The 72,089-nt window shown below is 36.2% G+C and overlaps 1 protein-coding gene and 1 pseudogene across 1 annotated transcript; one reads left to right on the forward strand and one right to left on the reverse strand.

The window, feature by feature from the left end:
- Window positions 1-25,757: 25,757 nt before the first annotated feature.
- Window positions 25,758-39,365, forward strand: LOC143604899 (transcription factor MYB12-like). Its single transcript, XM_077081234.1, has 3 exons — window positions 25,758-25,902; window positions 26,313-26,442; window positions 38,657-39,365. Exons 1-3 carry the CDS (start codon window positions 25,770-25,772, stop codon window positions 39,273-39,275), a joined length of 882 nt encoding a protein of 293 aa, XP_076937349.1. The 5' UTR covers window positions 25,758-25,769; the 3' UTR covers window positions 39,276-39,365.
- Window positions 39,366-57,303: 17,938 nt separating this feature from the next.
- Window positions 57,304-60,443, reverse strand: LOC143604898 (COBRA-like protein 7; annotated as a pseudogene).
- Window positions 60,444-72,089: the final 11,646 nt, after the last annotated feature.

A 72,089-nucleotide genomic window follows, 5' to 3' on the forward strand; every position in this document is an offset into this window, starting at 1 on the left:
ACAATCAACACATGATAACTTAGATTTAGAATTACTAACCTTGCTTTGTTTGGCCATGCAAGCAGATGTGGTAGAATCACTGATCTTCGCCATACAAGCAAAGTTAGTTGGAAGCTTTTCACTTGAATTATCAGATTCAGACTCAGTTTCAACATCAGAAGAAACTTCACTTCCCCTTATATCTTGAACGTATTCAGAAAACCCAAACATAGCTAGATTAGCTTGATTATCATTGCACAATAGTCGTTGTGACCAATCACTTCCATCAGCTAACACTGCATGTGACCCAGAAGTAGACGATTGTTGGTGCATGTTTTGTAAAAGATGATCTTTTGTGTTTGTTAGAGTTGAGAGCAACGGTCAAAGGGGAGTCTGCTGGTGCATTTTGTGACCGTCGCTATGCAATTCTGACCAGCCGAGACGAAGTGGCGAAGTTAGAACAACTTCACCATAGGCGAAGTTAGATCAACTTCGCCATAGGCGAAGTTAGATCAACTTCGCCTACAGGCCCAAGCCCAAGCCCACGAAGTTGGTTATCTATATATATGTGTGTCTTGTTTAGGGTTTTGTATCCAGAAAGTTAGAGTATTTTGTGTTCAGTTCAATTGTCTAGAGAGAAACAGAGAGGGAGATTCGTGTGGGACGGCCCGAGGTAGAGCTCACCTCGGGTCGGCCGTGGTTTTGTTTATGTTCGGTATGTAACGTGTTATGGTTATTATAGAAAGGATCTGCAGATTCGTTTATTCCATTCATGTGTTTGTTCGTGTGTTTGTTTATCTGTAATCGTGTTCTTCGTCTTCTACACCATTAAACGAGTCTAGGAGGATTCCGCACTCCTAGACCTCGTGCGGATCTCGTATCGATCAGCGACGCCCCGGAGGGACTTACAAGTGGTATCAGAGCCTTAGGCTCTTATGCTATGTTTCGAGATCTGCGTTTTGGTGTTTCTGGCTCGTTTCTGATGTGTTTTTGGCCTAACAGCCGCCGTCGGCGAAGTTATTGGGTTCATGCGAAGTTGTCGCTAAAATTTTAGGGTTTTGGTGAAGTTAGTAGGTGGCGAAGTTATAGCCAGGCGAAGTTAATGAGGGGCGAAGTTGACTTTTGGGCGAAGTTGACTTTTGGGCGAAGTTGACTTTTTGGCGAAGTTAAAAAAAATTAAAAAAATAAAAAAAAAATTGTTTGGAGTTTTCGTCCGAATGGCCAGGTGTACACGATTATTGTAAGACCGAAGACGTTTTTCCGGCAACGAGTGAAACTTGGTATCTCTTGGTCTTACGTGAGAACAAATACGGGTCAACTCTGGATATGGAGTTGAAGTTGTGAATGGGATATTGATTGAAACTGGATATTGACACATATTTGGGTGTTTTTGGGCAAAGAAATAGTTGTTGTTCGAGGTTGACCAACTGAAGAAAGTCAAATTTTGTTCGGGTTTTCGTCATTACTGGATTGCGGTCAGAGCATATTATTTATGTTATTTTCAAGGCGTTCGAGAATTGTATCCTGTAAACGTGGGATATGAGCATCCGGGATGCTTATTTATTAAGGTGAAAATTTTGGAACAAGTTGGATTTAATCGGGAATTAAATTGTTTAAGTTCTTGATCGTTATCCCTGGTGATTGAAGATGCTTCGGATTAATTAATGGTCATGTTTGTTAGATTCTGTCAAGGTGGTTCTGTGATGAAACTGATCACTTGATGTTGAGTAGTTGAAGATTGAACCTTATCTTACTATACAATTCCGACGTGTTGGTGAAGTTGTGGAGGGAGCACAACTTCACGTGTTGGTGAAGTTAGAAGAACTTCACGTGTTGGTTGAGATGATCGATTAGGCATGGGGATGAAGGTCAAAGATCTCGATCGATAAAGTTCGGAGGAGCTTACACTGAAGGGGAGATCTGATATGGAAGACGTCGGGTGATTGGTAGATTTGTGGAGCTACAAGACAGTTTCAGACACTGCTGGTTGAAGACAGGATGGATGTTGCATGTATATGTGTTGTTCAAGTTTGAAGATCACAGTTCAATTGAGTCCTACCAGAAGAAGAAAACAGAAGATCATCAGTTAAGGGGGTGTCTGTTGGTGCATGTTTTGTAACAGATGATCTTTTGTGTTTGTTAGAATTGAGAGCAACGGTCAAAGGGGAGTCTGTTGGTGCATTTTGTGACCGTCGCTATGCAATTCTGACCAGCCGAGACGAAGTGGCGAAGTTAGAACAACTTCACCATAGGCGAAGTTAAAACAACTTCGCCATAGGCGAAGTTAGATCAACTTCGCCTACAGGCGCAAGCCCAAGCCCACGAAGTTGGTTATCTATATATATGTGTGTCTTGTTTAGGGTTTTGTATCCAGAAAGTTAGAGTATTTTGTGTTCAGTTCAATTGTCTAGAGACAAACAGAGAGGGAGATTCGTGTGGGACGGCCCGAGGTAGAGCTCACCTCGGGTCGGCCGTGTGTTTGTTTATGTTTGGTATGTAACATGTTATGGTTATTATAGAAAGGATCTGCAGATTCGTTTATTCCATTCGTGTGTTTGTTTATGTGTAATCGTGTTCTTCGTCTTCTACACCATTAAACGAGTCTAGGAGGATTCCGCACTCCTAGACCTCGTGCGGATCTCGTATCGATCAGCGACGCCCCGGAGGGACTTACAACGATTTCTTTTCAGCATCATTGACCCGTGGTGTGGAGGAATTTTGATTTTGACCACGAGGACCAGTATACTCCTTCTTTGGCTTGTCACGTTCTTTCGCAAAGTGCCCGAATTCTTGACAGTTATAACATTTTGCCTTCAACTTGTCAAAACCCAACTTCTTATTCAGGGCAGGAAGATCTTTTCCGGTTCTTTGCATAATCTTTTTACCTTACGAACAATCATTGACATGTTCCACTTTAAATCCATGAGCTCGAGATCTTCGGGATCAATTTGATCATAATTTTCATCGGTACAAGTTGCAATCTTGCTACTCACCAAATTCTCGTATGATGACATAAAGGCAGACAAAAATGCAAAGTTTTGTTCAGCCTCCTTTATGTTTAAATTAGTTTGAGATGAGAATTGACTTATAGATGATGAAGTTCCCGATCCTCCAGATGAACCAGAGATACCTGAAAATCCAGTATTTCCAGCTGTGTAGAAACAGGCTCGTGGATCACTATACATTGTAGTAGCATTCTCACTTGCAGCTTGAGTAAGGAAAGTAGTCAGTGGAGAAATAGTTGAATTTAGAGGCATACTACCACCATAGAAAGAAGGATCTTGACTTTCCTTAGAAGATTTCTGGCACTTAAGATCATATTCCCTAGCTTCAATCTTTTGTAAGAATTCAATAGCAGTCAAATCTTCATTCAAGAAATAATTATTCTCCTTGAGAACCATTAAGAATGTGGAATAAGAACTTGGGAGTACACTCTTAATAGTGTCAATTTTATCCCTCTCAGAAACTTCTAACCTCATCTTGTCAATTTTAGCAATTAAGTGATTGAATCTCGTTGTCATTCCTTCAACTGTCTCGCCTTTGAGTAAATTAAAGTTTCTGAATTGAAACTTAAGCATCACCTTCTTTCTTTCAGCAGTGTTTCCCATACTCCTCATTCGGATATGTTGAAACAAAGAAGCACATATTTTTATGCTACCCACTTGATGAAAAATATTCTCAGGCAAAGCCATAGTTAGAGTAGAATAAGCTTTTGTCTCTATCTCTAATGCTTTCTTTTCTTCAACTGAGTATTGTGAGATAGCCTTTGGTGTATAACCAATAGTCTCATCTCCAATCATAGGAACGGTATAAACTTCATCTAAACAATATGAACAGTCAGGATGAACTGAACCTAGATGAGCACGAAACCTAGGTTCCCACTTGGCAAAATCATTAAACTTCATCAATCTTGGACATTTCGAATGTGAACCTATCTCGGTATCAAGTTGTATAATTTGTTGCATCAACATGTTTTGAGATGCTAATGCATACATACTGGCCATTTTTGACAAGTTACAAAAACTTCAAGAGTGTAACGAATGAGAATTGTAACGAACTGTAAACAGTTGTAGCGAACTGTGAACAGTAGATTAACGAATCAAATCTTAACGAAGCTAAGATTGATCAGACAAAGAATCACAGTTGATTTTAACGAATCAATCTAACGAATCAGAAAGTCAACGAATCAATTTTAACAATGAGTCAAATTAACGAATTGACTAACGAATTAGCAAGCAAATTAATAAGAGAAATCTTGACGAATTAAAAGGTTTTCAGTAACGAATCGCTAAGGAAAACTTAGCGAAATAGATAACGAATCAGCTACAGTTGATTAGCAAATCAACTATAACGAATCAGGTTGTTACAACCGTTTGTAACAAACTCTGACACCTTATGCCACATGGCAAAGGTTGTTATGACACAAATTCCTAAGTGGACGCGTGTCACACGAATCAGTTAACCCAACCAACGAATTAGATAGTAACGAATCAATTATTGGTGCAAACTAGCTAGCGAATAACTTGTAATTTCTAACGAATCAACCAACTTAGATAACGAATCAAAGATAACAGGATAGCGAATCAATATGAATATGATAACGAATCATGTTCATCTTCAAATATTCAAATCTTCAAAGAAGATTTCCAGAATTTCTTGAAATGAAGAACACTAAACCCAGAAACTCAGAATACTAAGATTCGTAATACTACCACAATTCTTAACCAAAACACACACATAATATACCAAACAATTCATAAACCAATCGCGAATCCAAAACACCTAAACTCGTAACCAAATAACCTCGATTACTCGTCCAATTATACCAAAACACACACTCCGTTTCGGCTTTAAACCAAAACCGGTAACAAATCCACTTAAAACCAATCCAAACCTCAATTCCAACTCACAAACCCTTACCAATACCTTTAAACACCTCAAATTCAATCCAAATCGTCCATAATTCAGTCAATTAATCTTAAATTGATCCAAATTTTAACCAAAACCGAAAACTAATAAAATTAAATACTAATAAACAATCGAATCAAGTGTAATCGAGCCCCAACAGCTCTGATACCACTTGTTGGAACCCAGATAGTATCAATCTAATAACAATAACAGATCTCAGATCTGTGAATAATCGATCAATACCTTAACTATAGATCTAGCTCATACTTACCTTAGATTCAGTGTTACATATGTTTATGTATTATCAGTATATTTGTATTGGTAATGTTATAATGTTAGGATGAAGAATTGAGAGAGAATCTGGGTAGGGGTTCTTTAATTAACTCAAAACGTTTTTTAATTATGTGAACAGTGTTCACCTTTAAATAGAAAACAGACCTAGTTCGTTAACATCGCCTAACGAACTAGAGTCCGCTTCGTTACATACATTACAAACGAATCACCCCCTGATTCGTTAAACATCCTTAACGAATCAGAGGAGACTTAACTTAGGATCTAGTTCTCTAAACATCCTTAGCGAACTAGATACATACATAGCGAACTAACTAAATACTTGTTTATTACAATAAACAAAAACGAAAAATACATTACTGATAATTACAAAGACTCAAGACGCAAAACCGTGCACTAAAAATACAAGACGATAAATATATATCAGGATGATCGAGCCTAATGATTACTTTATTGATAACGTTAAGGATTCGTACATTCATACATACATACGATTAAGATCTATTCTAGAGGGAATTCAGCAGCATAACTTTACTTGAGAAATAAATAAGCACAAATCTCTATGCACATTCTCTAACTTAGCCTATTTATAGGCCATCGTCATTCGCTAGGCCTCATTCATTAATAGGACTAACGAATGAGCATCTCCACTATCGAATGGCCTCTCATTCGCTGACACCCTTAGCTAATGAGCAGTACTTTAACGAATTAGCTTTCATTCGCTGGATCTAATAACGAATGAGCTCCGTAACTTAACGAATGAGCCATTTACGCTACATCCTTAGCGTATGTGCTCCTTGGCTAACGAATGAGCTTAGTCTATAATGAATGGACCCCATTCCCTATACAATTGTTGGAACTTATGTTTTAGACCGACGCGTCGAATTAATTTGTGGGTGAAAAATATATTGTTTGGTCTCAACCAGGGGTGGATGGCTTGAAGACCAAGTCATGCTTGACTAGTATAAATAAATGTTGTTATTCATTTGTCTAGTATGAGTGAGTGTATTGTATTGAGTGAGATCTAGGGTTTTATCCCTTTGAGAGAGTCTCCGCTTCCAGTATGAGCTCTCCTGGAAGTGGCTGATATTTCTTGTGTATGTATGTATGTAAGAATGTATGTATGAGTGGTTCTTCTTTATGAAATCATTCGACTAATTAAATCATGCTGCCAGTTCTATCTTTTGTGTTTTGATTAAAATTGTCCATCTTATTATTGATTGTTAATCAAATCAGGCTCTCTCCCAATACACGCCATTCGTCCAAACATCTTTCAAGATTGAATATGAGTGAGATTCGATCCTAACCCTAGATCTGAGCTCCACTGTTAATAATACGGATTATTTACGCTTTCTCACCAGGGCACGGTTCTTACAATTGGTATCAGAGCTGGGTTACCGAATCATTCAGACTAACCGCTGAACTGATTCATTTCGCTCTTGAATCCACCATGGACGTTAAACGATGAAGTTCGTTGAAATTATTTTTGGGGGTTTTGAAATTATTTGATGTTTTGGAGAAAATTTTATGGATTGATGTTTGGGTTGATGACTCGTTCGGAGATCCAACATCAATTTCATGTTTATTGGGCCAGAATGTTCCAGATCTGATGTAACAGTGTTATTTGGCTCGTTTTGGGGCAACTCTGTTCATTTGATGATTTCCAGATCTGAAAAGGTTGATTGATGATATGAAGATAGGTTTCTTTGATTTCGAGACGACGTGGATGTTGCTACAATAATTAATTTTCAAATACAAAACTAGTTTCCAGATCTGAAAAATTAGGGTTTATGTTTGCTCGTTGTTGTTTCTGATATGTGTGTTGCTCGAACTGTACATGATTAGGTGGACAAAACATTTCCGATGGTACAAACTGATAAGGAGAATGTACAAGTCATAAATGAACATGTACTACAGGCAATATCATTATAGTTTGTTGCAGCAAATGCAAAGTGAATATTCAAGCAGGTTCTGCAAGGGCAAATCAGTGACTGATGATGCAGAAATGAAGTGTTGACTTCTCGAACAGACCATGAACTTATAATATTGAACTCGAGCAAACATAATGATTGTTGCTTCGAACACATGATGTGTTTAGCCCAAGCACATTTTTGATTCAATTAGTTTATCTCGAGCACGTCTTATAACGAGCAAATCAAATTCGAGCACACTTTGAGAAACCCAGAGCATATTCATTGTCTTCTCAAGAAAACTATCTTTTTAAGTCTCGAGCACACTTTTTCATTTATTCGAGCAGACTCTTTTTCGAGCATACTTTGTTTTATCGTAACAATTATGCTTGTGAAGAGAAAACTCAAGTTTGTGTCGAGCACACCCTTGCTCCCGAGCACACTTTTGCTCCCGAGCATGCTTAGTGCTAGTGAAGAAAATGAAATATCACAAGTGCTCCCGGACACACTTTTGCTCCTGAGCATGCTTGGTGCTAGTGAAGAAAATGAAAAAAAAAATCTTTTTACTCTCAAGCACACTGTGTGCTCGGGAACAGAAAGTTTGTGTTCGTAAAACATTTCAAGGTTTTGAAGAAACTTTTGAGATTTTTGGTGTCGTTGACCGTTTGACCAAGTTGTTCTCTACGGAAGATATATAATCAGGGGTATTTTGGTAGTTTTTCTCCAATCATCAACAATCTTATGGAATTCAAACCTCATCCAATTTCCCGACTTCATCAAAAGCTTTACAAGAACAAGTGTTGACCAAGCTTAAGGATTTAATCACTTTTAGTGTCAGCCAACATATGAATATGTTTATTTTCATATTTTTACAATCTTGATAAGGATGGTCAAGATTGCTTCACCCACACTTGATTTTAAGACACATTTATTAAAGACAATTGCAACAAAATTGAGGGAGTAAAAATCTTTTAATTTCATTGCAAATGGTTAGCTTCAAAACAAGTAAAAGACTCAAGTTAAGAATTGAAGATTATTTGATGATTACATTGAGTTTATTTCTGTTTGTGGTAACCTTGTTACTTGAAGTTGATCTTTGAAGTTCAAAGCCTCGTTCATATGCCCATACAACTATATCCAAAAGTGGTATAAGAGTGATAATTCGAAATGAACAATGGGAGAAGCTTAACGTGAGGGGGAGAATTTCAACAAAAGACAACGAGTTATGAGGTGATCATGGAAGAAATTCGATGGCATCGGTCTTGGGGGAGATTGTTGGAACTTATGTTTTAGACCGACACGTCGAATTAATTTGTGGGTGAAAAATATATTGTTTGGTCTCAACCAGGGGTGGATGGCTTGAAGACCAAGTCATGCTAGACTAGTATAAATAGATGTTTTTATTCATTTGTCTAGTATGAGTGAGTGTATTGTGTATTGAGTGAGATCTAGAGTTTTATCCCTTTGAGAGAGTCTCCGCCTCTATGATGAGCTCTCCTAGAGGTGGCTGATATTTTGTAGGTCCCCCCGGGGCGTCGCTGATCGATACGAGATCCGCACGAGGTCTAGGAGTAAAAGACGAGGATCACGATTACACATAAACAAACACACGAACAAACACATGAATGGAATAAACGAATCTGCGGATCCTTTATATAATAACCATAACACGTTACATACCGAACATAAACAAAAACACGGCCGACCCGAGCCCGAGGTGAGCTCTACCTCGGGTCTACCCACACGACACTCTCTATCTGTTTCTCTCTAAACAATGACAGCTACACAAATACTCTCAGTTTTTCTGGATACAAAACCCTAAACAAGACACACACATATATATATAGATAACCAACTTCGCGAGCTTGGGCTTGGGCCTGTAGGCGAAGTTGTTCTAACTTCGCCTATGGTGAATTTGTTCTAACTTCGCCACATCATCCCCGCTAGTCAAAATTGCATAGCGACGGTCAAAAAATGCACCAACAGACTCCCCTTTGACCGTTGCTCTCAATTCTAACAAACACAAAAGATCATCTGTTACAAAACATGCACCAACAGACACCCCCTTAACTGATGATCTTCTGTTTTCTTCTTCTGGTAGGACTCGATTGCACTATGATCTTTAAACTTGAACTTCACATATACATGCAACATCCATCCTGTCTTCAACCAGCCGTGTCTGAAACTGTCTTGTAGCTCCACAAATCTACCAATCACCCGGCGTCTTCCATATCAGATCTCCCCTTCAGTGTAAGCTCCTCCGAACTATATCGATCGAGATCTTTGACCTGTATCCTCGTGCCTAATCGATCATCTCAACCAACACGTGAAGTTGTTCCTAACTTCACCAACACGTGAAGTTGTGCTCCCTCCACAACTTCACCCAACTAGTCGGAATTACATAGTAAGATAAGGTTCAACCTTCAACTACTCAACATCAAGTGATCAGTTTCATCACAAAACCACCTTGACAGAATCTAACACACATGACCATTAATAAATCCGAAGAATCTTCAATCACCAGGGATAAAGATCAGAACTAAAACAAATTAATTCCCGATTAAATCCAACTTGTTCCAAAATTTTCACCTTAATAAATAAGCATCCCGGATGCTCGTATCCCACATTTTCAGGATCCAATTCTCGAACGCCTTGAAAATAACATAAATAATAAGCTATGACCGCGATCCAATAATGACGAAACCCGAAAAATCTGACTTTCTTCAGTTGGTCAACCTCGAACAATAATCATATCTTGGACCAAAAACACCCAAATAACCAAACATGTGTCAATATCCAGTTTCAATCAATATCTCATTCGCAATTTCAACTCCATATCCAGAGTTGACCCGTATTTGTTCACACGTAAGACCAAGAGATACCAAGTTTCACTCGTTGTCGGAACAACAATTTCGGTCTCACAATAATCGTGTACACCTGGCCATACAGACGAAAACTCCAATCAAATATATTTTTTTTATATTTTTTTTTCGCCAAAAGTCAACTTCGCCAAAAAGTCAACTTCGCCAAATAACTTCACCTCTCTTTAACTTCACCAGCTGATAACTTCACCAGATGATAACTTCACCACCTGTTAAATTCACCAGCTGATAACTTCACCAGCTGATAAGTTCACCGGCCCATAACTTCACCACTGGATAACTTCGCCAGCCAATAACTTCGCCAAAACCTTAACTTCGCCAAAACCCTAAAAATCGATCGATAACTTCGCCAAAACGGCTGTTCATCCAAAAACATATCAGAAACGAGCCAGAAACACCAAAACGCAAATCTCGAACCATAGCATAAGAGCCTAAGGCTCTGATACCACTTGTAGGTTCCCAGCCGGATCTACACATGAGTATCTCGTAACACGAGGGTGCGGAATCCCCACGTAATACGATACGAGTGTAAGATAAGCAATACATTAAATAAGTTGGTAAACACACGAAATAATACTTGAGAACTTGATGTATTTCTATTGCTAACACGTGATCCACACTGTCACCAAGAATATCATGTATTTCTTTGTGATGATCATGACTGAAAATGAGTTTTCAAGAATATAACTCTCACATGTATGAATTCTATTGAGAAAATAGAAAAGAGAGAATATGAGCTAAAGTGTCAAAGTTCATCAAAGGCTAATCAAGATCCATCTTTGTATGGTGGGGAAAACCCAGTTAGCAAGAGTACATCTACACCAATCATTTCCTTCTACACTCAAGCCGGTCATGTGGTTCCTCCACCTGAAGCATTTAATGAGCCATAATTCCTTTCAAGCCCAAGTTCTACAAGCTCAAGCATAGTATCTCGTCCATCTCCACCAAATGTAAACATGAAAGAGGCTGAACAACATTTTGCTTTTATGGGAGCTTTCATGTGATCCTATGAACAACTGGTGGGTAGCAAGGTTGCCACTTGTGACATGACAAATGAAGATTATGACCAAATCAATCCTGATGATTTGGAATTAATGGATATAAAGTGGAACATGGAAATGATCGTGACGAAGATCAAGAATTATATGAAAAGGACTGGTAATGATCTTCTTACCATAAGAAAATGATTGGATTTGACAAATTCAAAGCCAAATGCTATAATTATGATGAATTTGGTTACTTTGCTAAAGAGTAAGACAAACCAAGGAGAGAGTATCCTTAAAACAACAAGACTCAATATAGAAACTCTTAGCTCTCAAAAGAAGTATAACAACAAAGAGTCAAAAGAGGTACCTCTGAAATCCTTGGAACAACCAAATAAGGATGACACTAAGGCAATGGTGATTCAAGAAGGACTAGATTGGTCAAGGAAACTGTTGGGTGAATCATCTTCTGATCAGCAGCAAGTCAACATGGCTATTGTTACTAAAGTTGATCAAGATGATGTTGGTGACTTGAAGAATAAGAATGTGATAACTGAGGAGTCTAATTCAGATTCAAATTATTCAAGTGATGATCAGAAGGATGTATTTTCTTGCATGGCCTAAATTGAAGAGAGAAGTTCTAAATATTCTATATCTTCTGATTCTTTTATCACTAGTTCATATGATTATGATGTTTTTTATGACTATCAAATAACTGTGTGTGTTCAATGTGATAAATCTTTGTTTAAGCTTGAGAAGATTCGTAATCACAATGTAACCTTAGTTGTTGATCTTTCTATGTTAAGGGACACATTATCTAAAACTGGTAACACATTATCTTCTGTTGCACCTAAGAAATTTGAGAAGAAGGTGGTCTTAGATGAAGTGTCAAGAGCGTTTGTGAATCCAGTTGATTGTGAGAAAACTGGAAGGTTTACAAACTAAAGGGATTTGATCAGCTTAGTGCTGAGGAATTATATCCTTTAGCTTTAATAAACCAAAATGTGTGGATAAGGTTTTTGATTATACGAAACCTTCGTATAAGGAAACTAGACATTTTATACTTTCTATTGGGGAAATCAAGAAAAATATGCCTAAACCCCAAAGAAATCTCAACCAACTTTGTTTCAACAAAATTATTTTGTTAAATCACCTGGGCCAGATATGCTTAAGAGCTTTTCTGAGTGTTCTAACCTAGATTTTTACAAACAAAAACAACAAGAAAGGTTGATTGAATCGTATATCTGGGTCAAATCTGAGTCTTCGTGGTAGATTTAATGGATTGGTTTGAATATTTGATGAAGATTTGAAGTTTCTAGTGATGACAACCCTTTTCCAGCCACCATAACTGCCTTTTTCAAGTGGAGGTTGTTACTTCTCAACCTAATGGTTCACATGAAAGACTTGTTTCACCACACACATTTGTAAAAAGGAGAATGTGTTTCTCATGTGGTGAAAGAGGTCATATTGCTATTCATTGTGAATCTAAGTCAATCAAGATTAAGAAACCTTTAATCAAGGATAAAGTTCATGTGATTAAAGGTATTTTAAAAAGTGTAGGTTCCCAGCCGGATCTACACGGAAATATCTCGTATTACGTAGGTGCGGAATCCCTACGTAAGACGATACGAGTGTTAGACGCGATATACGTTAAACCCAAGTACAAAGACATGTTACAGTACTCAATAGACACGTTGTATTGCAACTACTTTAACACGTGATTGCCAAATCACAATCACACGTACTGAACCCCCATTTTCAAAACAAGCCGTAGCCAAACATATATAGTTATCGACAACTTCGCCTAACAGACTAGGCGAAGTTGTTGATAACTTCGCTTGTCCACAAGTTAGCTTATATTAGGCGAACTTGTGAGACAAGTTAATTAAAACATCAAAACAAATCAACCTAACACGATTACAGACACTAGATACTGGACTACTGACATCATGCACCAACAGACTACTCATTGGCAGTAGCTTCATATCTCTAACTTCAATCACGTGTCTTGTAATCCCAAAACTCGAGTCACCCGTCTTCAAGCATGAACTCCTTCTCTGACACAAACGGAAACTACTCTCTGATATTTCTTGCCTTCTTCTTTCCATGCCGGAATATAGAATATCTTTTTCTCGTTCAGCACCTGCAAGTCAGCTTGAGACAAATTCACCAAGTGCATTGGATCATACACTCTCAGCAACTCTTGTTCATCTTCATCCTCCATCACCGCTTCAGCTGTTTCACTATCAACATACCACCATTTTAGATTCTTTAAGACATCCTTGGGCATTTGTTTCATAGGCACTTCTTTTAAACACCGGATCGGCTTATACTTCATTATCATCCAAGGTTTGCCATCAGCTCTCATACCCCTGTCTTTATCTTCAACGAGCTTTCCTTTCTGCGGCTTTAATAACTCGAACTTTTTCTCTTTTATACTTTCTTTCCAAATGATCTTCCCAGTAATCCTAGCCATATTATCATCACTCCTGTTTATCAACCCTAACTTGGCTAAGTCCTTCACCTCACACTCCGGCAAGGTATTAAACGATCTCAACAATCTCTTGAAATACTAAACTCCATCAAAACGTTTAATCACAAACAGCCTCAACTGCTCATCGTATAACCAGCATATAATCCCCTTCTTCGATTCAGCATACCCTTTGATGTTGTAACTCTTCTTAAACATAGTTGGGACCACTGGTTTCTTTGTCTTTACAAACCATTGAGCATAACCTTCTTTCCATCTTGTCTGCTCTTCCCATTCAGTCTCCTCGCTTCCCGTATCTTGACCCAAATTTGGCTTATCAGCTTCTGGAATTTCATGCTCAATGTTATCCTCCACAATCTCTCCCTCTTTAACCTCACTGTCAATCACAATCTCAGCCCCTATCTTCTCAATTTCTTCAATCGGTAACACATCGTCGTCACCTTCAATATCAACATCCACCATCTCCTCATCATCTACTACCATCACGTCATCACCACCCGATTCACCAGTTGCACCAGTAGACTCCCCCTGAGATGTGGAAGTCCCAAGAGCTTGTTCAGTTCTTGGCAACTCACCACCTGCACCTTTCGATGCATTGGGATCATCGTCTCGATCATTCCTCTTCTTCGTCCTCAACTCATCGCCTTTGCAGCTCGTCTCCCCCTGAGATGCCAAGAACTGTTTCAAGGCATCAAAAAGTTTACCGTGCTCAATCAGGAGGGATGACTGAATCTGATTCTCTGCAACAAGGCGCTGAATAGCGTGAGTCTGGATCAGATTTATTCTTGACTGTTCCGCCACGACCCTTTTAAGAGCTGCTATTCTGTCCGAGTCAGATAAGGTTGCATCAAAATCAAAACTCATGTGAGAGGTGTCTTGAGCATACGGTGAAGGGATTTCCAAAGTAGCCGGGACATCAGAAACAGGTTGAAACGTAACCGCAGGTGGTATTGTAACAGATAACCCTGCGGTGGCAACCAGCGTCGACTCAACGAATCTTGCAACAACCTCCGATGGAGTAAGTGTAGGAGGTGGCAAGGACACAATTTCTGGAGTCGAAAGCTAAAATGTGGTAGGTGGAATGCCAAAAGAATATGATGTTATCAAAACGGGGGCACCTGAGGTGATCGGTCCTGTCACAGGCAACGATGCAGGGACCATAGTCATACCAGATAGAGCAGGTGGAGAGAAACGAACCACCCTCGAGCTTTCACAAGCTCCCGATCCTTCACCCGTTCTTGCCCTTTTAGATCGACAAATCAACCAGCCCAACTCCTCCTCAAAATCAGATTCACTGTCATCAGTATCTTTCTTTCTTTTACCGTGAATCCTCTCTTGAGCGACCAGTATCTGTCTTGCTTCAGCAACCTCATCAGCTGAGGAGTCAGAATCGGTTCTTTCAGAATTAGCTACCGACGTAGCTACCAACTGCACATCCATACTAGAAACCAGTGCAACTGAAACCTGAACCTCTTCCTCAGGATCGACTCGTTCCATATCAAAAAATCCTTGGCCACCAAAAGCAGCTTCAAGGTCTACGTGTTCCTTCGGTGTCACAACAGGAGCAGCAGTTAGTGCTTGATGTACCACAGGTGGTGGTTGAGAAACAGCAGCCTGTTGCGGTGCCGGATCCCGAAACTCGCCTCCACTAGGAGCAATATACGCTGGGTTTATCAAATACCCAAATAGCGGAGTATGTCGAGGACGAAGCTCTGGTTTACTTCTATCACTCGACGCTCTGCATTGTGCAAAAATTCTCTTGCTGACACTCTCCACATAACGAATCGGACGGCGCTGAGGTAGCGTAGGAGCTACATAATTCAAGATCATTTGTAAAAACTAAGGATACATCAAAAATCTTTCACGAGCCACCACTCATCTCTGACGGTCTATTTCATAGAACACCATCTGACTGAAGCTGTAACGCTTGTTGTAAGTCAGGGCTGTCATTGCCGACTGCATCGTCGCACCCATCCCGTCCGTACCAGCCTTTCTACCCGACATGCACACGATCATCACGTGCATGAGAAAGCGCCATTGATCCAACAAAAATCCCTTGTGCCTCTGAGTGTCACCCAATGGACCAGAATAGCCCATTCTTAAAAATGCACCATCTCTGAATGGAGCAACAAAGTCCGTAGGGTCATCTCTCGTTTCGTTCCCAAACTGCAAAGCGACCCTTATCTGTTCCGATGAGAACTGCACCACCTGATTGTTAACGGTGGCGCGCATTACTGGGGGCTCGACTCTACAATCGTATTCAACCGTCTGCAAGAAGTCTTCTATGTTTGGCAGAGAAATGGGCAGAGTTGTAGTAATCGCATGGAAGATACGCGAGAGAATCAGAAAAGTGATGATCTCGCGATAATCATCAACACCGCTAGCATCCGGGTCCAGTGTTATGTACATATTGTGCCCCGGAAAGAATTGACGGTTATTATCACCACCTTCGTCACCACCGGCTCCTGCTACAGCTGCCATATCTGCACCACAAACGGTCTAAGTTAGAGAATCGTCAAGGCAGATCGTAACTTCGCTTATTACCATGAGCGAAGTTAAGATAAACATTAGTGTGCAAGCGAAGTTAGACATGGGGCGAAGTTGAGCACAACTTCGCCTATACAATAACTTCGCCTGACAACAGATTAACTTTTAAATAATATTTAAAGCATCAGGCGAAGTTAAGCCTAAGGCGAAGTTAAAGATAACTTCGCCTAATCATAACTTCGCCCCTTGAACAACTTCGCCCCTGTTTAATTAAAAATTAAAGGAGCAGGCGAAGTTAAGCCTAAGGCTAAGTTGTGAACAACTTCGCCTAAACTATAACTTCGCCTGAACTGAAACGGCAACAGTTCAGAAGGCCATACTGGTGTGAATTTTGTGAATTTGATTATTGTGGACTCAAAAAGACATGTTATTATGGAGTTCTAGACGATCAATTTGGTTACGACCACGTTAAAACGATTCGGAAAAGCGGGTTTATAAGGGTTAGCATGAGGGAGGTCACGTTTCGGACCAAAACGACATCTGATAAACATCATGGACATGAATTAAAAGACATACCGACCCTACACACCTTTAATGCGGATCGAAATTGAGATTAATAACAAGGTTTGATTCAAGGGACAACTTCGCCGAGGGTTATATATGATAAGTTCGCTTGAAGTGTGAGAAAATGAAAAGTTTGACTGTTTTGACCTTTATATATGCTTGAAGCAGCTCAGGCGAAGTTATGGTTAACTTCGCTTATCCATAACTTCGCTCTATAGCAACTTCGCCCTTCAACTTCGCTTAAAATTAAAATTTTCACTACAGACCCTTATGAATTTGAACATTATGCAATTGTCTTTTTAAAACTTCCTTTAAAGATTTAAATGTTAAAATCAAAGAACCAAGTAACCAAGCTTTGAATCGTAAAATGAGATACGTAGAGTAAATTTAGAAATAAAGTATATGGGATCAAATTTCAGTCTTGACAGGGGCCAGTATGTTTTAGAAAATATCCGAACAGGAATCATACTAATTAAATGACTGTCACATAGATCCATGTTCAGCTGTATTATGACATAAAGAAACAGGTTGTAAGCAGGTAAACAACTTAGTATGGTTTTCATCGCTTCTGTGATACAGAATAGGTTCAATTAAGCTCAAAATTTAGACGGACAACACATCAGAGAAGTGATGTCTCCTATCTATTCTCAAAGCATATTTAGCTTTCCCCAAGTCACCCCGAGTTGATCTCGACCCGTAGTGTCTGATTAAACTGTAAATACATCATGATCTTTTTGAGTCTTCATCCCGTTCTATTTCTTGCCTCTTGATTGATAAGTACAACATAATAGGCTTCAGAAGGCTTAACATCTTAATTTAATTTAATTTATTTTTTTTTTCTTAATAAAGATTTACAAAGCTTCAAACAGTAGACAACTGCAAGTCCCGAATCTGGATCACTGCAGTTACTTGACACACTATCTTCTCGGGAATCAGAACACTCACGGGCTCGTGTATGACTGGGTAATCGCTTTTCTGCCTATCATTCGGAAAGATGTAAATGGAGACATACACAACTCTTAATGAGTTTTCCCTTTAAATCGAGAAGATTTAGTTAGTATCACATAAACTTTTACGCACCATAAAAAGCTACCATAACATACAATGAGTGTTCTAGAGTCTTTAGGGCCTAATAACTTCACTAGGTAAGCACACAGAAATAGTTTGAGTATCACTTTCCAAGGTTGGATCAATTTTCTTAGAAACATTGTATAGAAACTTCTTACGAAGTTATAGACTTGAAAAATTATATCATCTCCCTAAAAAAATTTTAAATTCTATCGCCCCGATCAAGTCAAAGTCATCAGGTAAATGGCTATCCTGAAGATCCAGTGGATCAGCTGGACCGACCACATACGAATATGCGTCCTTTTAACTAAGTATGAACGACTATTTTTCAGCGACAGAATAAAAACACATCATAAACCGCCGCAGTCGCTTTTTGTCATCTGGTTAATGGCTATCCTCATAATCTACTGGTAGAAGTGAGGACGAAACACATCCGAAGATATGTCCTACAAATTGAGGCAACCGACATAATTCTAAGCGATAGTGACGTTTTTTTTTTTAAGTAAAAACGAAAAATACGGTTACTCGGGATTGATCATCCCATTAAGCTCAACAAGGTTTTGAAAGCGAGTTCTGTCAAACGCTTTAGTAAAAAGATCAGCGAAATTATCTAACGAATCAACCTTTTCGATCACTATTAATTTCTTCTCAGCACAATCCCGTATAAAATGATGACGAATGTCAATGTGTTTAGTTTTGCTATGTTTTACGGGATTGTTAGTTACTGAGATTGCAGCAGTGTTATCAATACAAATAGGAGTTTGAGTGAAATTCAGACCGTAATCGCACAATTGCTGTTGTATCCAAAGAACCTGGGAGCAGCAGTTTGATGCTGCCATGTATTCTGCTTCACAGGTAGAAATGGCTACAGAGGTCTGCTTCTTGCATTGCCACGAAACCAATCTTCCTCCCAGAAACTGACATCCACCGGTCGTCGACTTCCTGTTCTGATTGCAACCTACATAGTCAGAATCTGTATAAGCGACCAAATCCAAGTCTCCTCCTTTCGTGTACCACAATCCCAGCTTAGGCTTGCCTTTGAGATACCGCAGTATTCTCTTCACTCCCTTCATGTGAGATTCCTTTGGGCTTGCCTGAAATCGAGCACAGAGACAAACTGCAAACATAATGTCAGGTCTAGATGCAGTTAAATACATTAAAGAACCTATGATTGCTCGATATTGAGTGGGGTCCACATCTGCGTCACTGTCTGAGTCAGCGCCCAGCTTGTAGTTGACGCAGACCGGAGTATCAAATGGAGTGCTGTCCTCCATCTTGAAGCGTTTGAGAACGTCTTGGACATATTTAGTTTGATGGATGAACATCCCCTCCTTCTTCTGATCAACCTGCAATCCTAAAAGAAAGTTAATTCACCCATTGTACTCATTTCAAACCTCCTTTTCGTGACTTCCTCAAATTCCTGACACATGGCTACTTTTGAAGCAGCAAAGATGATGTCGTCCACGTAGACTTGAACTAGGAGAAAGTCTCCCCCCTTTTTCTTGACAAACAGCGTGCTGTCGATCTTTCCTCTTTCGAACCCATTCTCAAGTAAGTAATCAGACAAGGTTGCGTACCAGGCACGAGGGGCCTGATGTAGTCCATATAGCGCTTTACTTAACTTGTACACATGATCAGGAAAGTCTGGGTCAGGAAAACCTGGAGGCTGCTCAACGTACACAACCTCATCGACTTTACCGTTAAGAAACGCACTTTTCACATCTAACTGGCACACCTTCAACTCATTGTGTGCAGCACATGCCAAAAACAAACGAATCGCTTCCAATCTTGCCACAGGAGCAAACACTTCATTGTAGTCGATCCCTTCTTGCTGATTAAATCCTTTTACGACCAGCCTCGCCTTGTTCCTGATGATTATTCCTTTCTCATCTCTCTTACATTTGAAAACCCATTTGGTGCCAATCGCATGCACATTCTTCGGTTTTGCAACCAATTTCCATACCTCCATCTTCTCGAACTGGGCTAACTCTTCTTGCATGGCTTCGACCCACGAGCTGTCTTTTAGAGCCATTTGATAGTTCTTTGGTTCAATCTGGCTAATGAAGCAGGTGTACAAGCACTCGTTAATGATACCTGTTTCTTTAATGCTTGCGTAAACACAGGTGTGCTCATTCAAACTTCGTCTTGTTTGTACACCGTCAGATAGATCACCTATCACGTTCTCTAAAGGGTGATTTTTGTGAACTCCAGTAGTCAGAACCGAACTAACTTGCAAATTGTCTTCCAAGTTCGAAGAGAGTTCATCAATGGGCGATTGTTGTTGAGAGTGAAAAGGGTTGTAAAATTCTTCTTCAGTAGAGGCGGCAGGAGCATTAACGGCACTTGACGTGGAAGGTTAACTTTCATCGTGTCGTGGACGTTGCACAATGTTTTCCTCGTCGTCATACATGATCTGTGAAGCAATTTTCTCATCAACTTCTGCAAAATCCAAGTAAGGCGTATTAAAGGATTTGAACATTTTATCATAGTCAAAAACTTCAGCGGGTCCTGTGCTGGGCATTGGTGGTTTGTAACTCGTGATGTCGGTGTTACATACCACTTCAACCTTGTTGTTCGATAAATTAAAGACTCTTCTGTTGGGTGTCCCAACAACATATCCGACTAAAATACCTTCGTCGGCTTTCTCACCAAATTTAGAGTTTATCTTTAATATCGTACATGGGGACCCGAATGGTTCGAGACCATTCAAGTTTGGCTTTCGACCATGCATAAGTTCATAACAAGTTTTATTTAGCCTTTTAACAGTTAAAACACGATTAAGGATATAACAGGCTGTGGCAACTGCTTCAGCCCAGAACACCACGGGAAGTTTAGCATCAGCCAGCATGGTTCTGGCTCCTTCAATTAGCGTCGTGTTCTTCCTCTCAGCCACCCCATTTTGTTACGGAGTATACGGGGCGCTGTACTGGTGGTCTATCCCTTTCTGTAAGCAGAACATCTCCATCTGGTAGTTTTTGAACTCTGTCCCATTATCACTCCTGATGTACTTAACCTTTCTCCCCATAATATTCTCAACCTTGGTAATCAAGTTCATTACCAACTGTACCGTCTCATCTTTTGTCTTCGGAAAATATACCCAAGAATATCGAGAGTAATCATCAGTTATTACCAAGCAGTACGATGTTCCACCTAGACTTTTTCATTCACGGGACCGAAGAGATCCATGTGAAGCAGGTCTAGTGGTACCGACAATTGAATTAACCTTCTTGGTGTGATGAGGTTTCTTGTGTTGCTTTCCCTTCTTGCACGATAAGAATTGGTCTTCAAAGTTGAAATTCTTCAAGGGGACACCAAGCACCAGCCCATTCTTGACAATGTAGTTCATTTTTCGAAGATGTATATGCCCCATTCTTCGATGCCATAATTCGGACTCCGATTCAGTTGCCTTTGACAGAAGACATGATTCTTCTGTTGCCATCTCAGTTGACCTCATATCCATGACGTATGTGTTCTTTTCTCTTGGAGCTTTCATCACCACCCATGCCTCTGGTATCTTGAAACCAGGATACAGAACAATTGCTTCATCTTTAGTAAAGTGCATTGTGTACTCTTTGTCACAAATCTGAGATACGCTCAACAAATTATGCTTCAACTCTTCTACAAAATTCACCTTCTCCAATTTCATTTTTCCATTTGTTACGGTTCCAATACCAGTGATTCTACCTCCGCTCTCTCCAGCAAAACTAACTCTTCCTCCTTGAACAGGTTTCCATTCATGTAACAAATTCTTGTTACCAGTCATGTGCCGGGAACAGCCACTATCCACAACCCACAGATTGTTTACAGTCCTGTTCAACTGTTCCTGCACGATTAAAGCAAAGGATTAAAATCTGGGGACCCAAGACCTATTGGTCTTGGATCGATTAAATCTGTTAAACGGCATCCCGTACTTTGGCTGTTCAAAGTCAGTTTGAGAATAATTTCTGTAAGTTCTATAAGGATACCTTCTTGAGAATTGACTATGAGGCCATCCAAACCTTAGTGGATTAACTGAATTATAATTGTTGGTTCGGTTGTTACTGGGAAAAACTGAGATCGATTTCTTTGAAATCTTGGATTAGTCCAATGTCTGAATTTTGGAGAGTTAGCATTCTTACCATTATAGTAATTACTATTAGTTTTATTCTCAGTTTTCGGAGCCCTCATACCTCTGAATCTCTGATTAGAGGGCAATTAGCAATTAGGTGTCCGATTTTGATTGCATCTGAAACAACTCCTGTGTTCAACTTTCGTCTCAACAGTTGTTATCGACAAATCACAATCACACGTACTGAACCCCCATTTTCAAAACAAGCCGTAGCCAAACATATATAGTTATCGACAACTTCGGCCTAACAGACTAGGCGAAGTTGTTGATAACTTCGCTTGTCCACAAGTTAGCTTATATTAGGCGAACTTGTGAGACAAGTTAATTAAAGCATCAATACAAATCAACCTAACACGATTACAGACACTAGATACTGAACTACTGACATCATGCACCAACAAAAAAGACAACCAACACAAGAAAAATTTGATGAAAGACAAAAGGTTGTTGACGTTGTAACCCTACGAAGGTTGTTGGGGATAACAATGGGTTGAGGGAGATTGACAACAAACAGGTTGAGCTTGTCAAACATGTTTGTAAGAATGTTAAGATTGATGTAACTCCTATCGAGGCTAAATTGACTAAACGGTCGAAGGCAGCTTTGACATTTAGACAATTCAAGAAGTTACATCCACATGCTTTGAAAGAAGTATAAGGTTCCGGTTAGGGATTTACCAACATGGAAACCTAAAGTAATTGTGTGTCAAAAGGTAACTGAGGATGAACCCAAGACTGAGGTTTGGGTTACCTCTTTAAACTATTTCTTTACTTTTTTGTACATAGTTCATCCAAGGCTATTTCGAGTGATAAGTTGATTCAAGATAGTGGATGTTCTCACCATGTAACTGGTAATATTTATCTACTTACTCATGTTAAAGACATTCAAGGAGGTTATGTTGCCTTGGCGGGTAATAATGTGGGCATATACCCAAGGAGGGTCAGGTGTTCAATGGAAATATCACTTTTGAAAAAGTTAACCACTGTGATAAGGTTGTTCTTAATTTCTTGGGTGTTTCGAAATCTGTGGCAAAATGTTTACAACCTTATTCACAGATACTGGATGTGTGATCTTGATTCCTGAGGACATGGTTGTCGTGATATCACCTCAATTGAATGACATATGTGTTCTTGACATGGCTTCCACAACATCATCTTCTTCTTCAACAACTACTTGTTTTATTTCAATGAATAAAGAAAAAAAAAGACTATCCTATGGCACAAAAGGATATGTCACATTCACATAAGAAATATGAATTTTTTTAATGTCGAGTTATTTGGTGGATGGCGTGTCACTAAAGCAGTTTCATGACAGATCATTGTGTCTCATGCAAGAAGGGTACACAAAAGAAGAAATCTCATCCGTTGAATTATATCAACTCAATTAGTACTTCTCTGGAACGTCTTCACATGGATTTCTTTGGTCCAGTTAATCGTGCGTGTATTGGGGGATATTTGTATTGTTTTGTATTCATCGAACAATACAAATAGGTGTTATTCATGAACACGAAGGATTAGACAACTGTTCTTGTTCAACAACTGGTCACTAAGATTGTATCACTTTATAAATTGAAAGCGAGACGAATTTCAAATGATAATGGTACGGAATTCAAGAATAGTATCATGGAGTTTCTTTGTATTCAAAGAGGTATTTATCATGAAATAGTGCTCCGTACGTGCCACGGCAGACCGATGTAGCTAAAAGGAAGAATCGAGCCATCATTGAAGCGACCAGAACCATGCTTGCAGATTCCAAGTTATTTGTGAAATTCTATGTTAGTGCCTATTTATATTCTTAATTCTACATCTTCAAGTACTGCTCAGTGTTTCATGTCAAAGGCATCTGAAACGGAGTCTGTTTTACGGCATCGTTGAATGGGACATATTCATGTGAGGAAGATAAACGATTTAGTTTTTGAATGGATACACCATTCGAATCAACCTTCCATTCTAATAAACTTATATTCGAATCAACCTCTATTCGGATGGATACACCATTCAAATCATCCTTCCATTCGAATCAACTTTCTTGTTGGCTTCAAACATTATATTCGAATGCCCCCCCCCCCCCCCCCGCCGCCATTCGAATCAAAGGTTTCTGCCTCTATTCCTTCTTTCTTTCCTTTCTTTCCTTTCCTTCTTTCTTTTCCATTCGAATGTCATTCATTTGAACACTTGTATTCGAATACCAGTTTTTCATTCTAATACACCCACTGTTGGGTATTTCTACCTTTATTATCATTATCACTACATATTTTAACATCCATTTTCATATTTTAGTGTTCTTCTATCTTTTAAACATGCTCCTTTATGTTCTAGACCAAGATCTAGCTTACTTATCAATAAAGTTTACACATTTATTGATTTAAAACCCGTTTAAGCTAGATCTAGGTTTTCTACATGAACCGTTCTTACACACGAGTTCATTAAGTCCACTTTTAACATTAAGTTTATATTTTTATGGTATAAAAATACATGATTTGTCTTTGTACCAAGTCTTAGGGAAGACCGTTCTTAAAAGCAAAACCTTTATATGTAAAACGCACCTCTTTGACGTATGTTAAGCTACGGGTTATCTTTTCGTATAGCTTATGGACTCGTTCTCGCTTGCTAAGCTAGAGATCTATTAATATCTAAGTTTGGTTCCTGGATAATAGATCTCGGCCGTAAGGTTGAGAGTGTTTGTATGTGTTTTGAGTATGTAAGGAGGCTTATGGATAAAAATGAGAGATGTTAAGGTTTTAGGGAGATTTAAGGAGTATTTATACTCTCTTAAGCCCATGGACCTAAGCCTCATCTTTATCCCTTATTTCATCTTTCATTAATCAAGCTCACACTCTATTATATTATTTAACTTAATTAAATATTAACACATTTTTTAAACAAACACATTTCCTATTATTTATTATCAAAAGTAGGATGTTACTAAAGAGTTTATGTATTTTGAATCCTTTAAATTCTCTAAATGAATTCCTGTAATATAATAATGTAATGGCTACGGACGGGTGAATAGTTTGTTATTATGTAGCAATTTGTAAGGAATTAACGATCATTATTTTTTGTTTATGAAATTCATTTTCTACTTTGGGTGTTTGCTAAGAGAATGAGGTGATTATCCCTTTGTGGATCTTAGATGACTTAGTTTCATATCGATGCAAACATCATACATTTAATTGATAATTTTAACATTTGGTAAAATTTTAAAATCAAGAAAAGTGGCATCTAATGGAACAAAAATCAAGAAATCTATTTCTTTAGTCTAATGTTATTGAATATGCAAATTGACATAGCTTAAGATTCAACATTGATAAACATGGGCATCAAAGTTGAGATATGACACTAATAGTGCAATCTTAAATAAATATGATGGCTTAAATAATATAAATAGGTTACAAAACAAATTATTTTAGTTGTAAGAGAGCATTTTGGGTATTTAGATATTGATCTCTATAACTATTGTTTGCATCACTATAACTATTGTTGGCAATAAACCAGCAGAAATGCATTTATATTTCCTATAAAAAGTAGTATTTATATCGAAACAAAAGACAAACTAGCAAGGTACGTTGCTACCCTTTTTTGAATTGTATTCTTAAATTTTAATCTATTTTTTGCATTACACGATTCAAGAACTTATTTGCATTTAAAACTATTTTGGTATGCATAAACCAAATTTTAATATTTTGAAAGTGTTTTTTTTAAATATTTTAATATTTAAAATATTTTTTTCTACCGGTGTATCAATCACACTTTGGTATATGTTACCACTGTTTTATAGAAAAACTGAAGCCTATTTATTTTTATCATTCCATGACCAAATATCATCACAATCTTAATGCCATATAGGATAAATATGAGAGTTGTTGATCCATGACCTTTTTTGTTAGAAAAAGTTTTCTACTTTGGCGTCCTTAATTAAAGGCTAGTACTAGTGGACAGTAAAATCAAAGCACATGCCGAAGTTTATATTAAAATAACTCGACAATTACAGGCCAAATAAAAATATTTCGGCATTTAATGTAATAGCTTAAGAAGAATTGTATCAACACTATATGACGAAGTTTGGTGTGTGATCTCTTATGCCTAAAATTTGCTTTAATAATGGGAAGAGCACCTTGTTGTGACAAGGAAGGCTTAAGGAGAGGGAGATGGACTGCCGAAGAAGATGAGAGATTGATCAAATACATTCATGCAAATGGTGAAGGTTCTTGGAGGTCGTTACCAAAAAATGCAGGTACTTTAATGTTATGGCCATATGATCTAGGATCTATGAATATAACATGTAAACTACTTAGCTTTTCTATTCAAAAAGGGCTAGCACTTAGTGAAGCAACTTGTTTTCCGTTTGTCTTACATTTCGTTATAAGCACTACTTCTTCACGAATTAAAATTTAATGAAAAAAAAAAGTTTAACTCATAATATATTATCAAATAACAATGGAAAACGACATTAACGGTAGTCTCTTGGTGAAACCTATGGGAAAAAGCGGTGATGATAAAGAATTGACAAACGGATCACCGATTGTATCTAGTGTCCGATAGTCGTGACAATACATCTCTCTTACAAATTGGTATCATTATTACGTTAATATTTCTGTTTTTATAAAGTCTATTGCGGGTATATAATTACTTGACTTTTGGAAGGACTTTTAAGGTGCGGAAAGAGTTGCAGACTAAGATGGATTAATTACCTTAGAGGGGATTTGAAAAGAGGCAATATCACCAAAGAAGAAGAAGAAATCATTGTCAAGTTACACGAATGCTTGGGCAACAGGTTTGTGTTTGTTCACCCTCTTTCCTTGGTTAAAGATAATCAAAAATTTGAGGGACATGATGTGCATAGAGCATCTAAGGTTCTGCACACTTGGATAAAATATAACAATTCACATAAGACAATCTACGACGCTCACAAACAAACTGTCGAGACGTATGTGCGGCCATCCTGCACACGTTGGAGATTTGTCTATTACAGCCTACAACAATGCTTCGCTCGAAGATGTTGATGAGCAAAATCTATTAAACACTGGCTGAGTCAAAATTTTGTAAACATGTTAATAGTTTATATATATATATATATATATATATATATATATATATATATATATATATATACTAGTTTGATCCTCCCGTGTTACGGAAGTTTATTTAAAGTTTTGTTTTTAATTGTTTTGCTATTTTATGATAATTATTTTATTTTTTAACGTAGTTTTGTTTTAATTTAATAATACATATAAACGAACAAACATAAACGAACACGAGCATGTTGATTTTTTTAAATGTACAAGCATGAATACAAATATTTGTCTAATGAAAAAAGAAGCGTTGATGTAGTTGACGATGGTGGGTAGTATTGGAAGTTAACTGACGACGGAGATGATAGACCAGCAACGAAGAACATGTAAAGTAGATAAATTAAATTAGGGTTTGATAATGAAAGTGTTTATCAATAAAGGAGATTTTATAACTCATTTGAGGACTATTAGAGCTTGGTAAGACACATAATCCGTGAAAATTATTCTTTGATAATTAAAGGGTTATTTCACAAATAAATGAGATGTTATAACCCGTTTAAGGGTTATCCGGGTATGGTGAGACCCATGACCCGTGAAAATTATTGTTTGTTTATGAAATAGTGTTACAAATAAATAAGATGTTATAACTCATTTAAAGACTATCCGGGTTTGGTGAGACCCATACCAGCGAATTCGGGTCAAATGAATAAGAAGCCTCCATTTATAAATCAAGCAATCTGGTGACTCTAGAGAATGGGGGGGACGACACTTAGGATTTTATGGTAGGCAATTATATAGATAGTTAGATATATACGTATGCATATATATACATAAAATTTAAATTATGATAAAATATATTATAAAATATACGTATGTGTATATATATAGTTGCTAATCATGTGAATATCTAGTGATGTTTGTGGAGAAAATGGAAGAGCAAAGTAATCTTTTCGAAAGATAAAATTTTGTTATTTGAAGAGGCACGTGAGTTTACTTTTATACTTTTATGTAAATTATAATTTACAATAAAAAGGAATAGTGTATATGTTTATTTGAGAAATTTAGGGAGATAAATGGAGTGAGAATGATGTGTTATTTTTATAAAATGGAGTTGTTATTTATAGCGTAAGTGGTAAGGTTTGTAATTAAAAAAAATCCATTTTTTTGGGCGGCCGTTCGCGCCCCCATCCACGGCAAGGGGGTAGTGGTGTGCCCGGCGGCAACATCGTCCACGCCCAGCCTGCCGCGCCCCACTACCCTTAGTCTTAGGTGACGGTCTTCTGGGTGTTTAACCTCGGGATGGTCATGGTCTAATCTAATGTGGTTATCACTTTCCTGGTGAGTTAAATAAATGAAAATTATTTTCTAATATTTGAGAAGCATGAAATATCTTATTTTCATTCTGCAGTAAATAATACGTTACTTTTTTGTCCACCTAAACATAATATATTAACCTTAAGTTTTAAGGGAGACTAGAACCCACTTTCATATAATTGTATATGTTATTTGTGAATCACTTAAACAAGAAGACCACAAGAACCATAAAGCTATATATACATTACTTTATACGTCTAAATTATGCGTATACTGTTACACGATTGAATAAAAACTTTCATCCATTCAGATTTAATGATCTAGAAGCATGTGAGGATAAACCACCCTAAGCATATATGAATTTAATGTAAATTTGACTATTCCGGACTTAAGTGGGTAACTTCATGTTAACATTTCTCTCTAAGGATTAACTTTTTACTGTTTTCTGTTATCATTTCTATGTAACTGTAACTACAGCAATGCAAAATTAAACTTTTATAATAATTTAAGTTAGCCAGAGGCCCAGAAACCACTATTTATTTATTTATTCTTTTTTTTAATCAATAAATCTTGACCAGGTTTCATGGTGATAATATAAAATCAGCTGTGGTAATTTTATAATTGTATAATGAAGGGTCCCAATAACTACTGTACATTATTTTCTGGCTTTAAATTCGGTGGCTTAAAGCCCACATGTATGGTCCTCAGACGTAGGCATGTACTGTGTACTAGATGATCTTGTTATAGAGTTGAAAATCAAGGATCAAGTAGATGGACCATAAGTTTAGATACGCTTCATGGTATACGAAAGTAACTGCACCTGTTCAACATGAATGTGTGTCACTTATACTAGTGGCGGACTAAGAAATTTGTTTTACAGTGGTCGAAGTACAGGCAGTCAAGTTTCATATATACATCTAGCTGTGGACCCAAAAACATGTTATATATATATATATATATATATATATATATATATATATATATATATATATATATTTACATGTGTATAAACTTTTTTGCTCTGTTCGGGTCGAGGGGGGGTTCAGATAGGGCCACATATAACCAAATTTCAATATAAATACATACCTAGATTACATCCAGTTTGAAGAACCAAAGGCAGCATGACCCCAATCTGTAGCGCAAAAGCGTACCGATTTACGCATATGATTAAATATAAAGAAGTATAAAAAAACATAATCTAGACGTCTCTAACAATCACGTTTCGTGTGTGTTTTCAGCTAAATGTATTTTAAAACTCTACGTGTGTGTATGATAAAAATGTTTATATTTATAAAAGCACCCCTTTATTTATAATAAAATATATATTTTGCATATATAACAATATTTAAAATGAAACAGGAAAATATATATATATATATATATATATATATATATATATATATATATATATATATAGTCAATAAATAAGGATACTTCATACTTAAAGTATAGTAACACAATAACAAATATAAAATGTTATAATATTAGCCTTAATTACAACAATATTATTGAAGTAATATTTGAACAAAGAAACAAGAGGATAAAAGGAAAAGATGAGAATGTGTACTGGGGATGATATTTCATTTACATTGTAGTATTATTTATACTACGTAAATGTGAAATTGCCGACAAACTCAAATTATTATATCTTTACTTGGAGTGTTCATGTGACCATAATTTAGACAATTGTGAAAAAGGTGTCATACAACTTGCACAATTCGTCGGTGGATTCATAACACTCCCCCTTGGATGACACATTTTCAAAACTTCGGGGTCTTAAAGTACTGCCTCATTAAAAACCTTGCTAAAGGAAAACCCAATGGGAAAAAACTTTAGCTAAGGGAAAAAGAGTGCAGTATATAGCTCCCCCTCAAATTGCAGGTCGTTACATTGTTCGTACATGGCGCATGCCAATATCATGAACATGTTTCCTGAATGTTGCTGTGGGAAGTGCTTTTGTGAAAAGATCAGCTGAGTTGTTGCTGGACTGGACATATCTCATTTCAACCTGATTGTCTTTAATATGGTCTCGAGTATACTCAAAGTATCTTGGTGGTATATGCTTTGTTCTGTCACTTTTGATATATCCTTCCTTCATTTGCGAGACACAAGCTGCATTATCTTCATAGATAGGAGTTGGAATTCGATCTTTCTCTAGTCCACAAGAAATCAATATGTGTCGTGACATAGATCTTAACCATACACATTCTCTTGAAGTTTCATGCAATGCAATGACTTCAGCATGATTTGAAGATGTTGCAATGAGTGTTTGTTTCTGAGAACGCCATGAAATCGCAGTTCCTCCATTCTTAAATACGTATCCAGTTTGAGATTTTGCTTTATGGGGATCAGATAAATAACCTGCATCTGCATAACCAACTAACCCTTCTTTTGAATCGTTAGGATAAAATAAACCTAAATCAACAGTTCCTTTTAAATACCGAAAAATATGTTTAATGCCATTCCAATGTCTTTTAGTAGGGGATGAACTGAATATGGCCAATAAATTAACTGCAAAAGAAATGTCAGGTCTTGTACAGTTAGTAAGATACATAAGTGCTCCAATTGCACTGAGGTATGGTACTTCGGGACCAAGAATCTCTTCATTATCTTCGCAATGACGAAATGGATCATTGTCAACATTGAGTGATCTAACAACCATCGGTGTGCTTAAAGGATTTGCTTTGTCCATATTGAAATGTTTTAAGAGTTTCTCAGTATAAGTTGACTGATGCACAAGTATCCCATTATGCATATGCTCAATTTGTAAACTAAGACAATATTTGGTTTTTCCAAGATCTTTCATTTCGAATTCTTTCTTTAAAAGAGCAATTGCGTCATTAATTTCTTTTTGTGTCCCAATTAAATTTAGATCGTCAACATACACAGCTATGATCACATATCCTGATGTTGTCTTCTTGATGAAGACACATGGACAAATAAGATTATTTGTGTATCCTTTGCTTATCAAATAATCACTCAAACGATTGTACCACATCCTTCCAGATTGTTTCAGTCCATACAAGGATCTTTGTAATTTGATGGAATACATTTCCTTAGGCTTTGAGCTTATTGCATCGGGGAGTTTAAATCCTTCGGGAATTTTCATATAGATGTCACTATCTAGTGATCCATACAAGTAAGCTGTGACAACATCAATAAGGCGCATCTCTAAATTTTTAGAGACTGCTAAGCTGATTAAATATCTAAACGTAATAGCATCCATGACAGGAGAATACGTTTCTTCATAGTCAATTCCTGGCCTCTGGGAAAAACCATGAGCTACAAGTCTTGCTTTATATCTTGTAACTTCATTTTTCTCATTTCGTTTTCTCACAAAAACCCATTTATATCCTACAGGTTTCATTGAATTTGGTGTAATGACAATAGGTCCAAAAACCTTTCGATTGTTTAGTGAGTTTAATTCAGCTTGCATAACATCTTTCCATTTGTTCCAATCTTGTAGATTTTTACAATCATCTACAGATTTTGGTTCAGGGTCATCATTTTCTTCCATGATATCGCTTGCCACAGAATAAGAAAATATATCATCAATATTTTCCATTTCATCTCGATCCCACATTATATGTGATTTACCATAGTTTATTGACAATTCTTTATTGGAATCATTTATTTCTTCCTGAGGAAATTTTATATCATTTATTCTTTCCTGAGGGAAGGTTTTGTCAATCATTCCTTCCTTAGGGTCAGTATCTCTCTCAGAACCCTTTCTTTTTCGAGGATTTTTATCCTTTGAACCGATTGGCCTTCCACGTTTTAAACGTTTTTGAGATTCATGAGGTGCATTATTATGGTTTTGCTTGCTTGGAATCTCAACTCGAGCTGGAGCATTAGCTGCTGGTATATGAGATTTAGTAACCCTGTTTATATCAGTAAATGCATCAGGTAACTGATTTGCAATTTCTTGTAGATGTATTATTTTTTGAACCTCTGTCTCACTTTGTTTTGATCTTGGGTCTAGGTGTAACAATGATGGCACACACCATGATATATCTCTTTCTTGCTTTTTCATTTCTCCCCCTAATGTCGGGAACATTGTCTCGTTAAAATGACAATCAGCAAAACGTGTTGTAAATACATCACCTGTTAAAGGTTCAAGGTATCTTATGATGGAAGATGTTTCATATCCAACATATATTCTCAACCTTCTTTGGGGACCCATTTTTGTGCGTTGTGGTGGTGCAATAGGAACATACACAGCACAACCAAAAATTCTAAGATGAGAGATATTTGGCTCATTTCCAGAAACAAGTTGTGTGGGAGAGTATTTATGATTTGCACTTGGTCTCACGCGGATTAATGATCCAGCATGCATGATTGCATGACCCCAAATAGAAACAGGGAGTTTTGTCCTCATTATTAATGGTCTAGCTATTAGCTGTAGACGTTTGATCAACGACTCGGCTAAGCCATTTTGTGTGTGTACATGAGCAACAGGGTGTTCTACAACAATCCCCACAGACATGCAATAATCATCAAAAGCATGTGATGTAAATTCTCCCGAATTATCAAGCCTTACTCTTTTAATGGTATAATCCGGAAAATGTGCACGTAATTTGATAATTTGAGCAAGAAATTTTGCAAAAGCATCATTACGAGTCGATAATAAAGAGATATTAGACCATCTGCTGGATGCGTCTATTAAGACCATGAAGTATCTAAATGGTCCACATGGTGGATGAATTGGTCCACATATGTCACCTTGAATTCTTTCAAGAAACATTGGTGTTTCTTTATCGACTTTTAATGGCGAAGGCCTTGTAATTAATTTTCCAAGAGAACAAGATGTACATTGAGGCATTTTATCTATTTTGTGGATCTTTTGACCTTTCAGTGGATGCCCATGTGTATTTTCAATGATCCTTTTCATCATTGTGGATCCTGGATGGCCTAATCTGTCATGCATAAGTTTATGATACCAGAATCGCAACAATTTTCTTTGACTGCCATATGTGCTTGAGGCACATTTATATATGTATAATGCAAACCAGAATGGAGCATTGGCAATTTTTCCAATATTTGATCTTTGCTTATGATATGCAAATATTTTTCATTACTAACAGTCCTTGACTGAGTATCATATCCATTATGATGTATGTTTCTGAAACTCAACAAATTTCTTGTTGATTTTGGGGAAAATAAAGCATTTTCTATTTTGAGCTTTGTACCATTTGGTAATGCTAAATTAGCTTTCCCCACTCCTTCTATCAAGTTTGTAGGACCTGATATTGTATTGATGATCTCTTTTGTTGGTTTCGGTTTATAAAAATATTTTTTAGATCTATGTATAGTATGCGTGGCTCCACTATCCGCTATACATATATCTTCTTCATTTGTTTGATCTTGTGCTCCGGTGATTTTCATTTTAAATCTTGAAAAATATTAAGAAAAAAAATAAGTGTATAACGAAGACATATGATATTTTAATAAGAACTTTATTTAATTGAAACACAAGTAGTACATGAAAGAGAAACTACATAATTAAAGATAATGAGAACACACTTAATAATTGCATCTAATTATAGCAGTCAAGCAACTTTGTTTCGAAGTTCCACCCCAAAGTCTTCAACGCTCAGCTCAGCATTGATATTATTAAAGTTATCAACATGGTTCACTTCTTTCTCTTTTCCTTTTAGAGAGGCTTGGTACAGTTCACACAGATGTGGAGCTGTGCGACAAGCCTTTGCCCAGTGGTTTGTACTTCCACATCTAAAACATAAAGTGCCATTGTTTTAGGACCTACCAGCTTCATTCCATTTATATTGGTGGTTGGAATTGGTATTGTGTGGAACATGATAATTATTGGCTCTCTGGTTACGACCACGACCACGGCCACGACCACGACCGTAAGAGTTATTGTTCCATTTGAATGGATGCGTACGATCATTAAAATGCCTTTTGTCAAAATGACCACGTCCACGTCCACGTCCACGGCCTCGTCCTCGACTTTGTTCCCATTTATGGTCAGAATTTTTATGAGAACTTTTGTGAGCAACATGTGCTTCTGGTATTGCTAATGAACCCGTGGGACGAGATTGATGATTTTCATCAATAATTCATTATTTTTCTCTGCTACAAGGAGTAATGCATTTAGATCAGAGTATCTCCTAAAATTCTGCAAACGATAATGTGTTTGCAAGTTTATATTTGATGCATGAAACGTGGAGAAAGTTTTCTCTAACTTTTCTTCCTCTGTTACGGGATACCCACAAAATTCTAGCTTTGAACAAATTCGGTATAAAGCAGAGGTGTAATCATTTACCCTCTTAAAATCTTGGAACCTAAGACTGTTCCATTCATCTCTAGAAGTAGGAAGTAAAACTTCCTTTAGATGACCGAATCTGCTTTTCAAATCTTCCCATATCATATATGGGTTATCATAATTAAAATACTCATGCTGTAGTAATTCATCAATATGTTTATGGATGAAAACATCAGCTCTTGCTTTATCCTGGTCAGAGCAATCATTGTGTTCTTGGATTGTGTCTAACACATCCATAGATTTTAAATGTCTTTTGACATTTGCTGTCCAAGACATATAATTTTCTCCAGAAATGTTGAGTGCAGGGAATTCGAGTTTTGCTATATTTGACATTTTGTTGCTAAACATAATAGAGCAAATAATAAGATAAATATTAGAATCCATATATATCAATCAACAATGAGATACAATACATTGGTAGAGCTATAAACATTTAAAAGAAAAAGAAAATGCCGAAATCTTCAGATGGGAGATTAAAAATTAGAATGAGAAGTAGTATAAGCATTATAGTGACCAACATTAAAACCGGGTGAATCATTTTGAGAATTTTATCTTGGATAAATTTAATAAGAAGAATGTTTGTTGTAAATGAAATGGGGTTAATGATTGGTTATTTATAGTGAAAATTTATAACCTTTTACAACGGTTATATTACCGTTTATAACGGTAACATTACCGTTTGTGTGTGTGTATATATATAATATATAATATTAATTATTTTAATGTAAGATAATAAATAAGATATTAAATACAGTTTATTTTATAAAATATATATAATTAGTATGCACAAAATAAGAATAGAATTGTTAGTGTAAATAAATCTAACTTCTAAAATAGTTATCAAATTTTAATAACAATGTTTATACACATTATTGCTATTACTCAGTATATTAGTTAGTATATGTATATGCATAGATATATATCTAATGTACATAATTAAAGAAGTGTTTATGATGCTTATGTAGATACCCTTGTGTCTATTACCTTTCTTGGTTAGAATATAAGCGGCTCGTGCTGATAACGTGTTATAATATTAGCCTTAATTACAACAATATAATTGAAGTAATATTTGAACAAAGAAACAAGAGGATAAAAGGAAAAGATGAGAATGTGTACTGGGGATGATATTTCATTTACATTGTAGTATTATTTATACTACGTAAATGTGAAATTGCCGACAAACTCAAATTATTATATCTTTACTTGGAGTGTTCATGTGACCATAATTTAGACAATTGTGAAAAAGGTGTCATACAACTTGCACAATTCGTCGGTGGATTCATAACAAAAAAAAATATATACAATAGTCAATAAATAAGGATACTTCATACGTAAAAGTTAACGTTAGCTACCATAATTAAATATACAAAGTTTATGTATTTATTTGAATATCCTCTAAGTTGAAGTGGTGAATGTGTAGTCGACTTATTTTCAATTCAATTGATATAAAATAAATAGTCAAGAGAGAGAAACTATAGGTCATCTTCTCCGTTTTTATTTCTGAGGATGCCGCCGTGATCATTAATTATTGCCGGATTTTTTTCTGTAGCTCGTTCTTTCTTCTTCTTTTTTAGTATTTTACAGGGGTCGGTGTTGAAATTTCACATGGGTCGGCCCAAACTTTACCGTGTATATAACACTAAAAATAAAAATTTCACATGGGTCGGCCAACCCCTGTGGCTAAGCCATAGGTCCGCCTCTGGCAGTGACTATAAATTTAGTGTGATTTTTGGCACGTGGTGCCACGTTTGTAAATGGGTAATTTTGATTTTATTGTTGTAATAGTTTTGTAGTATCATCACATCATACACACACAAACACACACACACAAATGAACCTAATTATTTAATTAACGTGCTAATTGTTAGATAAATAGAGTAATTATGTAATTACATCATAAAGTAATTACATAATTACTCTACTTGATTCTCACAATTAGCACGTTATTTTCATCTGTACGTCAACTTTCCCTACACACACACACACACACACACATATATACACTATATATAATACACCAAACAAGGGTAAATTAAGACACCCACATTTAAGTAATTTACAACACTTAAATCATGAGGTATATGTGTTGGGTAAACTTGTCTTTTAAACACAATTCATTTAAGTTACAAGTTTAGTTCCTCATCTTTAACCATATTATGTTTTTAATTTAACTTGTAAACTAACTTTCCACCCATGATTTTTAAACGACTATAGCCTTTTCATACGTTAATATATTTATAAACAAATTGCACCATAAAAACGAGCATTTTGTTCTCTTTAATTTGGATATGATATTGTTGTAAATTTTTTCATTTTAAATAAATTAATATGTTAGGTAGGGGTGTTTAGTGTCGGTTTTGATGGTTTTTAAGTTAAACTTGTGAGTCCAACCGTTAATACCGATTTTTTGTCGTCCAAAACCAAACTCAACCATTGAAAGTTGAAACCGAATCGTTACCAACGGCTTGGTTCCAGTTTGGTTTCACAGTTTAAACTTTAATAATAAATTTAGTTTAAAAATATAAATAATTTAAATGTACCATCAATTTTAACTAAAAACCAATATAATATGATACTTGAGATGATCATAATTAAAAAAATAATAATTTTAGCCACATAAATGGTAAATATTAATGGAAGATCTAGGACGTGAAATAATAATACCAAAGATTACAAAAGGAACCATATTGCAATTAGGTTAATTTGAAGTTGTGTAGTCAAGTTATTTTTAATAAAAAGATTATGTTCAATTAAATTTTAACTATATCTAATATATATTATAAAACATATCTAATAATTAGTAATAAAAAGGATTAAATTGCATTCAACATTTACAGTCTAGTCTGGTTTCATATGGTCGGTTGCCGATATAAACCGCAAACCAACTGTTTACTACGTTTTGAAAATTTTGAAACCGACCAACAAACCGAAAGTAAAAAAAGAAAAAGAAAAAATAAGTCAAACCAATAACCGATTTAAACGATTTCAAGGTTTTAACCGAACCATAAACACTTATATTTGTACGTGATTAACAGGTTCAAACACCCGCTGCATTGCGCGGGCACCTGTCTAGTATATATATAAAGCATGAGTGAGGGACCTCTTAATTTTTAAGAGATACAAAACTTGTTGCTTTTAGTACAAACTATAATGCATAATATTAAGACATTTTAGGAGCAATTTTGTATTTTAGCAAAATCATGTTACGGTTGATTTTTAATTTATTCAAAAATAATTACAAGTTTGGTCCTTTAATTTTAATCACATTTTGTTCATTTATATAATAGTTACATATATACCCCTTATTTTAAACCAACTACCCCGACGAAGTTTAAACGTTTATAACTTTTTCACACGCTAATATTTTTTTAAAACATTAAATCATAAAAACGAGTATTTTACTCTCTTTAATTTGAGTATGATATTTCTATACTTTTTTCATTTTAAAAACTTAACGTGTTACGTGATTATCATTAAAGACCGACAAATGAATCGGACGGGTTCGGCCGTTCGGGTCATGGGTCTAAAGGTTAAGGTTGGAATGGGTCGATACAAAAGTTAATTTGTTTGGGTCGGGATGGATTTGGGATAAAAAGGGTCAAGTTATAATGAATTTCGGGTTAGAACAATGTCAAGCGGAACAAGTTATGAGTCAAGACGAATTCAATGTAGTGTTACGTGTGCACCAACACCTGACTGTGCACGTACAGTCGTTGTGTGACGTGCTTACTAGCACTGGTTAAGATTCCAATGCCGAAATACGAGCATACTATCGCGTGGGTTATGCGCATACTATTGTGAAGTCATGCACATATATAAACGGTAACACCAGTTACGCATCTGATGTCATGTTTGCGTGCATAACCCGCCACATCACGCGGGCACGCAACTAGTGTATAACATAATAATATTAACCCAACACACCACGAAGACAAAGACATGTCGCCCCTACCCCTATCGCCCCTCTTATCGCCCGGGGAGGAGGGGGGTTCGTGTCCAATGTACCCTATTTGTTGCCAACTACACTTGGCCTTAGGTGAGTCTTGATGCCTTGTCATTGATTTTGTAATATAAGCACATTACGTCATAAAAATCTAATGGGGTTATCTTTCAAATATGGGATTATTGAAGGAAAATATATTAAAAGTTGAAATTAGTTGGGATTAATCTCGGCTAATACATATTAGAATTATCAAAAACCCTATTTTAAATTATCACAATGATAGATATATACCCATATATATATTTCTGTCTAAACTCATATATAATCTTATCTATTATAGACTGAATTAAGTATCTATAAAAGCATAAATTAGTATCAACAATCATATATGTTTGTCCCCTTAATTTGATGGATAAAATACTTATTTATTTCATAGATGGTCAGTGATCGCTAGCCATTTACCTGAACGAACAGATAACGAGATCAAGAATTACTGGAACTCTCATCTAAGCCGTAAAACATACATGTTTATGAGAGGTAAAAACAACTCAACACTAACCTCAGTGGACATAACAAATATGGTTCAAACATCCCGAAGAATTGGTCGAGTTAGCCGTTGCTTCGCTAAAAAGTATAACAAGAATAAGAGAACTGGAAGTAACTCTATTTCTGTGAAGGAAAATGACACTCTACCTAGGGGCCCTGAGTTGATTTTCGAAGAAGAGCGAGAAATTAGAAAATCTGGATCAGATGAAGTTGGGTACCAAGATGAAGACTCAATTAATATTAGCAAGTTTTTAGTAAGTGAGGCGATGGACTCAGACCCTTTGTCGAGCCTTAATGATGAGGAACAAACAGAAAATATTATAATAGATACAAGTGTCCAATGTGCTCAAAATAATTTGGCAGAAGACAGAAACTTTATCTTGAATTCACCAATATCATTAGGGTTTGGTTCTTATGGAGATGACATGGAGTTTGGGTTTGAGGAAGTTGGAGATGATTTAATGGTTTGGTTGTGGGGAGATAATGATCTAGCGCTTAATCACTATTAGGGTATTGTGGTTCACTTTAACTTTTCAGTATTGTTATATCGTTCTAAATTAAATCTATAGAAAGAAGTAGTTGTGAATCGATTTTCATAAATGATCGCCTATAGAATATAAATTCGATTATGTTTTGTTGTATATGAGAGTTGTACATCACATAACATCTTTTCATCTTTAGCTAACTTTGTTGATAGGTTTACCGGAAGACATTAACAATATTTTATATTGAATATGTACCAAAACATTGTCGTCTCATTAAGTGGATGCGCAGAAAACTGTTCCACCTACTTAATTTACTAACTTACCGATTCGTTTTAACAAGATAACATGGCATTGTTTGCACAACATGGCATGGACTTATTGCATGTTTTTTTCTAAATGAGAGACGTGCTAGCCAAAGATGGATTTTTTTTTTTCTAAATATGAAATTTGATATAATGGAAATGGTTTTTAGGAGAAAGAAAAAGTAATAATAGTTTATAGTTGATCCACCATTTGAAAAATGGGATCTCTATTTAGATATATGATTGTCAGTTTTTGTTTGGTGAGTTGGACAGGTAGCTGATGTTTCGCCATTTGAAATGACGGATGTGGTGCATTTTTTTGTGTGATCCACAATTTGAAATGGCGGATGTGACTTTTTCTGATCTGTCATTTTAACTGACGGTTCACGATACCCAAGGTAGTCTACCCCTATCAGTCAAAAATGCCTTTTTGAGAGACATATGCGATTTAAAATAGCAAGTGTCGTCTAAACATCTACCATTTCAAATAGAAAGTGTGAACATGTCAGATTTGATCATTGAATTAACAACTCATAATGTTTTATTTTTCTTTTTGTATTTATTGTATTAATATGTTTTTACTTTTATTTTATTTTTTAAAAAGACTAACAATTAGTATTATTTATAAAAATAATATAATTAACTATTAAAATTAATTCGTATTATTAAAAAGATTAATATTTTTGTACTTTTATTTATTTTACTTTTATTGATTATTAGTAATCAATAATTAATTAATATTATTAAAAAGACTAATAATTAGTATTTTTAATTAACACAAACAAGTATATTAATATTACTTTTAATTAATATATATAATATAAATTGAGTTTTGCCCTTTAAAATGGCAAGTGACGTCTTAACATTAGTCATTTCAGATGACAAGTGTGAACGGTACCCGTACTATCAGATTTGATCTAGCTTTAACGTGGCAGAACTTTATTTTCAAATGACAAGTATGAATAGAACCTGTACTACTAAATCTGACCCATATTTGAAATGACGGATGACGACACTTGCCATTTCAAATGTCAGAACTCAACTTAAAAAGAAAAACCTAACGAAAAATATATGGTTGAACTCAATTAATATTATATTTATTAATTAAAAGTAATAATATATTAATTAATATTAAATAATAATACTAATTATTAGTCTTTAAATAATCCTAATTAATCATGAATAAAAGTAAAATATATAAATATAAAAATAGTTAGTCTTTATATTAATATTAATTAACTTTTAATAATTAATTATATTATTTATAAATAATACTAATTATTTTTCTCTTTTAGAAAGAAAGTAAAAGTAAAAAACGGAAATGATACAATAAATATAAAAAGAAAAATGAAACATTAGGAGTTGTTAAATCAAAGGTTAAATTTAGCGGGTACTATTCACACATGCCATTTGAAATAACGGATATTCAGACGACACTTGTCATTTGAAATGGCAGACGTTTGTCAAAAAGCAGGGTGTACTACTTTGGGAATCGTGAACCTCTAGTCAAACTGACGAATCAGAAAAAAGTGATATCCGTCATTTCAATTGGCGGATCACACCAAAAATGTATCACATCTGCCATTTCAAATGGCGAAACACCAGCTACTTGTCAAACTCACCTGACAGAAACTGACAGCCCCTATATTTAACGAGAGATCCGTCATTTCAAATGACGGATCACCTAGAAACCATTAGCACTCTTTCTCTCACTCCTAGAAATTATTTCCACTACATCAAAATTCTTTCTTTGAAAAACAAATCGCCAAAGATGGCCCAATGTAAAGGTGCACAGAAAACCCGAATTCGGAACCGGACACGAAAAACCCTTCGGAAAAACCAGGGTTGTTAATACCTGAACCTGAACCCGTTCCGATCTTAACTAGATAATACCCGAAATCCGGGTTTGTTGCATACCCGAACCGGGTTTTTTGCATACCCGGATATTAATCTTTGTGCACCTGTGTATGTGTAGCACTTGGCACTGATTGTATGGCTACCCATATAGATGATTTTCCATTCTCCAACGGATTTTTTTGGGTCAATATATAATTGTTTAGAGCAACACATAAAATAAAATAAAAAAAAAAAAAAAACCACTCAAAAATAGCGGTTAATGTCCTTTTTGAATTTCTACACCAAAGTAGTATAAAATGATTGGCATATGGTTTTAGTCACAACTCACAAGTCACCACACTTGAAGAAAATAGTTTCCTCTTTTATTGGCACTGTTTCTAGTTCTACAACTCAATTATCACCAATTTGGGTTCATTTCGAGTTATATCAAATGTCTCCCGGTCTAGGGAAAACTCGTTGCATTCATTGTGGTTCTATGTTGAGGCAGGATTCAATAATGATTTTGAATCAATATGTGAAATCATGTCGAGTGGCTCGAGTCGAAGACTTTTTGAAAAGACAATTGATGCTCATAACCCGCGGGGCTAAATGACGACAATAAACTTCATCGAAAATGATTTAGTGGTTTATTTTATCCGAAAGGACTAGAACTATCTATATGGAAAATAGATTTTTTTAATACCTAAAAACAGGGTATTCAAATACCTGAAAAACGGGTTTTTTTCTATACCCGGAAATAGGGTATTCAAATACCCTGGTATTGAAGACTCTGTTCAATACCCGACCTGAACGTGTACATAGGGTATGGTTTTTCAAGCCAATACCCGAACCCGAACGCGACCCGAGTATTCCTAATACCCTATTTTTCAATACCCGAACCTGGTTCTGTAACACCCAGACCTCGGGCGGATTATACGCCGGGGAGGTACGTTAAAGATTGCTCATAAGCTCATAACATTATTAAAGTGACAATATATTTATTTCATTCCAAATAATAACAAGTACACTGTTGTTACTGGAATATAAATCAGAAAAATGAACACTATCAATTTTTAATAAAACCTAGGGGCAATCTAATTGTCTTTGTCCTTGCACATCATTGTATCAACATGCAACACGTTTAAAATAATAATATTTGTCAACAATTGTAATATTCGTCAATTTTAGGACCCGTAAACCCTACTAGTTTTAAATTATTTATTTATTTATTTATGTAATATTATTATTACCCGGACTATCGTTGTTCGTCATTAATTTATTAATCATTTTAATAATTAATTATTACCCGACACTCGATTTTGATTATGTTTATTAATTGAATCTTTATAACTATTTGATTAGTACGAAAACTACCATAACATTTGTTTTTGCCTCTTCTGTCTCCACACCCAAACATCAAGGACCAAATTGCAAAAAAAATAACCCAACCCTTTTCCCTCCTTTCTCCATTCCCTTCATCACCGTCGACCCCCCCCCCCCCCCTTGTGATTTTGAATCCATAAAATCAGCCGGGAAATACGGAATTGACCATTCTTACGCGTTAATGAGTCAATTACGTGTGCTATCGTCATGCAAATATTGAAATTAACAGCATGTGACAACCAATTCGTCATTATCACGATCCGCGCCTATTGACCATGGTAACCCTATAAATACTCATTGTTTTTTCAATTAAACGAAACTGCACCATCCTCACATCAACGCTAAGCTAAGCCCTAACTCAATTGTGACTCAGAAGCCATGTAATATCAACTTCGATCTCGTGTTCTTGACCCGAACCCACCCTTCGTTTTTCAGTAAATTCAGCCGTGTTCGAGGTAATTGTTGAATGGTTTTGGTTCGTTTTCATGCCCCCTTGAAAACCCCTCTGTCAATTTTGATTAACATAGGGTATAAGACCATCGATTGTTTATTGTTCTTTCTAGGGTTTATGAGGATTTTGGGGATGATTGGAAATTATATATATGTTTTATTGTTTGCAATCTTCTAATTAGATTAAACACTAGCCTAGATGGCCAGTGTGTTTGCTTTAAGACTATGAATCGGCCTGGGGCGCGGGTTCGAGTCCCCCAGGCCCGGTTTTATTATTTTTATTTTATTTTATTTATTTTGTTTTAAAACTTTATTCCTTTAATAATATTTTGTGTATCAATACCATATCTCACTCAGTTAACAAACCGAACCCCGTTAAACCTCCAAAATAAATCATCAATTAACATTTTCGTACATGTATATATTATATATATTTTTTAAATCTATATTTTCTCGATTTAAAAGCTTAATATATTTTTTTAAACTAAGATATATATAAAAAATAGTTCTTACTCGAAATCTTTCAAGACGAGTGTTCGCTTATTAAATGGATGTTTTAATATATAAATAGATACATATAAAACTTTGGATCTTTATTTCATTTATTTATTTTAAAGAAACTTGTAAATGTATAAAAAAATTTGTTACCTTTCCATTACAACTTTATAAGTTAATATAAAATATATTCAACACATTATTGATCCCAATCCTTTATAAACTCATTCTATCGTGCCTAGTTTGTTTCCTTCGATTTGATATTTACTTCATTTATACTTTTAACTTAAGACAACCTGTTGGAATTCACCACATGACCGACCAACTCGCTTAATCCGTCGACTTGTTAACGACACCTATAAATTTCATGTGAGTTTACATATCCCCCTTTTTCATCTTTTATATTTTGGGGGTGGCATGTATACCTTATTTAAATTACTCATTTTTATTTAATTATCTATTCATAACACAATTCAATATATGTTTATGTGTGATTATTGCATGCTCTATGATAATGCTCTATGTGCTTAATTGTTTATTTTATGTTTGGTGGTTGGTATCTCATCCTCATCTATCCTCATATAGTATGATCATACATTTACCCAAGTACTTTGATTTCGTATCAATAAGAACAGGTCCACATCTATATAGTTGTTTACATTTTCATAAGAATTGTAATACTCATCATTAACATATGAATTGTGGTTTTTATCTATATATGTATCTGATCAACTAAAACTTATGTATTCTCACCAACATTCGTGTTGACAAACTCTATTTTTATACATGTTACAGGTACAAGTAATTTACATTGATCAATATTGAAGATATTAGTTTTTACCTTAGGATATTTATCCAAATAATAAATATGATGTAATTATTTTGATTATTATAATTGTGTACTTGTTTTGATATTAATGAATTAAATAATTATTGTCACTTTAATTAGTGTATTTTGACTACTGTCCAATCAATACGTTACGCCCCCGCATGTTCCGCCTTTGGTCGGGGTGTGACAACAATAATGTTGGTGAGTTTTCATAAGTTTTGTGTGTGTGTGTGTGTATAATTTCGCGTTTCAACAAGCGTCATTCAATAAATATTCAAGCGTAAAGTAAATGAAATCAAAAAGTGTCGTCCTCCCGTTCCTTTAGCCAAAGTCGTAGTAATAAGGGAAACGAGAACCACCATACGAAACAACCGAAGTCGTAATGTTAGACGGCTCATGTACGTCCCTCCCACTATGTGTATGCGTTTGCATTTGCGTAACTTCCACCATAATAAAAGTAAACACATTGCACATAATTCACGTATAATCATAAACAAGATGCGAGAATAATATTAACACGAACGATAAATGTGAATCAGTTTGTAAACAAGCGCATAACTAACGAGATAAAATTCGTGACATGCTACACCCCAAATATTAAAAGCGTTAAAAGGGGTTATGAAAAACTCACATCGAAAATGAGGATGTTGGTTAGAACGAGATGAACGAATGGTTACGTGATCCTCAACCAACTCCTCATAAAACTTAAAGCTTGACCGAGAACTAGCTTTGGCCGAGAACACGTGTTGACCGAGAACCAATAAATTTGACCGAAAACCAATATTTGACCGAGAACCAATAAGTTTGACCGAAAACCAATAAATTCAGCTGAGAACCAGTAAATTTGGTCGAAAACGTCTCTTTTTGACCGAGAACTGCAGACTTGGCCGAAAACTCAGATTTTTGGCAGAAAATCCTTATTATTGGCAGAAAACCCTGATCTTGGAGGGCCGAAAACTCTTAAACACAGGCGAGAACTCTTTAAAATGCGTTTTATAATTCTAATTTGGTAACAAGTAACTCCCTGATTTTATGGAATTCTAATTGTTTCCAAGTTAAATGATATCTTTCACCAAACCAATAGTTTCCTTCTTCTCCGGATTTATTTTGCCGGAAAAACGTCTATTCCTCCAAAAAAAAACCAAACAAAACAAAAGCTTGAATCTGTTGATATCAAACCGAGCCTTGAATGGTTCAAAAGGCTCTGATACCAATTGTAAGTCCCGAATCTGGATCACTACAATATGATATCAACCTAAACACGATGTTAGTGCGGAATCCTATCGAAGTGATGATTCAAGAACGAGATATAAGAACAGTATAAATATAATGAACACGGAATACTTTGGTTTCAATGCATATGAATCTAATATCAATAAATCGTCTAATACATAAACCGATTCACACATAATCTTATGCTCTCTAGATGGTGGCTATGAAAGTGTTAAAGAGATCTATGGTTCTGCTCACCAACTCATCAACCCCTAAACCCTATACAAGTATTCTCTATATATAGGGAAGCTAACAATCTAGCCCAAAGTAAAGCCCAAAGCCCACCGAGATCCATAATGGATCTCGGTTTACATACATAACCCAACACGAAACCCAATAAACATATAACTAAGTACAAACCACCAAATATGGACCCAACACTCTTTGTTAGCTGTTATTTCCATAACTTCTTGCTTTCCTAATGCTGGTGAGAGTATATGGATGATTGGGATGTTTGTATCTTCTAGGATCTTTAAGGATGAAGCTAGATTTTCTAAGGCATCTGCCCCAACATTCTCTTCTCTTGGTACATGTATAATACTAAAGGTTTCGAAGAATTTTGACAATTCTTTCACAATGTCTAAATATTTGACTAGTTTTTCTCCTTTAACAGCATATGAGCCATTAAAGTGGTTAGTTATTACTAATGAATCTATATACACCCGAAGATACACGATCCTCATGTGTTTAGCTAGTTGCAAACCTGCGATTAAAGCTTCGTATTCCTCTTCATTATTTGTGGCATGAAACTCACAGGCTATAGACTGGGGTATTATGTCCCCGTGTAGCGATTTCAGTAGAATGCCTATACATGTTCCTCTAAGGTTGGATGCCCCATCATTGAATAAGATCCAAGGATCCTTGGTTTCCTCTAACTGTTGGACCTCCAAGTCGGCTTCCTTTTGCAAATCACTACTGAAATCAGCCACAAAGTCAGCTAGTGCTTGATACTTTATAGCAGTCCTTGGCTCGTATTGGATATCGTATGCACTCACCTTTACAGCTCATTTAGCCATCCTACCTGACATCTCTGGTTTTCTAAGAACATTCTTGATAGGATAGTTAGTTTTCACAATTTTAGTATGAGTTTCAAAGTAACGCCTTAACTTAGTAGAAGCCATAATTAATGCAAGAATCAATTTTTCTAAATGAGAATATCTGACTTCAGCATCTAGAAGACTTTTACTTACATAATAAACAGGATGTTGTTCCCCTTCATGATCCTTTACAAGGACAACACTTACTGCATTACCCGATACAGCTAAGTATAAGGATAGGAAAATTCTCCATCCACCGGCTTCATTAATGTTGGTGCTGAGGATAAGTAATCGTTCAAGGATTTGAGTGCAGCCTCGTGTTTCTCCGTCCACTCGAACTTTTTATTCTTTCTAAGGATATCATAGAAATCCTTACATTTCTCTGAAGATCGAGAGATGAATCTGTGTAAGGTTGTAATCCTGCCAGTCAACCTTTGTACGTCTTTTGCATTTGCGGGTGACTTCAAGTTGATGATGGCTTCTATCTGTTCTGGGCTAGCCTCTATTCCTCTCTTAGTGACCATATAACCAAGGAACTTCCCAACTTTAGCACCAAAATGGCATTTGGATGGGTTGATTTTCATGTTATACTGGTCGAGGATGTTGAAGGCTACCTCCAAATCCTTAAGATGATCTTCAGCCTTTTTGGACTTGACTACCATATCGTCTATATAAACCTCCATGGTCTTTCCAAGATGATCTTTGAACATCATGTTGACTAATCGTTGATAGGTTGCACCTGCATTTCTTAATCCAAAGGACATGTCAATATAGCAATATATTCCAGTAGGAGTCATGAATGTTGTGTCTTCTTGATCAGATGGTTCCATCTGAATTTGTTGAAATCTTGAGTAAGCATCCATGAAAGTAAGCATCTCATGTCCTGCTGTTGCATCCACCATGGAGTCAATGTGTGGTAATGTGAAAGGATCCTTGGGACATGCCTTGTTTAAATCGGTGAAATCGACACATACCCTCCACTTTCCATTCTTTTATGAAACAACCACAACATTAGCCAACCATAGAGGATACTTAACCTCTCTGATCATATGGGCCTTAAGAAGTTTTTCAACTTCTTCTTGTATGATCGCATTCCTCTCAGGAGCGAATTTTCTTCGCTTCTAGTGAATGGGTTTAATAGAATTATCAAAGTCTAGTTTATGAGTAACTTCCTCTTTTGATATACATGTCATGTCGGAGTGCTTGAAGGAAAATGTAGAATTTCGTTGCTTGAGGAAGGATACTAAATCCTCTTCAATATTAGTAGGGATTCTGGATCCTAGGAAAACTTTTATGTTTGGATCCTCGGGGTCCAAGGATACTTCTTTCAGGTCTGGTTCTCGAGCTTTCAGCACGTTCCTAGGATGTTGTTGTAGTTGCTATGCTACCGTCTGCTTAGCCGTTGGTTTCATGGATGAAGAGTAGTAGTTCTTAGCTTCCACTTGGTCACCATCTATTCTCACTACCCCCCCCCCCCCCCCCACAGAGTTGGTAGTTTTATACACTGGCGATAAGTAGACGCTACAGCTTTCATTCCATGTAGTCATGGCATGCCAAGAAATACATTGCAACAAGACAAGTTATTTATAATACAAAATTTTTTATAAGAGTTTACTCCCTCAATATATATAGGAAGCTTGATGTCCCCCATTGTTTTCTTAGTTTCGCCACTGAAACCAACGAGCACAGATGATCAGGGAACGATTTCTGAATCTGAAATATTCATCTTCTGGAGTACATCATATTGAATGATGTTAATTGAACTTCCTCCATCAACTAGGATCCTGCGCACATAATAATTAACAATAAATAGATTTATAATCAAACCATCGTGGTGAGGATCCTGAATGCTTGTTTTATTTTCTTCATCGAAGAAGATTCTCCTGTCATTGGTCAGGGTAGTGGAGATGACAGGTTGCTCTCTGTGTTCCAACTTGGTTGCTTTAGCATGTCTCTTGGTCGAGGAGAAGGAGGTTCCACATATATCAGAATCACCGGAGATTAAGTTAATGACTTGTGAATCAGGTAGTGGTGGAGTCGCTTTCTATGGAACTTCCTTGGGATCCTGGATCCTTGATTTCTTTATCCCTAGAGGTTGTTTGAAGTGGCCCTTGCTTAGAAGATATCCAATTTCCCTTCTTAGACCAAGGCAGTCATCGGTCAGATGGCCAAAATCTTCATGGAATGCACACCATTTGGACTTATCCTTGAAGGATGTTGCCTTCTCGTTTTTCCGAGGCCATATTGCTTTGTCTCCAAGATCCTTCATAGCACATATTAAGCTATTAGTATCAACAGAGAAGAAATACTTGGAAATTCTTGGATAATCTTCATCATCATCGTCCTCTTCTTCGACCGCACGGACATTTTGGTTGTTGAACTTTGTATACGACTTTAAATTGTTATTTTTGAATGAAGATCCTTGTTTCTGGTTAGGTGACTCTTGCTTTGTTGGAGCTCCTAACCGTTCTTGGATCCTTTTATCATCCAGAGTTATAAACCTGGGTGCCCTGTTCCTTACTTCATCTAATGTCCTGCATGAGGTCATAACAAGATCATCATAAAATAGGGAGTCCTTTTGTAACCCCATCTTGAATGCCTCAACAGCCGTAGCCATGTCAATATTCGGGATTTCTAAGGCCTCGCTTCCAAACTTTGTAACAAAATCCCTTAAGGATTCATCACGAAGTTGGACAAATCTATATAAATCACTAGTTGATTTCTCGAATTTCCTACTGCAAGAAAATTTGCTATTGAACAAATTAACTAAGTGTGAAAAAGAAGTAACAGAGTAGGCATGAAGACTTAGCAGCCATTTGAGTCCGGATCCAGTTAAAGTGGATCCAAAGCCTTTGCATAGGCAAGCCTCCTTGAGTCTTTCAGGAATGGGGTTGATCTCCATCCTCTTCATGTACTAAGCTGCATGCTCTTCTGGATCAGCGATACCATCATACACCTTCATATTGGGGGTTTGAAAGTGTTTTGGGATTTCAGCATCACATATTGGTGGAGCAAATCTTGACAGCTTGTGGCTTCCCTCCGGTTTTTTCAGGAATGGGTCGGACCACTCCTGGTACACTGGATATCATATCCTTCAGTTTTTAGAGCTCCTTGGCCATGACCTAACTGATACTTGTATCCTGCATGGAACCAAGGTTAGTGTCTAAGGATATGGGATTATAAGGATTACCTCTTTGTTGACTAAACGTCGGTATCCCTGAAGAGTAGCCAAGATAGGAAGCATTTGCTATGGTAGTTGGTCCACCAGAGGCAATGGTCTGCATAGGGATGATGTCTCCTTCATGGACCTTCGATAACCTTTGATGTTGAAGTCCCGAGGATCCTTGATTCTGCATGAAGGATCCTTGAGGTTGGAAGTTGAAGGATCCTTGATGATACAATCCAGAGGATCCTGGCTGAAGGGTGGATGATCCTTGCTAAAGGAAAGAGGATCCTTGAGCTTGTTGAGCCATGAATCCTGGTTTAAGGATAGATTATCCTTGTTGGAGAAACGAGGATCCTTGAGCTTGCTGACCCATGGATCCTGGTTGAATGATAGATGATCCTTGCTGAAGGAACGAGGATCCTTGGAATTGTTGACCCACAGATCCTGGTTGAAGGATAGATGATCCTTGCTGGAAGATGGAGGATCCCTGAGCTTGTTGAGCCACGGATCCTGGAGTGGTGAAATCCAGCACCCTTGGCATCAAAAGAGTCTGATCCTCCAGTGGCCTCTAATTCTTCTTAAGATCCTCTATTTCGCGTAGGATCCTCTGGTTAGTCTTGTTGTGTTGCTCCATGTACGCCCTTACTTGTGAAAAATAGCAGAAACACCATTGTTAGAGTTTACCACAGTGGTGGCATCAGTAGTCTTCGAGCTCTGGAAGACAGGAATTTATGTCTTGTTTCCAGCAGCGGTGGTCCTTGATATTCCCACGGGTGGAGGAGGCATTGGTAGTGAAGCCCTTGATGAGAGAGAAACTGATGAAGGCATGGTGGTTGAAGCAGGGGTTTATTGAGAGGCCATTGATGATGTTATTGGTTGAAATGGTAGAAAATTGATAGGAAATCTTCTGGATTAAAGCACCAATTGACCAACGGTGGGCGCCAAATTGTTTTGGTCAAAAATCAATCAAGGATAATGTAACCAAATTTGTAAAGTGAGATTTAGTGCTTGAATGATAATAACAATTATGAAATGAATGAAAGAAAGAACAAAGTGATTTGTTGCGAGGAAAAACCCTTGATCTTGGTCGAATCGCCGGCACAAAAACCCCGGGTGATGACAAATCGTCTATCACCAGTTTATTAATCAAAAATCAGGTTACAATGGTGGAGATTATGATCAGTAATACAATTATTTCTATGTGTGTGTATACTGCAAGTGAGAGTTCTGAATATGACTAATGTGTACGAAGTGATTAACTAGCTGACCATAATCTCAATTAATAACAAAAAAAAAACAAAAAAGAAAAATAACAACTAATCCTATTTTTGCGTCATTCTCCCACTAGCCGCTTCCAACTCTTTAACCACGTGCTGAATGAGTCCAATAGCGAGTAAATAGGTAGACTAGGTCTTCCAGCCGTTATACCTGTGAATTATAAACCTACACATGAGAACCAATCATTAGTAACAACAAATACTAAGGATCCTCGATCCTGGCTCAACTCTGGAACCTTTATTAATTTATCCAGACGCGTCTCAAGGATAACCTATCCTCAATATATATTATCTGTGCCCTAACAATATGGATAATTTATGTTATGAAAGATTTTTCAATTTGCATATACCATGCTATTTAAGTTGGTTAAATAACAATATGCAAGACTTACTACATTTTGCATTTTGCATATACCATGTTATTTAAGTTGGTTAAATAACAATATGCAATGCATACTGGATTTTGCATTTTATGTTATGTTATAACGTTAGTAAATAATAAAAGATTACTTGAGTTGAAATTGGGTGGGACCCATGTGAGCCGCCCCTTTTCACCTCTCTCTATCTCTCTCTCCTCACGTAATTGTTTTATTTATTCCAAGACATGCACAAGAGTTGATTGGTAGATTTGTGTGGTGCATTGGTAACTTACAACTCTCTCGATCTCTCTCTCTCTCTCTCTCACACACACACACACAAGTTGCAAGTAAACTCTCTTCTTCCTCTCTCTAATTTCGGCTAAGGTAAGGAACAACAGAAAGGAGTTTTCACGTGTAAATCCTAGCATAATCAAGGTGTTTGTTGGAAGCTTGAAGGGTATACAAGCTTGAGGTCCTTCTATCTTGAAGACTCGCCTTTCATATCATCATCTCCTTCATTTCTTTTGGATTCTTGAAGGTAGTATGCTAAGAACACCCTATGATTGTTTATACTGGTAAGCATGCAAATTCGTATATGGATCCGGGGCTTGGGTTTTGCATATAAAATTTTTTTATTCATCTAATTAACAAGATTTAAAACTTATTTATCTGTTGTGTTTTTCATATAAATGAGTTTATATGACTTTGATAATCTTGTTAAAACCCAACAAATAATAGCATAGACTTGGTCTTTATCCGTTGTACCTGCTATAAGATCAGTATAACAAAGAGAACAATTATTAGTAAATAATAAGTATTAAGGATCCTTGATCTGGAAAAAATATGGAACACATGCTAAGGATAAATAATCCAGAACATATGCTAGGATAATGTATACTATATCAAATTTATGTGCCCTAACAGCACTTATCATGCTTCTGTTCTGCGTTAGGTGGAATCAGAACTTATTACTATATCCTGATGTCACAATGCATTGGAGTAAATCGTCCTCCATGTTCTTGTGGTGGAGATCATGGAGTATATAGTTTGTTAAAGAACTACTTGTCATCATCGTAGGTGGTGTATACATCCACAAAAATCATGAGTTTATAGTTAGTATGGTGCGATTTGACATCCCATTGTGATCAAAAGAGTGGACGGTAGTAGGGGTGTGCATAATTAGGGCCATGCCAAAAAACCCAATAACCCGGATAGAAAAAGACTGAAACCCGGACTTGCAATATAAAATTCGGTTCTTGATCAGGTCATGTATCCCCTCCAATTCGGTTTCGGGTCAAGTACCGGGACAAGAACAAGGTCATCCAAATTTTTTAGGCCTGAACCAAATTTGTAAGAATATGTGTATCTCTTGGTGTTCCAAGACTCAGTGAGAGCTTATACGAAATTCAAAGACGTCATCTATGGTGATTGGTGAAGATTGTGAATGATTTAAGAAATGGTGAAGAAGAAGATGGCAATGGTGGTAGTATAAGTTAAAACTAAAAAGTAATTACTTTTTTATTCCCTTTTTTGGAGACTTTGATTTATGATAAATAAAAAGTATATAAGGTTCATTTTCATTATTATTTTATTAGGAAATACATATTTGAAAAGCCAACACGAGGAATGCAATAATAAAACACGAAAGTAGAAGACACAAGCAATAACTGACATTTGGTTGTCAAAACTTTTTCTTTCTCTACTTCTTCATAACCCCATAAATTATCTTCAAAATTCTTCCTTGGAAAAGTTCTTTAGGAACTCAAAAGAGCTTACCACCACTAGCTTCGAACATATTCAAGATGCCATCACCAAGCTTCTAAAGTTTCTTGGAAACTAGCATAAATAGTCTGAATGCGGCATTGAAGATGATATAGAGTTTCAAGCCACTCTGAATGATCCTTCTATCCATATTCCAGTAGTTTAACACCAGTATAAACATCATCGATTTCGGTCTTTAAAGGCCTACCAGAAGCACCAAACCTGACAAACCCGGTACCCCGAAATTTACCTTAAGGTCCGATCATCGGTTCTCATATTGATTGGCTATCGGTCATCAGGTCGCGTTGGGTCTAACCCGTTTCGGTCGGGTTATCCTCATTTGCATACCCCTAGATGGTAGCCTTAGTTGTAGCTATTAACATCTTGTCAGGTGAATGCTTTTTTTAATGGCCAAAGTTTTATAAAAAAAAAAAGGGACTCCAAGCAAGAAGTAGCATGCCCAAAAGTACAAAGAGAAGCAACTAAATGTTGGGATAAGATTATGACAAAGGAAGATTGGAATCTTCTCAACCTCCTATGGAAATGGCTAAGTATGGAAACCGAGCAAACTTAGACTTTCGAGCAAGCCTAAACTTATTCAAGCAAGGTATTTTGCTTTCCGAGAAAAGTTATCTTTTATAAGTCTTCTAAGTGATAGTTCGAGCAAACTACACTTCATCAAGCAAGGTTGTTCTTCAATTCGAGCAAGGTTTGTTTCAGAGCAAACTCTTGACTTAACAAAGCTAAAACCAAGTATATTGGTGGATCGAGCAAGGTTATATAAACAGTGGTCCCAGCATACTTGAAGGAAGTATTATTGAAGAAATTACTAAGGAATTCCAACGAGCAAGGTTCAACCTCGAGCAAGCTACAGTGTCACCATCACACTTAACTTGTTCAAATAAGTTAAGTAACAAAAGGTTGAAGGAATTCAAGAAGAACAAGTTTGCTCGTAGGATTTATATCGAGCAAAGTTTGATATAGTCAAATGATTAAAGTCTACTTGAATAATATTTTCTTAGGAAAATATTCTGAGTAAAACCTACTCGGAGAACTGTTCCAAGCACACTTAATCGTTACCAGGTCTGCTCGACAAAGACAAAAGCTTCCAAGCTTACTCGAAGACCTGTTTACACTTAGTAATTTTTGTAATATGCTTGAATATTTTAAGTATCAATCATTAGGTTTTCTAGAAGGATGTCAGGTGTGCCTATTTAAGGAAAATTTAGGGCACACCTATGACAACGGACATAGAGCGAATATTGTGATTTGACGACTGTCTCTTTCCTGAAAAGAATATCTTTCTACGGAAAAGTTGCCACAAATACAAACATTCCACCTAAAAACCCTAATCGATTTTCATTGTATCATTCACAATATTAATGGAAATATTTTGAGTTACTTTGTGTGTTTGTTACTTTTCTGTTCGTATCAGCAATCATTTGGGTATTATTGATTCCGCCTTTGTTATTCATTGTTTCTTCACAAAAGCTGAATTTCGTAACCATCTTGTCTACACGTTTGTGTTGGTTACGATGCTGATTATTGTGTGCCTAAGTGAGCCAATTGGGACCCTACACTAAATTATAATACAAGCAACCAGGGGTGTTCAAAACTATCCGAATCCGAATCAGTATCCGAATTATCCGATTATTCGTATCCGGACTATCCCAATTTTCGGATATCCGAATCCCGGATGTCCGAAAATTCGGATATCAGTTTTCATATTTTTCGGATAGTTCGGGTATCCGAACCATCCGAAATTTAAATTTTAAAATTTTTATTTTATAGATCTATTTCACAATACACCCTCTCCTCTTCACTTCTTCAGTTCACTCTCAAACACTAGATCGCCTCCATTCTCCTCCGGCTTTCCACACACTTCCACCAGCGTCGACCACCGTCCCTCTTCCAGACTCCATCGACGTCGACCTCCATCGCCTCCTAAATCTTTGTACATTAACTCAGTCACACCTCCTGCGTTGACCACTCATCCCCTCCATTCTCCTCATTTTTGATACAGAGTCTTCTTTCAAAGATTTTTAGTTATTATTCTATTTCATATTTCATGAATCATTTATTGTCAGATTGTTACTGACTTGTTTCAAGTAAGGTTTAGCCTTCATTTTATTAGTGACTTATTAAGTATTAATTACTTTTTAGTTACTGACTTGTTTCAAGTCGGGTTTGGCCTTCATGAATTGTTTATTGTTAGATTGTTACTGACTTGTTTTTTTTGGATATTCGGATATCTGAAGTTCCGGGTTCAGATTCGGATAGTGATTTTCACTATCTGAAAGGTTCGGATATCCGAAAGTTCGGATATCCAGTTTTGAACAGCCCTACAAGCAACCACAACCACTCTTACATCAGAAAGTTAATAAAATAAAATAGCATCGTGTTGCGGTTTTTCACCCATAAGAAGGAATAAGCTTTCACTTCATCTGAAGATATACCACCATTATAGATTGTATTAAAACATCACTTTTCTCCTCTCGTGCACAAACAGTATTAAAAATCATTGATTGCCGATTCACTCATTTTCCTCGATTAGCATAGCCCGGATACTATTCTCATGACCCCTAATCCTAAAGCCAAGGTCTAATTTTATAATGATTGTAAGGATCGTAGATCTAATAATCTAAGCTACTTGAATACAAATCACAATCAATGAAACAATAAACAATTGATCTAGTCCATTGAACGGATTAGTATCACCTTAATCGAAACCATATTTGAATTATAACTCAATTAGTCTATGAAATTAAAACGTTAATCAACAAATGTCATTTGAACTAAGTAGTAGGTTTCATATGGCAGAACAACTATGCATTTTGTAATCGAGTTATTACAATCTATCCCCCCCCTAACCTTAGCTCATCATTCACACTGAATTTTCTAGTACGAAGTACAAGATTCAGGTGGGTATTGTGACGCGAAAAGTGTTTATGAAGAAGATTCTCTCTTCTTCATTTTATACATGTGCAAAACTACTGACAAGCTAAAGGTGATACTAACAACTAACAAAAACGGTTACAGATTACTGATAAACTAAATACAAACAACTGTCAATAGAGAATCATATGCTAACTACTGATCTTTGTTTTAACAACTGATGTTTGATTCAAGAGGTGGTTGTCTTCAGCAATTTGAATCTTCAATAGTTTATAAACAGTTGTTGAGTCTTCAGTTCTTTTATGTCAGGAGTTTGCATCATTAGCAGTTTAGAGCTATAGATATCAAAACACCATAATGAACAACAACATTTGTTTTTGGCTATCAGTTGTTTGGTTATTTGCCATCAGTTCTTTGTCAGGTTCAACAATAATGGAGTAAAGTTCCATTTTGTTTATGATGTGGTCAGCTACGCAATTTTAATACTTTTTTTTTCCAGTTGGGCCATTGAGGTTTCCAAAACTTGCAATTTTTGTCCATGTCACTAACCCGTTTAATTTATAAATGTTAAGTCAGGGGCATCTTAGCCCTTTAACCCATTTGGATGAAAGTGACAATCATGATCGAATCACTGAGACGATTTTATAAAATGAAATTTTCATATTTAATTATCTTAATATATTTTATTAATAACAATTAATAAAACGTCTACTTTACTCAAATTTTTACTAAAATATAAATTGTTTATTTAGTTATGTTTTTTAACTAATATTGTTTTCTTTATCAACTTTCGATGAGTTGTTTAAGTTAATAATTTGCTATGACGTCCCTAGCAATTTTATAACTCCGTTTCGCACCAGCTAAGATTGATATAATATTTTTTTTTAAACAAATGGAAGTATAGGTTGTGTTTATTTCATCAATTTCCTTATTAACACAAACCTACTCACCCGACATGTCTTTCAACTTGCATTTGCTTTAAGAAACCAACGCAAATCCATATGATATACAATTACTTACACAAAACGCTTGTTTACTCTCATTCCACAAAAGAATCAAAAAATCAAGAAAACGAATCCGAATCAACATCCATTGTTTCCATCCTACATCAGCATCAAAACAATAATCGCAACAACCATGGAGAAATACCCATCTGGAATTCTTCCGACCAGAATCATTGGCCGGCAGTATTCTAGGAAGTGCACATTCTTCCCCGTTGAAGAAAACCTTAGTCGGTGTATTTTTCTTCGTGAATGAAATAACCGACTGTTGTTTCCCGGGTACACGCGGGTCTTTTTCCGGGTTAACCCCATCCACTTCCCCCATTAGATAGTTCAAACCCGGTAAGCCTTGCATTAAAATTGTGTTATTCTTCCCATTTACCTCAAGAGTCGTCCCATTAAACGAGTACACCTTCTCCAACCCAGGGGTAAAATGGTCATTTTGGACAGCGACAGACCAATTAGGAAAAGCGGCATCTTCCCAATTAAAAAGGGTAAGCCGAGCGGACCACCCGCCTCGATAATCCGTCGGCAAGTGCCAGTTAATACTGACCCCACAATGGTCCGAGCACGGTAACGGGTTCGGAACAGTTCGGTGTTTAATGTTAGCCCAAGCCGTTGCGAATGCGGTCCGGTTCTCAAACGGGACCAAAAGCGCCTGCGACGGAAGCAACAACGCTGGTGATGTCGTACTACACGTCCCGGGACTTATACCCCGGCACCCGCACGCACAAGTCGGGCATGGTATAATCGACTCGTTATAATAGGCCGCACGCACATTTCGGTGCCACACCCGTAGCCTGTGTTATATTACACACCACTTGGCAGCTCGATACCCCCGTGGGACCCGGTAGCCCACTAGGGTCCGGAAACACGGTCGGGCTAACCCGAACCGGCGGTCCGCATGTATAATCCGGGTTTAACCGGCCACTTATTTTAAAATTTTGTGGTGGGATGAGTTCGGACCGGTTAATATCCGGGGGCATTTTGTAAACTTGTATTTGGAATGCTGACTTTGACCTGCTTGGTCAATGGTTGGTGGCAAAACGGTGCCGTTTCGGCAACAAAAGGGTACGTTACCTATTTTGGTGTTATTAGTCATCTCAAGGGGTAAATCTATTATTGTTGGTCTTCTTTCGCAGTTTAAAACATTTGAGAAATCCATGTTTTGGTAGAATGTGCTTTGTGGGCCGAATATGCACGCGGATGAGTCTCGGGTGAACGGGTACGCGCCTTTCATGTCCCCGATGAACTCATCTCGCATCCAGTCCCATGTTAGGTTCCAGTTGTCTAGCCGGCCCAGCGGGTTGTGGTTCTCCATGGTGACCGAAGCCCAGTAGTTGGAGTCATAGGTTCGGATCACGTCGTACATGATTGTGAGGTCGCCGGTTTTACGTGGAAGATAGTTGTCTTGTGGTTTGGTCGTGTTTGTTAGGGAGTTTGGGTCTTTTGTACAACATACATCCATTACTCTAGCCCCTGTTAGATCAAAAACACAAATCCACAAAACGTTTAGAAAATATTGTCTGAAATTATATTAAATCATAATATTTTGGATTATTTAAATCATATTTTTTGGATTTTCAGTTTTGAAAACCAACCAATTCTTTTGTGAGCTACTTGAAATAATTCGTCAAAAATCTAATAAATAAGCCGAGTTTATCACGGCTCGTACTCGTAGTACATGTTATTATAGTCTTTCAAAAAAAAAAAGTACATGTTATTATTTATATATTTTTCATTAATATATATTTATGACAAAGGTAACATTATAACAGTTATTAATATGTTTATGATAAAAATAAGGTATCACAAAATATGTTATATATTTTAACTAGTGTTTTATCCGGCGCAACAATTTAGTAAAACACGGGTGGTAATGAAACACAAGCATTGTGAGTCCCGAGCGTTGAGGCGTTAATTTGACTCGAATTCGATCAGTTGCGGTTACATGCGTTACGACATCGAAACTAAAGCCATGCAAAATATATGAAGATTGAGGTGGACCAATGGAGTGATGCTGGTAAGACCTGAGTGTTGTCGACCCCGGTCATTGAGGCGGTGAGTCTGCGTAAATTCGGTCGGTTTCTGTCATATTCGTTACCACATCGAAACTAAAACAAATCCAAAATTGGTATTTGGTCGGTTTTTGTTACATTGTTACGGTTCTAGAACTAAAACAAAGCACAGTGAGTTTGTGCGAATTCAGCTCGTTTCCGTTTCGTTCGTTTGCGTATGGGAACTAAAACAAAAAATAAACAAAACAAAACTGACCTTCGGTTGGTTTGTGTTATTCATTACGGTATCGAAAGTAAAACGAAATAAAAAATCTTGATTAATATGGTACCCGCCAGTGGCTCAATGGAGACTTAGCGACACTAAAGTTCTCAATTGTACTATATATATAAGTTATAAATTAATAAATGAGTCCAGCTGAAGTCGAACTCGAGCTCCAAAAATTACTCACAAACCAAATTCGGTCCGTTTGAAATAGAGCTAGAAACAATTTGAGCTCGATTTCTAACTTTCGTATGTTTAGCAAGCTAGGCTTAAAGTAATTTTAGGCATCTTTTTAAGAGTTGTACATATAAGCACTTCAATACATTATTATATAATAAAAGGTAATAACTATACCTTGCATAATAGCCGTAGGACAAATAAACCCTTGGTTATCAAGAGCAATATCACCCGAGCCGACATTTGATTCAAATCCCCGGCCGTCTCAATGGCAGTCTTCAAATCCGCATTCGGAAACCCTGCGAAAACGGTCCCATTCCCTACCGGACCGGGAAGAGTAGCCAGCCCGTCAACAATCACAGCATTAGAAGCAGACACCAGATATTCATCATGCTGAAATCCCACAAACACCCTCCATGATTTAAGCTCCTCTTCCGCGTTGTTTAATACAAAGAGTGTTGATTTGAAGCGGTATGGTTGTTTTTCAGGGTCTGATTCGAGTATGAGTGGGATTTTGGCTCCGGAAGTGTAAGTGTAAGATATGTAGATGCCGTTGCAGGCGTCGGATGCAGCCGGTTGGGTGGTGGTGGTGTTGGATGTGGGTGGTGGTTGTGGTTGGGCTGTTAGGGTGGTGGTGAAGAAGATGAGGAGGAAGAAGATGGTGGTAAGCATGTCTTTGAATTAAGTTTCAAATTTGAGTGAAGATATTTAATTAGGATTATTATTATTATAGGCAAGAGTACGAAAGGGGCTTTTATATAGAAATTGTGTCCAAATGTCCAGTAGTAATATTCCATTCTTCACAACATGCACTCCTAACCCATGTTTACCTAGAGCACGTTTTAGGAAATTAATATATTATACATTTTATTATTCTATATTAGTTTTCTTATTAAAAGATTATACAAAACTTTTTGGAGCGCAAGGTCTTAAGGGCCAGAAGGTGGCTTAAGTGGGTATTTTTGTTTGTCATACAAACAATGTTTTCTTCTTAAAGTAATTTGCTGGTAATACTCTGTTGGAAGACATGACGAGGGTACAAAGACTTAAGAATTCACCGACGGGATATATCACTGTCGAAGTAAGGACAAAAGTTGCTCGTGTTTCGCATGTCAATATATAGGCGGGTTCAGAATTTTTTTTTTCTACGGGGGCACACAATGGATCAGGTAAAAAATAGACCGGGTCAAAGAGAACAATGCCGGCCAAACATTTTAGAGGCCCAAAACTTTCGGGGCATATGAAAGGGAGTAAATTAGTCTTTTTACACACCACTATTTAAAAGTTAAAATACATATTAAGTTGCATTTTGGACCCACCTCTTTAATTATCACACACACTATCATCAAGCATCATCATCATTATTATGACCACCATCACATTTCACACACACACACTTATTCATATAGTGGCTAAACTTAAACTTTAAACTTTTAAGTTATGGGTATGAAAATATACATTAGATTTGGGCTTTTAGATTAGAGAATCCGATGATATAAAACCAATATTATCCAAATCTAATGAGTTAATAACTTAATACTTACACTCATAAACCGGGAATTATCTACGGAAGGGTCACTAGTTTTCTTCTACGTTTGTCAATTTATAAGTCTACACGCCACCGTGACTTTAATGGGCTTGTGGGCTTAATTTTACCAAAAGTTTAAACATGCAGGTAGGGTTCGTTTTCTTCTTGCCAAAAATCTCTTCATAGCAACAGTACCTACACAATACTCGCTGGAAAAATAGATGTTCGGATCACTACCAAACACCATCTTCTCTCTCACACACACACAGATCTGCTATGATTTGTTCCTTACCCGACGGTGGGCATTGACTGACTGTCGGCTCATCATATACTAACACGTACCTATAAACACGGAGCGAACGGTGGGCACTGGCCCAACCTAAGAGAGCCCTAAATCCGCCCCTGGGTCAATATCAAGACGGGATTCATTAACAACATATTTTTTTTACCCTTATGAATGAGTAACACGTTACTTTAATAGTTTGTATGAGATGATAACTTGATGTACATGCTAAATATAATCAATTTTGCGACACGAATACCCGGAATTTAAGTTCATTACTTGTTGTGAACTTATTTCAAATTCGTTAACCATCATGTAGTTCGTTTCAGGCTTTGAAAACTGCTTTAGCTCGTTGACTAATTAAGGATTTTAAACATAAAAATTACAAAGACCCTATCTAATTCTAGGCTTTGTTAGAATTTTTTTTCTCATGATAAAGCCCACAAAATCACAAATGTTTATTATTATTATTGGTTTGTTTTGAGTAATAAAAAGAAAAGAAGAAAAATGTTTATTTCCTTTTTGTTACTTCGATAGATCACATTACCGGAATTGGTTTTTTCAGGTTTGGGCTTGCACGTAGAGGTGAAAAAAAAACCCGAATTTGAAACCAGACCCGAAAAAAAAATTCGGAACCGACTTTTTTATACCCGGGTTTTTAATACCCTACCCGTAGGGTATGCAATCTAGTACCAAAACCCGTACCCGAACCGGACCCAATTTGTACCCGGTAATACACGAAAACCCGAACCGGTTCCATACTCGGAACTGGGTTTTTCCAATACCCGAAACAGGGTTTTTCAAATACCCGAAATTACCCGAAAACTAACTGGAAAATACCGAAAAAAATACCCCTAAAAAGTGCAACCATTAAAAAATTCCAATCTATACCCAAAAAAACCTGTAAAAACCCCGAAAATATGTTTTTTTCAATACCCAGAAATAGGGTATTCAAATACCCGATTTTAGAATACTCGGATCTATACTCGACCCGAACCCGATACATAGGATATGGTTTTAGAGGCAATACTCGGACTCGAACCCAACCCGGGTTTTTTTAATACCTTATTTTCCAATACCCGAACATGATTCCAAATCCAAACCCAGATTATTTTGATACCTGATTTGTGAACCTCTACTTGCGTGAGCATAGGTTTTTGTGGGCTTTGAGTGGACGACAAACAACAAAAAATGATTTAAGGCTTTTTTTTTCTTTTTTCTATTTTCCTTTTTGGGGGTTCTTTGTATGTATTCATTCGGCCGACTCACCCAAATGAGAAAACTATAGAGAACCTTTTTTTGGAGTATTCCTCTGTTGTCGACATCTAAAGTAGACACGAAGTTAAGTTTTTGTTGCTTTGGAAGATAAGAGACGTTCAAAGACTTATATTTTTTTGTTAGTGGTATCTCTTATTTGATTACTATTTTGTATTTGATTCTATATACTTGATGTTAGTTTGTGCTAAGTATATAATGTTTATTGTATGCCTCTAGTATATCTAGATAAGACTTTGTATTGTTATATTATTGGTGAAAGTGAATTTAAGGCGACTCTAGTGGTGCCCAGTTTTTCCTCTCGTCTTGAGAGGTTTTCCACACTAAAATTCTTGAGTCTCTTGTTACGTTTAAAATACCCTATTTGTTTGCATCCTCATAAGTGTAACATCTCGGATTTTTCGTATTTGAATTCGTTTTTATTTAACCCGGCTCGGAATGTAATTCGGATTTGTATTTATTAGTGTATAACTTGGTTTAACTTATTTTATATTATCGTAACTTTCAAACTCGTCAAACAATGATTTGAAACCTTTAAAATCGCTTAAAATGACTAAAACGCATTTTGAAACTACAGGGACTAAATATGACATTTTAAAAACTCAGGTGAAACCCAACTCTTCGCGCATCGGCAGGGATCTCCTTAAGCAGGCCGCGTAGCGCAACCGACGATCAGATCAGTTTTGGACTATTTTTGGTTCATTAATGCTAAATCTTTCCTTGAATGACCCCAAATCATGAAAATTGAGTTCTAAGTTAACTGACATGTTTTTTGTCACACCCCGACCAAAGGCAGCGAAACATGCCCTAGTGCAACGTGATTTGACAAATACACAAGACACTATTAAAGTAACAATATTTAATCAACTCATTTTATTTCATAAAATCAACTAACAACACATCTTGTTCATACAAAACAAAGCGAATACAAGTAAACAAATATATATTGTTCGTTTTGCTAATATCCTAAAAGTCTTGATAACGTTTTTCGTCAAGTCCTCAAGTCAACAAAAGTCAAACTTGTAACATTGCATAAAATAAATTTATCAACACAAAGGTTGGTGAGCAATTTCATAGTTTTTGAACAATAAGTATATAATAAACAAATGTCAAAACTTGTATACGGAACAATATATAATAGCAATAATTTGGATAAATAGATAAAATCCCTAATAGAATTACGTTAGCGACATCTTGCTATAAGGAGATGCCAAATAGTCTAGGATTTATAGATCAACCAACCAAATGCCGGTAAACACATAAGCATGTAAGTATAGAACACCAAATCGAGTATTTATTTAAAGTAAAGTATACAATAAAGTATGTGGTTTAAGACTCAAGTATAAAACATTTATTTTGAATAGGTATGCAATATCACCCCCAAAACTAAAGATGGAAAAACAGGGGATGAAAGTACTCACATTTAAGTAACAAACTTGATTCGGTAAGAATGACGAGTAACCGAAAGGATGAGGTTTAACGAGCAAAGTCTAGATGAAAAGAAGTCTTGAATTATAATGGTTGTCTAGGAAGTCTTTAAATAAAATAAATGATAATAAATGCAAACCATTTAAAGTTTAAGGTTTAAAAATGTAAATATTTAATAAATTGTAACAATAGTCCTTTAAAAATATAAGTTTGCTCGAAATCGGGTTAAAGTATCTAGCCCTTAATATTTGCTCAACCTATGTTAAATAATAAGGTGGGTAAAAATGCGAGAATGCAAGTCCCTTTGTAATATAAATATTAAAACGGGTCTTAACGAGTGTTTCGGGTTGTTGGTTCGGGTCTTGATAATTGGTCAAACCCAAAGTCAACTTTTCAAATAGTAGATATTATGAGATAACTCAATAAAATTTAATAAGACTTAACCAAGTTTGTAGTTTTATTGTTTTAGAACTAACAACGTCCGTTAAGCGAGTGTTCGGTTTTGTCGGTCCAAACCTTGTTATGAGATCAAGTTGGATCCAACATTTCCACATACTTAAGAAGATAATTAAAATCAGTTTATAAATTATTTTTAAAGATTTATACAAGTCTTGATAGCTAAAAACACACTTGTGTAAGGCCCCGATCCCAGTGCCATACTTTGGACGTTGGATTTACTCATACACATAGTTCTAAATATCAGAGTTATTTAAAACATTCGCGGAATAATATAAAGCATCAACCATTCATTACAATTATCCATAATTTGTCTTTTAAAACATAACATAAAATATAAAGTTCAAAACGTCATGACAATCATCAGATGCCAGCCATTTCAATCCTGCCATGTGTCCATCTCAAACCAGCTGTCTCAATCTGTTAACCTGCGTGCATACTAAAAGTCAGCTACGCTGAGTGAGTTCTAGTTAATCAGGTAACATACATTACTTTCACCTACTTATACATACGCCTCCGAAGATACATATTATATACTTAACCTGCTCATCTTTCTTTCGTACATATATAAATATATACACCCTTTCTTTCATTCTTTCTTTTATTCTTTCTTCACATACTTTACATCTATCAATACTTTACATACTTCTACGTTTTAAAGAGAATTACGCCCTACTGCCTCGAGTATTATTAGGGCTCGGTCCCTTTTTCTACCTTGAGTGTTATTAGGGCTCAGTCCCTTTCTGCCTTGAGAGTATTATTAGGGCTCAGTCCCTTTCTGCCTTGAGTATTATTAGGGCTCAGTCCCTTTCCTCTGTACCTGGCTACCTCTTACATTCATTCATAAAATACATATATATCATTCATACATTATACATAACATTCATAACATTCATATCCATAGGTATAACTTGACAGTACATGCAATATCCGAAGATCGTTCACGTACCGACAAGCAATCATCTATACTTTTCACATAATCACATATGCATACACTTATCACTTAGGATAAGTGTATTAACAATTCACATCGAGTATGCACACAGCCCCTAAACATAACAAGGAATGGGGCTAGAAACTTACCTGAATGCGGTTACGTTCACCGTTTATGGTTATTCAGCTGTGCACGACTAACTGTATAACAATTACACGTATCAATTATCTATCGTTACCCATAACGCGTCTCTAGTTTATCTATAACCCCCAACGAACGGGGTTCCAGGGGCAGCGCCCCTAGAAGCGGGGTCTAGGGGCGGCAGCCCCTAGCAGGGTCCAAGGGGCAGATCCCCTGGATGGGGTCGAGCTGCCAGGTCAGCTTGGAAAACTTTTATTTCCATTAACTGTCTTAACACATTTTCCAGTATGATTTTAAATCATTATTTAATTTGCTAACTTAAAAGTTCGGGGGCTTCTTTGTAATTAAACCATTCTTTTATAAGTCCAGGGGCTGTTCTGTCATTTTATTAAACTTCTCGTTCGTTACTTGGTTCTTAACGAATTGGGTTCATAACGAATTGACTGTTATAACGAACTGGTCTGCGTAATGAATTGAACCCTCTAACGAACTGGTCCTTTGACGAATCAGTCCCTATAACGAACCAGTCCACATAACGAATCAGTCCATGTAACGAATTGGACCTTCTAATTCGTTATCTCTGATAACGAATGGTCATAGCGAACTGGGAGTTAGTTCGTTATCTTATCCTTAACGAATTTAAACGCGATCTAAGTCTAGTTTGTTAGGCTTCCTTTAACGAATCATCTTAACGAATTACCTCTAATTCGTTAACTCTTCGTTAACTAATTAGGGCTAGGTCAAAGAATGTCAGAAAGATTCTTTGACATGCTAACCTCGTACCAGCCGCCTTTCCGGCGCCGCCGTCGCTGGAAAACTGCAAATCTCACCTGGAAAACGTATTTTCACCGTTTTTCATCGTTTTTCGTCCCGTTCGGTCCAGATCTGAGCTAGGGTGATCTCTAAACTCATCTTAGGTTCGGTTTATACCCGATTCTACCCGGATCTCGTGACTTAAACGGTTTAACGGCGTCGGCTCGTCGTTTCGTGACCTTATCTAACGGGTTTAAGCTCATACAACATCATACTATCATTACCTCGGGTCAGTTCTCGTTTCCTTGGTGATTTCGGCTAGAGAGAGAAGGAGAAACTAGAGAGAGATCTTAAGTGTGTGTTTTAGATGGTGAATGGAATATGTGTAAATGAGAAATTAAATGGTGATTATGATTTATATATATATGGATCATGGGCTTAAGCCCATGGTATTTCCTTCTTTCATTCTAACCAAGTCCATAACACATATCCATTTAACCAACAAAAGCCCAACTTGTATTCTATTTATCTAAACCGATAACGACCCACTATAAAATAGACGAAATTTATTTTATTATTATAACAAAAAGTCGGTTTGGTTCGGTTTCCATCTCACAGTAAGTTCATAGATGGTTTGCACATGCCCAAATATTAAAGAACTTGTATAATAATTTATAAATGAAGAAACTTAAGTTTTACAACCAAAAAGTTAACAATAAATTCTTTAAACGAAAGTTCGGTTTGATTCGGTTTCTATCTCACAGTAAGTTCATAGATGGTTTCCACATGCCCAATGTCAAAGAACTTGTATAATAATGATTTTTGAAACTTAAATCTAACATAAAGCATGTTTAAACAATTGTTTAACAAAAACTAGTTAACAAAGTTTGGTTTACGGTCTAGAGCTATTTACCATTAAACCGAGGCTAGACTCTTAGAACCCTTAACCATGGAACTTGTAAATATGACAAACAAATTAAAATGAGCAGAAGTTAGTAAGCAATAATAAAGTTAAATGGTTAGATGCGGAAAATATATAACAAGTTATATAAGTTATATATACACACACATACACACACACACACACACACAGGTTTAAGTTCAAGAAAGAAATCAAATTATTGCAAGAAATGAGAGAAATTAATATGAGCCACTAGTTTATTATAAGTTTTAAATATTAAAAAATAAATAAAAAAGATGTAAATGCAACAATAAATGCACCCTCTCTCCATTTAATACAACTAATATAATCATAATAAATCTCTCTCTAATTAATACATCTAACAAATTTAACTATAATAATTAAAAAGATAAAAACACTACTTTAGTTTTATTTTTTATTTACACATTCTTCATTTTATTCAACATAAATATAATTTATTCATATAATACTATTCTTTATATTAAAAAAATAATTTCCACTCAATTTATTAGCATGTTTTTTAACACTAAATATCAAAACATAATATATATTTTTTTTCAATTGGTATGCCTATAAAAATTATTGTCATAAATAAAAATAAAAAAATATCATATAAATGTGTCCATTAAATGTAAACACTAAATATACAACCTACACAAAATTATAGAACCTACACTTGTTTTGAGCGATAAAAATGTACAACATACAAAAAACATACAACTTACATATGTAATTCAACATCAACAATTATATAAACTACACGAAGATACACATATCCTACACATGCGTAGGTTATATGTTGTATATAAGTTGTATGTTTATTAATTCTTAGAACAAGTGTAAGTTATATGTTTTTGTGTACGTTGTACATTTTTATTGACATTTAATGCAAACATGTGTAAGATAGTTTTTTGTATTATTCATCACAATCTAACTACGTGTTTATTGATATTGATATGTTGAGTTTGAAGAAATTGGTTTTGAATAAAAACAAATTAATGTATGAATAAATTGTATTTGTGTAAGATAAAATTTTCGTGTGTAGGTTATATGTTTTTCGTGTGTAGGTTATATGTTTTCGTGTGCCTGTGTATTTCATTGATGATAAATTTTGTGTGTAGGTTATATGTTTTCGTGTGTAGGTTATATGTTATCTTATTCTTAGAACAAGTGTAGATTATACGTTTTTGTGTAGGTTGTATGTTTTTTGTTGATTTTTAATGCAAACACATGTAAAATAGTTTTTTTTGGTATTATTCATTATAATGTAAGTATGCTTTGATGAATATTAATATATTGAGTTGGAAGAAATTAGTTTTGGATATAAAGAAATTTTAATGTATGAATAAATTATACTTGTATAGGATAAAAATTCAAGACACAAAAAATAAGTTATAAAAATAAATGAGTTCTTAATATTTTTCAATTATAATAATTTAATTAGTTATATTAATTAAGTAGATAAGTATTATGGTTTATTAGTTATATTAATTGAAGAAAGAGAATGATTAATACTTTCTTTATTTAGCTTTAAGCATTTAAAACTTAAAACAAAATTAGTGTCTCATATTCATTTCTCTCATTTCTTGCAATAATATCATTTCTCTCTTGAACCATCCCCCTATATATATATATAGGGGGAAAGATAAGTAGGCTAGATTAGAGGGATTAATCATGGACTAAAAAGGAAAGATGGGTCTTAGGTCCATGGGCTTAAGGGAGTATAAATACCCCATAAACCCTAAATCTTTCCATTCCCGTCCATCTTATCCATCTTATTCTCCCTACACCTCCATAACACACACACAACCCTTTCTATTTTCGGCCGCAAGAGAAGGAAACGAGATCCAAGATCAAACGAGCATAGGTCTTTGGTTTATCTTCCTTACTCAAGCTAGATAAACGATCCAAGCCCATAATCAAAGCTAGCCGTGGCCTAGAAACATCATAAAGGTACGTTCTTGATCTTAAAGGTTACGTTTTTATGAACGAATAATCATGAAACTCAAACCTAGAGTAGATTGGGTCTAGTTAGTTCATAAAGTAGCAAACTTGATGATTAATATGGACGAAAAGGCTCACGGTTAAATACGGTTCATGAATTAAACCCCAGATGTAGCTTAAAGAATGTTTTAGGATTAAAGGTGCAATATTTATGCCTAGGGTGAGTTTGGTTTTGAAGCCGTGAGGTTAATAGGTTGTTAACAAACGTAAACGGATAGGAAGGTTTGGGGTTTTAGTGAAATCATAGACCATTAACTGTTATAGAGCCTAAATGACCGGTTAGAAAAAACAGTAAGAGCTGGGAGGATCTGACCATGGGTTTTCGGTTAAGATGGGTTTTCGGCCAAAATGGGTTTTCGGCCAAAATGAGTTTTCGGCCAAAACGAGTTTTCAACCAAAATGTGTTTTCGGTCAAAATGCGTTTTCGGTCAAAGGGATGGGTTCTCGGTCAAACCAAGGTTCTCGGCCATCGTGGTTCTCTACCTTGAGTTCTCGGTCATCCAGTTCTGTTGGGCCTGAACCTAGTTGGGCCTGAGTGCCTTAATGGACAGTGGGGCCTGACCTAAGCCCATAACCCATCTAACTAAATAAGCTCAACTTAGAAAATAACTTAAAATGTTAATGGAAAATGTGTTTAAGACTGTTAATGAAAATAAGCCCAACTTAGCTTAACCCCAGCTAGGGGCTCTGCCCCTTGGACCCCGCTAGGGGCTGCCGCCTCTAGAGCCCCGCTGCTAGGGGCGCTGCCCCCGGACCCCCGTTCATTGTGGGTTATATAAAGATAGAAATACTAAATGAGTAGAGATAGTTAATTGATACATGTAAATATTATACAGTTAGCAGTGCGCAACTCAAGAAGGGAATAACTATTAACGGTGAACATAACCGCATTTAGGTGAGTTTTTAGCCCCATTCCTTGTTATGTTTTCGAGGCTGTGTGCATACTCGATGTGATTAGTTAATACACTTACCTTAAGTGGTAAGTATATGCCTATTATGAAATATGTGTTGATATAAAAGAATGCTTGACAGTACATGAACGATCTTCGGATATTGCATGTACTGTCAGGAGTTAGTTAGATGATATGATTGTTTATATATGTGTTGTATGTATGAAGTATGTACGTTATAGAATATAAGTATGAAAGAAAGTATGTAAAATATATAAATGAAAATGAATTGATAGATATGAAAGGAATTGACGGATATGAAGGAATTGACGGTAAAGGGTGGCAGACCCTAATAATATCTGTGAAGAAGGGTGGCAGAACCTAATAATATCTGTGAAGGAGGGTGGCAGACCCTAATAATATCTGTGAAGGAGGGTGGCAGACCCTAATAATATCTGTGAAGGAGGGTGGCAGACCCTAATAATGTCTGTGAGGTTATAGGGCGAAAGGCTCTTTAAAACGTAGCAGTATGTATGTAAAGTAATATAAAATCTGAAAGTAATAAAGAAAGAAAGTATGAATGTAAGAATGAAGGTATATACTTACTTATGTACGAAAGATAGTAAAAGAGGTTAAGTATGTAATATAAGGAAGTATTGTATGTTACTTGTATTAACTAGAACTCACTCAGCGTAGCTGACTTTTAGTATGCACGCAGGTGAGTAGGATGAAACAGCTCACTTGAGGGGACACGTGGCATTGAATAAGAGGCTGGCATTGGAAAACCCAAGACGTTTATTTGTTATGCTTTAAAGACAGTATGTTTATTTAGACATGTTATGGATAAATCTGTATGTTTTATTGAAAGTTATTATATTCCGTGAATATTTTTATTAACTCTGATTATTAGAACTATGTTGATGAGTAAATCCAACGTCCAAATGTAAGGTACCGGTAACGGGGTCTTACAGTTAGGGTTATCCATAAGGTTGCTTTAGATATTTTCAAGCATTTTGATTGGTTAAGAGGGTCAAACATGTGATTAATAACAACAAAAACGAGTTTTATGCATCAGTGGTCACTAGGTGCCACACGACCGACCTTCCCAGCCCTGGGCACGCTGCGCGGCGTGTCTGGGGTGGAATGGGGTGGTCCAGCGCGTCTTGCGTGGTTTGTTTCGCGTCCCGGAAGTTTGTTTTCGATGTGATTTGATCGTTTTAAAGGCGTTTTCGAATCCGTAAAAGGGGTTTTTCAAATTGAACAAGTGGGAATGATTTAGCAACATAAAATCCAATATTTTATATATTTGAAATGTTCGGGATATAAATCGGGTCTGTTTACATGATAAACGAATAAACAAACAAATACAAATAGGACCTGAAATTGACGAATGTCACAATATTGTGAAGTGTCTATGTTCATTTCTTGTTGATCACACTGAAATATTGGAGTTAATAGACCGATTTACTCATCAATATTATGTGTGAGCAGAAAACCGATTTAACCGTACCAAAACCGAATTAACCAAAAAAATCGCACCGAAAAAAACCGAAACATTAATCGACAGTTAATTTTTTGTTTTTTTTAAATCGAATTTTCGGTTTCCGTTTGGTTATCCATTTTAAAAAACCGAACATAACCGAACCGATTGGTGGTGATAAAGATTATCAAGATGATGAGGAATGGAATAAACTTTGAAGATAA

Source organism: Bidens hawaiensis, unplaced genomic scaffold (genome assembly GCF_021521415.1).
Source record: "Bidens hawaiensis isolate Kalapana, Puna unplaced genomic scaffold, B.hawaiensis_p1.1 tig00067283_1, whole genome shotgun sequence".
NCBI lineage: Eukaryota > Viridiplantae > Streptophyta > Magnoliopsida > Asterales > Asteraceae > Bidens > Bidens hawaiensis.

Excerpts from the sequence above, each read along its gene's own strand:
- LOC143604899 (XM_077081234.1), top strand. The coding sequence starts at position 25,770 with ATGGGAAGAGCACCTTGTTGTGACAAGGAAGGCTTAAGGAGAGGGAGA. Across the intron at positions 25,903-26,312 it reads GTCGTTACCAAAAAATGCAG|GACTTTTAAGGTGCGGAAAG; the intron begins GTACTTTAATGT and ends GACTTTTGGAAG. Across the intron at positions 26,443-38,656 it reads CACGAATGCTTGGGCAACAG|ATGGTCAGTGATCGCTAGCC; the intron begins GTTTGTGTTTGT and ends TTTATTTCATAG.